The sequence below is a fragment of the Chelonia mydas genome, chromosome 13 (assembly GCF_015237465.2).
Source record: "Chelonia mydas isolate rCheMyd1 chromosome 13, rCheMyd1.pri.v2, whole genome shotgun sequence".
In the NCBI taxonomy this organism is placed as follows: Eukaryota; Metazoa; Chordata; order Testudines; family Cheloniidae; genus Chelonia; species Chelonia mydas.
This window is the reverse complement of record NC_051253.2, coordinates 33,287,504-33,359,592: the sequence shown is the minus strand read 5'-3', so window position 1 is coordinate 33,359,592 and position 72,089 is coordinate 33,287,504. Positions and strand designations below refer to the sequence as shown.

General features: G+C 42.8%; 3 protein-coding genes, 1 long non-coding RNA gene and 1 pseudogene across 4 annotated transcripts; 2 read left to right on the top strand and 3 right to left on the bottom strand.

The window, feature by feature from the left end:
* Window positions 1–19,138: 19,138 nt before the first annotated feature.
* Window positions 19,139–20,104, top strand: LOC102943815 (putative olfactory receptor 2W6). The gene is made up of 2 exons (XM_043527350.1): window positions 19,139–19,409; window positions 19,695–20,104. The coding sequence occupies exons 1-2, from the start codon at window positions 19,139–19,141 to the stop codon at window positions 20,102–20,104; spliced, it is 681 nt and encodes a 226-aa protein (XP_043383285.1).
* Window positions 20,105–29,749: 9,645 nt separating this feature from the next.
* LOC102944476 lies at window positions 29,750–65,180 on the top strand (annotated as a pseudogene).
* Window positions 37,118–42,488, bottom strand: LOC102944030 (olfactory receptor 11A1). The gene is made up of 2 exons (XM_007070600.4): window positions 42,265–42,488; window positions 37,118–38,552 (listed from the first exon to the last, which is right to left on the bottom strand). Exon 2 carries the CDS (start codon window positions 38,541–38,543, stop codon window positions 37,590–37,592), a length of 954 nt encoding a protein of 317 aa, XP_007070662.2. The 5' UTR covers window positions 38,544–38,552; window positions 42,265–42,488; the 3' UTR covers window positions 37,118–37,589.
* On the bottom strand, window positions 47,135–57,351 carry LOC122462660. The gene is made up of 3 exons (XR_006285354.1): window positions 57,316–57,351; window positions 53,443–53,447; window positions 47,135–47,251 (listed from the first exon to the last, which is right to left on the bottom strand). It is a non-coding gene; the product is annotated as an uncharacterized LOC122462660 (long non-coding RNA).
* Window positions 55,298–56,239, bottom strand: LOC102944251 (olfactory receptor 12D3). The gene has a single exon (XM_007070601.2). It carries the CDS (start codon window positions 56,237–56,239, stop codon window positions 55,298–55,300), a length of 942 nt encoding a protein of 313 aa, XP_007070663.2.
* Window positions 65,181–72,089: the final 6,909 nt, after the last annotated feature.

Below are 72,089 nucleotides of genomic sequence, written 5' to 3'. Positions count from 1 at the left end.
AGAAATCCCATAAAAACCTGTGCAATAATTATAACTGTAGTCATACATCCTCAAAGATATCCAGGGGTCCAATGGCCCTCTCAATAGACAATCACTGGTAAAGGGATGGTTCCTGCTGGGGTTTCCTGTTGGGTCATCCCTGGGGTCTTCCCACTTTTACCCAAGTAGAGAACCCTCATTTATATTGTAATTCTGACCACACCTAACACTTAATGCATATGCATGCCGGTGTCAACCCTCTTTTCCTTATCCCATTTTTCAGAGGTTTTTTGTAGTTCCTCTTATTCTCATTGGCATCTATGAACGGCATGTACCCTGCGATCAAGACAGACATTCAAAGATGTTACAATCAGATGTCATGTGGCCTTGGACAATACATTGCAGTCTACTGCAATCACCTGTTGGCCCATCTTTACAGTAATCTTGTGACATTTGGGGAATAGGGTAATTCCTAGGTCACCCACTCATGTTAAGCATTCTTAAGCCTATGGCATAATATGACTAAGCTAAATTCTTACAGGGCTAAGCCTGTAGGCCTTGAGTCTCAGCTCTGCTTTACTAAAACCTAAAACACACTCATCACTCTGAAATATTTATCAATCCTACACTTCTATAATCCTATAAAACTATTTAGCATACATTGATTTTATATATAGCATATGAGTTGACCATAACATCACATAATACAATGATAAATGGATGATAAAATGAATGAACTGGCTACAAATATATCTAAGAATATTGCATGTGAAATGATGGATACTCACTAATATTATGAATTGAAGTCTGAGACTAAAAGGTGTTTAAATCAGGCATGATAGGTGGAGTTGGAGGTTTTCTCCAGACAAGGGCAAGAGTCTCTTGCCTCTGCTATGCAGCAGAACAGACTATATCTCACTGGTCCCTTCCGGTCTTAAAACAGCTAAGAATCTATGACTCTCCGTGAAATTGTGCTTAATAACTATTTAAAACAGTCATTTAGTGTTATTTGTCCTGCTCGTCAATCTAAATTGCAACTCCCTCTTTTCCCAAATGAACAGATTTAGGAAGAGTTTAGTACAGGATAATTTATTGATAGGTTGATTGGTGGCCAAGATTTTCAAACTTGGAACCCTAAAGCTAGGAATAATAATTGGGCTGGGATATTCAAAGGCGCCAGTGGGAATTAGGTACTGTCATAAATATAGAGGGAAGGGTAACCACCTTTCTGTGTACAGTGCTATAAAATCCCTCCTGGCCAGAGGCAAAACCCTTTCACCTGTAAAGGGTTAAGAAGCTAAGATAACCTCGCTGGCACCTGACCAAAATGACGAATGAGGAGACAAGTTACTTTCAAAGCTGGAGGTGGGGTGGGGGGACAACGGGTCTGTCTGTCTGTGTGATGCTTTTGCCAGGACCAGGTCAGGAATGCTCTTCAGAACTTCTGTTAAGTTAGTAAGTAATCTAGCTAGAAATGCATTAGATTTCCTTTTGTTTAAATGGCTGGTAAATAAGCTGTGCTGGCTGGAATGTATATTCCTGTTTTTGTGTCTTTTTGTAACTTAAGGTTTTGCCTAGAGGGATTCTCTATGTTTTGAATTGGATTACCCTGTAAGGTATTTACCATCCTGATTTTACAGAGGTGATTATTTTACTTTTTCTTTAATTAAAATTCTTCTTTTAAGATCCTGATCATGTTTTCATTGTTCTTAAGATCCAAGGGTTTGGGTCTGTGTTCACCTATGCAGATTGGTGAGGATTTTTATCAAGCCTTTCCCAGGAAAGAGGGTGTAGGGCCTGGGGGGATATTTTGTGGGGAAGACGTCTCCAAGTGGGCTCTTTCCCTGTTCTTTGTTTAACATGCTTGGTGGTGGCAGCATAGGGTTCAAGGCCAAGGCAAAGTTTGTACCTTGAGGACGTTTTTAACCTAAGCTGGTAAGAATAAGCTTAGGGGTTCTTTCATGTAGGTCCCCACATCTGTACCCTAGAGTTCAGAGTGGGGAAGGAACCTTGACAGGTACTTAAATCCTATCAGGTTTCAATGGGATTTGGACACCTAGGGCCAGATTTTTTATGGCATTTAGGTGACACAAGAAGCAAGGAAGGGCCTAGTGGGATTTTTAGAAGCAGCGAGGCACCCAACTCCCATAGATTTCAAGGAGAGTTAGGCCCCTACATGTTTTTGAATATCTAACTAGGGGCCAGATTTTTGATGGTATTTAGGCACTCAGTGGGGTTTTCTAAAGTCACCTAAATACCTTTAAAAATCTGACCCTAGGTGCCTTTCTGAGTTTTCAGACTCCTACACACCTTTAAAAATCTGGCCCCAGGGTTATAATCTGCTTAAGCATTTTTTTGGAATACCACTTTGTACCTAAATACCTTTGAAAAGCTGACCCTTAGACACTTTTTTAAATTTAGACTTATTCATGTTCATGCAGGAGGTCACTGGCAGAGCTCACACTGGGAGCTTTTGGGACCCCAAACCTCTTTTTTTGGCCCATGATGCCTCCAATGACTGCACTAGACTGCTGCTTTTTCAAGCCAACTGAAGGATTTGGAGGTCCAATTCCCATTGAAATGAATAGAAACTGGGCATTCAAATCCCTTAGGCAGTTTGAAAATCTTAGCCCTCGTGTTTCCGTTTAGTGTTGATATCTTTAGGTTGCTGGGCAGCCTGAATCCCAGTGGGGTCTCTGTGAAAAGCGGCTGCCCAATAACCTTGCAAATTAAGCCACTTTGAGTAATATGGATTTTTGCTGTCTGCCTTTAGGCACTTGAATTTGAAAACTTTTGCCTAAGTGATTTGCCTGAGGTCCCAAAGGAAGTCCCTGGGGGTGAGGTGTAAACAGTGTGAATGTGGCATCAGTCCGATTACATCTAAGGGGTCACTTTAGATCAGCCGTTCTCAATGTGTGGCCCAAGGGCCACATGCGGCCCAATTAGCTCACAGCTGTGGCACAGCTGTGTGCTAAAGGTCGCCAGGCCACATGGCAGGGTCCGGATTCCAGGGGGGAGGGATAGCTCAGTGCTTTGAGCATTGGCCTGCTAAACTCAGGGTTGTGAGTTCAATCCTTGAGGGGTCCATTTAGGGATCTGGGGCAAAAAATGGGGATTGGCCCTGCTTTGAGCAGGGGGTTGGACTAGATGACCTCCTGAGGTCCCTTCCAACCCTGATATTCTATGATCTATGATCCTGGCTGCCTGGCGCGGCAGGTTCTGGACTGCCTGGTGTGGTTGGGTGCGGGCTGCCCGGCTTGCTAGCCAGCCTTGCAGGATCCAGGGCTGTTGGCTGGCCCTGAGGTGGTGGGATGCGGGGATGCTTCCTGGCTGCCCTGCTGCCCAGCTGCCCTGCTGCCCGGCCCTGCATGATGTGGTTCAGCAGGTCAGGGCTGCCGCTGGTCCCCTCCCTGGGCTCTGCTCCTGGCCCCACTCTGTGGAGGGGTCTCTGGGTGGGAGGCACTGGGAATAGTGGTCTTTGAAGGGGGCAAGGGGGGTGCGCTGTGGTTCTCAACCTGCAGCCCAGGTAACACATTGTGGGCCGCATATCTGGCCCACAATGATAAATAGGTTGAGAACCACTGCTTCAGATTAACACTGTGAAGGCTCAGAACAGAAAGAGCAGGATATTAAGCAGTTTTGTGATATGTGTTGCTATGTGCGTGTGTGTCTCTCTGCTGCCCCTCACTGGAGTAAACGGGCCCTGCTCAGTGTGAATGTGTGTGGAGAGGCTGAGGACTGCCAGCTGCTTTGTGGTGCATTAAAACAGGCTCAGCTCTGTCCTAGGCCTGGCCCGGCACGGGGTGCCACAGGTCAGAATGCATCAGAAATACCAGAGCCCGGAGGATGCTGACCCCACCCCGGGCTCTGTTAGGCCAGCACTGCAGTGCACTGTCCAGACAACGGGGCGCTGCAGGTCACAACATCAGTGCACAGAAAGCGTGATTGGTGTGGTAGGCTGAACTAACAGCAGAGGGTCAGGCTCAAGGGGAATTGTCAGTGTTGTGTGTTTGGAGTAGGACAGCAATGATAGACGGGGTTATTGCTTATTGCTGTGATGTATTGGCAGACCTGGGGAGCAGAGTTAAGACAGGAATAGTAGGCGTATTGTAAGTCAGAAAGATTGAAGTGCATTAGCAGAACTCTAAGACAGGGCTGGTATAGCAGGGGCAGGGAGTTAGGACTGAGGGGCGCCAGCAGAGCTCTCTGTGTTGTGGGGGAGCCCGGGGCTGGGATTGCAGGGGGCTGCAGATCAGGATTAAAGCCCATCGGCAGAGTGGTGTGTTGTGGGGCAGCCCGGGGCAGGGATAGCAGGGGGGCTGCAGGTTGGGTCTGAGGTGCATCATCAGAGCTGTGTGTGCATGAACCTAGAGATGGAATGGTGGAGGGGGCTGTGCGTTCAGACTGAAGGGCACTGGCAGAGCTGGGGTTTGTGGGCAGGACAGCAAAGCCTGTCACGACCCAGGTTCGTTAGCTGAGCTCTGTCCCTGAGGCCTGGAAACTTGGAATTGCCTGGTCCGTGCTGCCTTGGCTAACCTAGTGGGATTCTGAGGTGTGTTTACATGGCAGTTTCCTTGAGCCATCCCGCCCACTTGCATTCATTAACTCCCTGGGGTCTGATGGAATTTACGAAGGAAGGGGTCGCCGTTCACAGGGGCCGGGAATGACTGGCCTGACCCCTTTCGCATGAACCAGCAGGGGCTACTTGAACGCTGGAACAGACCTGTCCCTTCCTTTGTCTAACATTAATCAATGCCTTTGACTTTCTTTTCTAATCAGCCCCAGTGGGACTGCCTCTGAGACCTGCATTTCCCAACAGTGTTTCCTTTCTAATGGCCCTGGACGGGGCCCATTAAAACAAGGAGTAACTTTGTTTCTGCCACTGGCCTGTATCTCCTTGAGAGGTTTGTTAAATCTCTGGTCAATGCCCAGCTCTTGGCTGGGCTGAATGCTTCTTGGAGCACGCATTAAGGCATGTGAAGTTATAATGACCTATGTGTCCTCCTGTAGACCTCCACAGGGTCACAAGTGCTAAATGGGTAATTGGAAGATTTCTTTTTAGTAGGTGCTTTGCTAATGGGGATGGTTTTAATGAGCACATAATGAAGAGGTTTTATTATTAATAAATTATTTTTATTATCTTATGCAAGATTCAATTAAATTAACGTGTTTCAAATGAAATTGATCAGGGTTCCTTCATGCTGGGGATCTGTCACAGCAGATCTGTGATAAGACTTATAGAAACAGCCGCATCCTTAAGATCAAATACCTTATGCACCACGGACAAACCATTCATTGCCACTTCTCTGATCAGCCACCAGGGAACAAGATAGCACTTGTTACAGTCTATCCCCTTGCCGCTGCTGTCCTGAGCTGAGTGTAACTGTCACTCTGCAAGCCTCTTGTCAGCTGAAATTCCCACCTGCTTTGCCTGTGAAATCAGCTGCACACAGAGACAGGAGGAATATTCGGTTGTAAGTAAATATAATGATACAGTTTTCAACTTAATAGAGTGCTTGTGACTGCCCCTGCCCACTGAAGTCCACTTTCCACAGAGATGGGTCCATTCATGATAGATAGATAGATAGATGAGGTGACCAGGAAATAAATTCAATCAGATTGTTGGTTAGAGAGATGATTAGACAGATGACAAGGCAGATTGACAGATGTTTAGATGAGCCATTAAGATTGCCAGATGGGTAGATAATTGGATGGACAAATAGAAGAGGGAGGAAAAAATGAACAGACATCTTGAAGGACAGAGACAGGGTGGGTTAGATAATATCTTTTATTGGCCCAACTTCTGTTGTCTCTTGTCTCACTAATATCCTGGGACTGATTCGGCTACAGCTAAATGCATATCTTGATGGCTAGATAGACTAGTAGGTGGATGCACTTATGGTTATGCAGATGGATATTTAGATGGATGGAAAGTGGACAAATGATTAGATAAGGCAGAGGGTATACAAACTATTTCACACACACACACACACACACACACCACCCTCCCTTCAGACAATGTGCTTCAAAAGCAATCCAAGGAGATCCATTCTGTGTGTCAGAACCTCTAAGTGAGTTCACACTCCATGTCTTCTGTGCCTGCCAGTGTGGAGGCCAAGTGGTGACATACACAACGTTGTGGTTTTCACGTGGCTGCTCAGGGAGATAAAAGAGGCTATAAATTTTTTAAAAGCTCAATAATAATGGGGGATTTCAACGATCCTATATTGACTGGGTACATGTCACCTCAGGATGGGATGCAGAGACAAAGTTTCTTGACACCTTAAATGACTGCTTTTTGTAGCAGCTTGTCCTGGAACCCACAAGAGAAGAGGCAATTCTTGATTTAGTCCTAAGTGGAGCACAGGATCTGGTCCAAGATGTGACTATAGCTGGACCCTTGTTAATAGTGACCATAATATAATTACATTTAACATCCCTGGGATGGGGAAAACACCACAGCAGCCCAACACAGTAGCATTTAATTTCAGAAAGGGGGACTACACATACATGAAGAAGTTAGTGAAACAGAAATTAAAAGGTACAGTGTCAAAAGTGAAATCTCTGCAACCTGCATGGTAACTTTTTAAAGACACCAGAATAGCGGCTCAACTTAAATGTATATCCTAAATTTAAAAAAACATAGTAAGAGAACCAAAAATGTGCCACCGTGCCTAAATAGCAAAGTAAAAGAAGCAGTGAGAGACAAAAAGGCATCCTTTAAAAAGTGGAAGTTAAATCCTAGTGAGGAAAATAGAAAGGAGCATTAACTCTGGCAAATGAAGTGTAAAAATATAATTAGGAAGGCCAAAAAAGAATTTGAAAAACAGCTAGCCAAAGACTCAAAAAGTAATAGCAAAAAAATGTTAAGTACATCAGAAGCAGGAAGCCTGCTAGACAACCAGTGGGGCCCATGGATGATCAAGATGCTAAAGGAGCACTCAGAGATGATAAGGACATTGCAGAGAAACTAAATAATTTCTTTGCATCGGTCTTCACAGCTCAGGATGTGAGGGAAATTCCCAAACCTGAGCCATTCTTTTTAGGTGACAGATCTGAGGAACTGTCCCAGATTGAAGTGTCATTAGAGGAGGTTTTGGAACAAACTGATAAACTACATAGTAACAAGTCACCAGGAGCAGACGATATTCACCCAAGAGTTCTGAAGGAACTCAAATGTGAAATTGGAGAATTACTAACTGTAGTTTGTAACCTATCATTTCAATCAGCTTCTGTACCAAATGACTGGAGGATAGCTAATGACACGCCAATTTTTAAAAAGGGCTCCAGAGGTGACCCTGGCAATTATGAGCCTGATTTCAGTACCGGGCAAACTGGTTGAAACTATAGTAAAGAACAAAATTGTCAGAAGCATAGATGAACATAATTTCTTTGGGAAAAGTCAACATGGTTTTTGTAAAGAGAAATCATGCCTCACCAATCTACTAGAATTCTTTGAGGGGGTCAACAAGCATGTGGACAAGGGGGATCCAGTGGATATAGTGTACTTAGATTTTCAGAAAGCCTTTGACAAGGTCCCTCACCCAAGGCTCTTTAGCAAAGTAAGCTGTCATGGGATAAGATGGAAGGTCCTCTTATGGATTGGTAACTGATTAAAATATAGGAAACAAAGGGTAGGAATAAATGGTCAGTTTTCAGAATGGAGAGAGGTAAATAGCGGTGTCTCCCATGGGTCTGTACTGGGACCAGTCCTATTCAACACATTCATAAATGATCTGCAGAAAGGGGTAAACAGTGAGATGACAAAATTTGCAGATGATACCAAATTACTCAAGATAGTGAAGTTCCAAGCAAACTGCGAAGAGCTACAAAAGGATTTCACAAAACTGGGTGATGGCAACAAAATGGCAGGTGAAATTCAATGTTGCAAAGTAATGCACATTGGACAACACAATCCTAACTGTATATATAAAATGATGGGGTCTAAATTAGCTGTTACCGCTCAAGACAGAGATCTTGGAGTCATTGTGGATAGTTCTCCGAAAACATCCATTCAATGTGCAGTGGCAGTTCAAAAAGTTGGGAATGTGGGGAATCATTAGGAAAGGGATCAATAATAAGACAGAAAATATCATATTGCCTCTAGAAATCCATGGTGCGCCCACATCTGCGTATAATACTGCATGCAGATGTGATCACTCTATCTTTAAAAAGAGATATTGGAATTGGAAAAGGTTCAGAAAAGGGCAACAAAATGATTAGGGCCATGGAACGGCTTTCGTATGAGGAGAGATGAATAAGACTGGGACTTTCCAGCTTGGAAAAGAGATGACTAAGCGGGGATATGATTGAGGTCTACAAAATCATGGCTGGTGTAAAGAAAGTAAATAAGGAAGTAAGTGTTATTTATGCCTTCTCATAACACATGAACTAGGGGTCTCCAAGTGAAATTAATAGGCAGCAGGTTTAAAACAAACAAAAGGAAATATTTTTCCCCACAATGCATAGTCAACCTGTGGAACTCCTTGCCAGAAGATGTTGTGAATGCCAAGACTAAAAGAGGTTTCAAAAAGAACTAGATAAGTTCATGGAAGATAGTTTGCATATTAATTCAAGCTCAGCAGTTTCTCATTGGAGTCTGTTTTTGAAGATTTTCTGTTGCAAAATTGCCACCCTTAAGTCTTTTACTGCATGGCCAGAGAGGTTGAAGTGTTCTCCTACCGGTTTTTGAATGTTATGTTTCCTGATGTCAGATTTGTGTCCATTTATTCTTTTGCGTAGAGACTGTCTGGTTTGGCCAATGTACATGGCAGCAGGGCATTGCTGGCACATGATGGCATATATCGTATTGGTAGATGTGCAGGTGAACGAGCCCCTGATGGCCTGGCTAATGTGATTAGGTCCTATGATGGTGTCACTTAAATAAATATGTGGACAGAGTTGGCATCGGGCTTTGCTGCAAGGATTGGTTCCTGGGTTAGTGTTTTTGTTGTGTGGTCTGTGGTTGCTGGAGAGTATTTGCTTCAGGTTGGGGGGCTGTCTGTAAGCCAGGACTGGTCTGTCTCCCAAGACCTGTGAGAGTGAGGGCTCATTTTTCAGGATAGGTTGTAGATCTCTTATGAGTTTGAAATGAGCCTAAGGGAGTTAGGCAGCTAAATTCCACCAAAAGGCAATGGGAGTTGAGTGCCTAACTCCCTTAAATTTCTGAAAATTTTGTGGGATTTTCAAAAGTACCTGCATGATTTAAGAGGATAAGTCCACTGCAAAGTCAGTGGTCTCTTTGAAAATCCCACCCAATGACTTCCATCCTTCTCCACCCACCCTGCAGATATGGGGGATGGACTCCATTCTGTTTTCTCCAGTCTCCTGTTCTAACAACTACGTGGAAAAACTGTGTAATAGTTTTCCAGCAAGCTTCTCTCCTTGGACTCTGGAGTCTTTATTTCATAGTCACCAGTGATATCACCATATGCGCCTGGTAAGGAAGGAGATTACACTCTCCAATCAATGTAAATCGGGAGCGATTCAGTTCTATTCTCATTCACACTGGAAGTGACAGAGTTACTTTCAGGCATGGGGAGAGCAGCTTCACAGTAGCACCAACAACAGTGAGTGGGTTATTGGGCAAATATTCAAGTGTCTAGTAATTCTGGGGTGTCTAAGTTTTAAGAAGCCCAGATTGAAACAACTTGAAGTTGCACTTTCTGAAAATCAGATACCTTTAAGATGTATCAAGAAGAACATCCAAAATCTCTAGTCACTTTTGAAAGTCTTAACAATCCTATAGAGAGACATAGGTTAATGTCTACAGAAGAAGAAAAAAAGTGATAGGGGAGGACAAAAGGAAATGTCTAAAATAAATCTCTCTCACTCACACACACACACACACTCTGCCCCCTATAAGGCATGTTAGGCTAGGTGGTCACAATGGCCCCTTCTGGCCTTAGAATCTATGAATCTAAGAACTCAAGATTGACAAAATAGAAATCTGCAGAGACTAAGTAATAATTAAGTGCAGACATTAGTCTGTTGGTAATTCTTATATGGGAAGAGCAGCTGTGTGCATTTATTCTATACGATACTCTAGTAGCAATACTAATAACAATAAGTGGGTTACTGGGCAAGCAACATTGTATGCAGCTAAAAGGAATTCAACCATTTTTTCTAAGTTTATAATTTTCCACAGGGTGGATAGGGAGAGAATTAGTTTGATCTCTTCTTGGAAAAAGTGTGAAACTAGAATATATATGATCTGATGAAGAGGGTCAGTGTTTCATCGCTGTTTGGGATCTTGAAAACATAACCAGCAGGGGAGGTGGGAGACTGAGTATTTCTGGAATGAGATTGAGGGATTACACTGAAAAATGACTTACTGTTCTCCCCCGATGTTGCTGTTTATTTTCTTTTCCTCTGATAGAATCCATGGCAAACACAGAATGGGGAAATCAAATGGCCATCACAGAATTCATCCTACTGGAATTCAGGGATCTCCCTAAGTTACAGACTCTTCTCTTCCTGCTGTTCCTAGTGATCTACATTGCGACCATGGCTGGGAACATCCTCATCATTGCACGAGCTGATCAGCAGCTTCACACCCCCATGTACTTCTTCCTGGGCAACTTGTCCTGGTTGGAGACCCACTATGCCTCGACCATACTGCCCAGGATGCTGGCCAGTCTCTGGATTGGAGACAGAACCATTTTTGTTAATAGCTGCTTTGTACAATACTTCTTGGTGGCTTGCTAGCTGCAGAATGTTATCTCTTGTCAGCGATGTCTTACGATCGGAATTTAGCAATATGCAAAACACTGCACTATGGAACTCTTATGAACGTCAGGTTTTGCTTCCAACTAGCAGCTGGGTTTTGGATCAGTTCTTTAATGATTGTTGGCATGTTCACATATTTGATATCACAATAAACTTTCTGTGGCCACAGTGAAGTTGACCACTTCTTTTGTGAATTCACTGCATTGTTAAAACTCTCTTGCAGTGACACGTATTTGGTGGAACTTATGGCTTTCGTTGTCGCTTCCATAGATACTTTCCCCCCATTCTTCTTAAGCCTAGCATCCTACAGCTTTATTGTAGCCACTCTCCTGAGAATTCCAAACACCACTGGAAAGCAAAAAAGCATTTTCCACCTGCTCCTCTCACCTCATTGTAGTTACCTCCTTCTACGGGTCGCTTATGATTGTGTATGTCCTACCAAAAACATAAACTGAGAGCCCTCAACAAAGTGTTCTCTCTCTTCTACACAGTCCAGAATCCCCTGGTCAACCCCCACATCTACAGCCTGAGAAACAAAGAGGTCAAGGAGACTTTGAAAAAAAATCTCAATAAATGTATTCAAATTTGGTGAATCAGAGTTAATTCCCTTAAGTTACAATGAAGCAGTTATACCCTGAATCTGAGAGGTACCAACTGTGTATTGTCCCCGAGCATGGGCCTGGTCATTTTGGTTCACCTTTGAGAGACCATTGAGATTAATTTAATCTCTTTTGCTGTTTAAACATCCAAGTATCACGTGAGCCCTTTTCGCCACAGCATCTCACTGGGAATTCACATTTAGTTGTTTGTCTACTATGACTACTAGGTCCATTTCACAGTCCCCCTTGTGTTCCAAGATACAACCCCACATGTATGCATGTCCTCCATTCCTGGTTCCTGAATGTACGACCTCGCATTTGGCTGTATTAAAATGCATGTGGCATCAAGCGAGCCTAGCTTACCATGCAACCTAGACCACTCTGTATCAGTGACCTAACCTCATCATTATTCCCCACTCACTGCAACTGCCTTATTTGCAAACTGTATCAGCAACAATTTTGTATTTTCCTGCAGGTCATTGGTAACGATGGTGGATATTGTTTGGCAGAGAACCAGTCCCTAAGGAAACACACTAAAACACATCCACTGGTTAACACTTCCCCATTAACAACTATTTTTTGAGAACTATATGTCACACATATTTTAGCCTATTTAATATGGGTGGGATTGATTTGCATACTTCTAATATGTTAATCAGATTGTCTGGTACTAAGTCAAAAGCCTTCCAGAACTCTAAGTATATTATGTCCACATAGTTACATCTCTGAACCAGACTTTTAATTTTGTCTAAGAAAGATTGTTTGGCAAGATCTATTTGCCATGAAATCCTGTTAATTGGCATCTTTTTTTTTTGCATTCTATTGAAACGGATAAGCTTGTGTATCAACTGTTGCATTATTTCCCTGCTCTGATTTATATTATCTATCACACAGCCTGTTGCCTACTTATCTTTCCATTCAGGTATTAACATTATTTATTTTTTGCATTACATTAACACTTAGTATCTTTAGTAGCAGACTTATAGAAATAACACAGAGCTCTGAGTGGCTTTTATCAAGCTATTTTGTAACGATTGAGGTGATTTTAATTACTTAGTCTTTCTTGCTGAAGGGTCTGGGAGTTACAACAATGTATTTTGTGTCCTAAAGCAACTCAGATCTTCATAATGAATGGTAAGGTCTCCTACTATTTTAAAGAGAAAGCGTAAATACATTCCTACATCATTCACAGTTTGCATTTTTACTTTGTACTGGCAGTATCTCCTCCTCTGTTATATTAGATAGATAGATTGGTTTTAGCTTTTCAGCTAAAGCTCATTTGAACTATAAATATAGGCTGGGATTTTTGAAGCAACCTAAGAAATTTAGAGAGCAAACTCCCATTACATTTCAATTTCAGTTTCATTGAATTTCAGTGAGATTTGGGCACCTAGCTCTTTAGGCTTATTTCAGAATCTCAGCCATAACAAACCATTGTCCTTTTTATTTATTTTATTCCTAATACTATGCTTTATAGACATCTGCCAATGTGCTCAGTGCTTTATGCAACACAGAGGACAATACGGGTAATTTTGCTTAGATGTAGAGTCAGTTTCTTCTGCAAATAGTTATTTCAGTGAAAGAAAAGAAAAGGAAAGAAAAAGTTTTCCTTCAGTGTTCATAAAACATAAAACCATTATGAGATCACAAATGACAATTTCTGTATCTTTCTATATTCATTATTAATAGTCCACTGACATGTCTATTAAGAGATACACTGCACAGATGATAATGAGAATAAACTAATGGACAGTAATGGCAGATATGGCTGATTTTTTTTTAAATGAATTTTCCAATGAATTTAGAACTTCATTTCTCTTGATGAGTTATATGTGGGCCAATCCTGACTTGTTTTTTGCAATAATTCAACTGAATGATTTAATAATCTCATGGACTTGAATGTCAGAGTGGACCATTATTATCATCTATTCTGACCTCCTACATAGAACAGGCCAGAGAATTTGACCCAGTGAGTCCACAACTTGTAGATAATCTAAAGCATATGTTTTAGAAAGAGACATCCACTCTTGATTTGAAGAGATGGAAAATACATCACATCTACAGGTAAGGTTCTTCCAGTGGTTAATTATTCTCTGATGGTTAATTACCCTCATACTCAAGTCTGTTACGTGTAAATGGAATAATCAATCATGCAGCCACTGTAGGGTTTGTAGTTAAGGTATTAGCTATGACTTGGTAAACCTAAGTTAAATTCCTTGCTCTGCCACAGACTTCCTGTCAGACCTTGGGCAAGTCACTTAATGTATGTCTACACAGCAGAAAGAATCCCTGTCCGGGCTTAGGCTGGAGCCTGGGATCCCAGACCCTTCCCACAGCCAGGTTTTCAGTCCCACACTCCAGCCTAAGTGAGAACGTTTACACTGCTCTTTTTAGCTGCGCATCCCAAGTTCTATGAGCCCAAGTCAATGGAAATGTTATTTTTACAGTATAAACATACCAATAGATACAATTTTCTAACTTTTTTAAGTCGAAAGAGAGATACAAAGAGATGGTGGGAACTTGGAACTTGGTGAGAAAATGATAATTTTGGAACAAACAGCTTTTGTTTATTGTGGGTTTTGTTTTGTTTTATTCCGTTTTCTTTTTTGTTGTTTTCAAAGATTCTGAAGAACTGACTCAAAAACTCCTTTTAGCATCAATGAAACCAATTTTTTCAATGAAAAAAAAATCTAGATGGCAGCTCTGATGATAATGTCTGATTGGTGACCTAAGACCAATGGAAGCGGCAATTTTGAGAGACTACACAAACTTCTGCATATTTAAAGTCTGGTGACTATATGTTTCTTTCACCCCCTTCTCCCCGCTCTCCCCCCTCCCCCCACCGCACTTTCTGCAGATGGGGAATAATTCAACCATCAGCAACATTTTCTCTTAGGCAAAAAAGCAGTTCTTTGAGGCTGGCCATTAGCAATTAACATGTTGTTTATATTGTCTCCAGCATAAATATATAATTAATTCCCTGGTCACAATGACGTCAAGTCCCTTTTATCGATGGTATGAAAGAAGGTGCTGCCTATTCCTAGAATGAATATAAAGATGAAGAACAGAAGACTTCCATTTTTCTGTAAGGATAAAAAGCAAAATCAACTGAGTGGTGCAGGCATGCGAGTGCATCTTCTTAGGAGTATGCAGGGTCTCTTTAAACAAGGGAGCAAGATCTATGAAGAATATCAGTTGAACAGACATCCAGCAGAAACCACAACCCAGCCATGGAAACCCTGAGAGAGGAGGTTGCATGAGAACTTCCAGAAGGTGATCCAGGTAGCATATTTTTTTGCCAGTGCTGTTAGAACATGAGAACAGCTGTACTAGGTCAGACAAATGGTTCAACTAGCCCAGTATCCGGTCTTCCAACAGTGGCCAGCGCCAGGTGCTTTAGAGAGGAATGAACAGAACAGGGGCAATTACCACGTGATGCATCCCCATCATCTAGTCCCAGTTTCTGGCAGTCAGTTGTTCACGGACACCCATAGCATGATGTTGTGTCTTTGACCGTCTTGGCTTTTAAGCCATAGATGGATCTATTCTTCTGGAATTTATTGAATTCTTTTCTGAATCCAGAAAATAGTTTGGGTCTTTAAAACATCCCCTGTCAATGAGTTCCACAGGTTTACAGTGCATTGTGTGAAGAAGTACTTCCTTATGTTTGTTTTAAACCTCTGCATGGGTGATTCCCAAGTACTTGTGTTATGTGAAGGAGTAAAGAACACTCCCCTGTTCAATTTCTAAATGTCATTCATAATTTTTATAAACCTCTATCATATCCCCCCTTAGTTATCTTTTTTCTAAGATGAACAGTCCTGGTCTTTTTAACGTCTTCTTGTATGAAAGCTGTTCTATACACCTAATCATTTGTGTTGCCTTCCTCTGCATCTTTTTTCCAATTCTAATATATCTTTTTTGAGATGGGGCAACCAGAACTGCATTCAGTATTCAAGGTATGGGTGTACCATGGATTTATATGGTGGCATTATTATAAATTCTGTTTTATTATCTATCCTTTTCATAATGGTTCCTAACATTGCGTTAGTTTTTTTGACTGCCACTGCACATTGAGCAGATGTTTTCAGAGAACTATCCACAATGACTCCAAAATCTCATTCTTGAGTGGTAACAACTAATTTAGATCCCATAATTTTGTATGCGTAGTTGGGATTATTTTTTTTCTAATGAGTTTATTAGTCTGCAATTATCAACATTGAATTTCATCTGCCATTTTGTTGCCACATCACCCAGTTTTGTGAGACCCCTCTGTAACTCTTCGCAGTCAGCTTTGGACTTAACTGTCTTGAGTAATTTTGTACCACTTGCAAATCTTGCCACCTCATTGTTTACCCCTTTTTTCAGATAATTTATGAATGTGTTGAACACCACTGGCTCCAGGGGGACCCTGCAATTTACCTCTCTCCACTGTGAAAACTGACTATTCCTACTCTTTGTTTCCTGTATTTCAACTTGTTTCTGATTTATGACTGCTTACCTTGCTTAAGAGCCTTTGGTGAAGGACCTTGTCAAAGGTTTTCTGAAAGTCCAGGTACACTATATCCACTGGCTCCCCCTTGTCTGAACCCTTAAATAATTCTCATAGATTGTGGAGGCATGACTCCTTACAAAAGCTGGGGTGACCTCAAATTTCCCAGCACTTTGTGTTTAGACTGTATTGGTTGGGTCTGTTTAAAAGTGATGGCAGCAGGGAATGTGCTGTTGGTGATGTGTATGCAGGAGAAGGATATATCCCTTAAACTGAGTGTTTCAATGTCCCCTTCAACTGGTATGATTCAAACAGCAAGAACTGGATTTATGAAACAAACTGTAGTTACTTCTTAGAACAGGATAAGAGCTGGTCGGAAACCATTTTTTTCTCCTGAAATTTCTGACTAAAAATATTTAACACCCAAAAACTGACCATTATTTTTGGGAACTGACAACTCAACCGTCATTAGCCAAAACTTGCCCCAAACCTGTACAACTTCAGCTGAGAACTGGCAAAATACAAATATTTTGGATGGAAAATGTTCAGTTTTCTGTTCTTTCAGTTTTCCAATGAAAAAAATGAACATTTTGAGCAAAGCAGACACTTCCCATGAAATTTCCCATCCAGCTGAAAACCCAGTCATTCTTTTGGAAAACAAAGTTCATATGGGAAAATATTGACAAGCCCCGTAAAGGACACAAAAGCCGCTCTCCCTCATACAACCCAGCCTCTCACAGTTCATATTCATAGCTGGTCCTGTCTTCTCTCCCCCTAGACACTCATCACAATAGGAACTATTTGATGTTATAAGCTTTCCTATATTCTCATCTATCTAAGGTTCTTCTCTGGCCCCTGTTACCACAGTATCTGTGCACCTCCATCTTTTCATGTATTCATCCTCACAACACTCCTGTGCGGGAGGGATGTTCTATTATCTCCATTTTTTACCCAAGGAGAAATAAGGTAAAAAGAACCTAAATACTTTGCTGCTGATTACACAGGAAATCCATGGCACCAAAAGCAATTTAATGCAGATTTCATAAATCCAAACCTAGCACTCTAACCACTGCACCACCCTTCCTTCTTTCACAGCTCTGTTTCCCTCAGTTCTCCAGGTTCTGAAACACAGCTAGTGTGAATTGATAGGGATATGTCAATTTACACTATAAAAGGATTTTCACATGGACTCTAAATCTAACTCCCATCTTAAATATCCCAAAGTAGGTGTGAGTCTTATATACCACAAATTATTTGGTCATGTATCAGTGAATCTTTAAGATTAATAAAATTAAAGTTGCCAATTTATAATATTCTTGTCAATAATAACTTCTGGCTCATTTTCTCTGGCAAAGAATTTATTAATCATAGAATCATAGAATATCAGGGTTGGAACGGACCTCAGGAGGTCATCTAGTCCAACCCCCTGCTCAAAGCAGGACCAATCCCCAATCAAATCATCCCAGCCAAGGCTTTGTCAAGCCTAACCTTAAAAACTTCCAAGGAAGGAGATTCTACCACCTCCCTAGGAAACGCATTCCAGTGTTTCACCACCCTCCTAGTGAAAAAGTTTTTCCTAATATCCAACCTAAACCTCCCCCACTGCAACTTGAGACCATTACTCCTTGTCCTGTCCTCTTCTACCACTGAGAATAGTCTAGAACCATCCTCTTTTAAACCCCCTTTCAGGTAGTTGAAAGCAGCTATCAAATCCCCCCTCATTCTTCTCTTCTGCAGACTAAACAATCCCAGTTCCCTCAGCCTCTCCTCATAAGTCATGTGTTCCAGACCCCTAATCATTTTTGTTGCCCTTCGCTGGACTCTCTCCAATTTATCCACGTCCTTCTTGTAGTGTGGGGCCCAAAACTGGACACAGTATTCCAGATGAGGCCTCACCAATGTCGAATAGAGGGGAACGATCACGTCCCTCGATCTGCTCGCTATGCCCCTACTTATACATCCCAAAATGCCATTGGCCTTCTTGGCAACAAGGGCACACTGCTGACTCATATCCAGCTTCTCGTCCACTGTAACCCCTAGGTCCTTTTCCGCAGAACTGCTGCCTAGCCATTCGGTCCCTAGTCTGTAGTTGTGCATTGGGTTCTTCTGTCCTAAGTGCAGGACCCTGCACTTATCCTTATTGAACCGCATCAGGTTTCTTTTGGCCCAATCCTCCAATTTGTCTAGGTCCCTCTGTATCCTATCCCTGCCCTCCAGTGTATCTACCACTCCTCCCAGTTTAGTATCATCTGCAAATTTGCTGAGAGTGCAATCCACACCATCCTCCAGATCATTTATGAAGATATTGAACAAAACCGGCCCCAGGACCGACCCCTGGGGCACTCCACTTGACACCGGCTGCCAACTAGACATGGAGCCATTGATCACTACCCGTTGAGCCCGACAATCTAGCCAACTTTCTACCCACCTTATAGTGCATTCATCCAGCCCATACTTCTTTAACTTGCTGACAAGAATACTGTGGGAGACCGTGTCAAAAGCTTTGCTAAAGTCAAGAAACAATACATCCACTGCTTTCCCTTCATCCACAGAATCAGTAATCTCATCATAGAAGGCTATTAGATTAGTCAGGCATGACCTACCCTTGGTGAATCCATGCTGACTGTTCCTGATCACTTTCCTCTCGTGTAAGTGCTTCAGGATTGATTCCTTGAGGACCTGCTCAATTCTAGTATTACTAGAATACTACGATTTTTCTTGTACAAGTAATCTGATTTATTATGATGAAATCCAGTGTTAATGTCCACACACATGCTCCGAACGCATTTTCAAAAAACATGCAGCACTGAACTCACTCTGCTCACACAGAAATCTGTGGGAATTTTATCCATTTACATTAATAGGAGCAGCGTTAGACTTTGAAAATCTCACTCAATGTCACTAAAATCTTTCTTTCTGTCTTTCTTTCTGTCTTTCTTTCTTTCTTCACTTACATCTAGAACTGGACAGAAATTTTATTTTTCCACAAAATTTTTTGACAAAACTGTGTGTTTGTGTGTTGGGGAGGGGAATCGTTTAATAGAAATGTTCAGCAGAACATTGCAACTTTTCATTGAAAATTTGAAAAAAGTTGTTTGCTAAAAAAAATTGTTTTAAGGTTAAAGGAAAACAGAGACTTTCTGCAAATTTTTTCATGTAGTTGAAAACTCAGTTTACTATTAAAAATAATATTTTATAGAAAAGTTTCAACCTACCCAAATCCCAGACTCTCTGTCTAACTGTGTACCTATCTCTCTGTATGACTCACAAATGTTTGTTTTCCTTTCTTGCTATATTTTCAAAGATTATAATTTCTTCATTTATCCTCCAGACACAATCCATGGCAAACACAGAATGGGAAAATCAAACATACATCACCGAATTCATCCTCTTGGGATTCGGGAATCTTCCAGAGCTGCATCTCCTTCTCTTCCTGCTGTTTTTAGCCATCTACATTTTGACCGTGGGTGGGAACCTCCTCATCATTCTCCTTATTTTGACTGATCATCACCTACACACTCCCATGTACTTCTTTCTGTGGAATTTGTCCTTCTTAGAAACCTGCTACACCTCAAACAGCCTGCCTAGGATGCTGGAGAGTCTCCTAACTGGAAACAGAGCTATTTCAGTTTGTGGGTGTTTCATACAAAATTATATTTTTGGTCTCCTGGCGGGCTCGGAGTCTTATCTTTTATCAGCCATGTCTTATGATCGGTATTTAGCAATATGCAGACCACTGCATTACGCAGACCACATGAATCACCGGTTCTGCCTCCAGCTAGTGGCTGCATCTTGGATAAGTGGCTTGTTGGGTAATTCCATTATATTATATGTGTTGTCACGGTTAGTTTTCTGTGGCCCCAACAAGATTGACCATTTCTTTTGTGATTTAATTCCAGTTATTAAACTCTCCTGCAGTGAAACCCACCTCATGGAACTTGTGGTTTTCCTACTCTCTTCCATATTCTCTCTGCCACCATTACTACTCACCTTGTCATCTTATTTATGTATCCTCTCCACCATCCTGCGAATCCCTTCCACCACCGGGAGGCAAAAGGCCTTTTCCACCTGCTCCTCTCACCTCATTGTGGTCACACTGTTCTACGGAACCATAATCATTGTTTATCTGTTACCAAAAAACAATGTACTGAGAAACCTGAACAAAGTGTTTTCTCTTTTCTACACTGTCTTGACCCCCATGGCCAATCCTTTCATATATACCCTGAGAAATAAAGAAGTTAAAAATGTACTCAGTAAAGGTGTCAGAAAAATTAGGGCTTTCATGAGAGAAAACATAGGCACATAACACCTGCCATCCTTGGTCAGACCAGTGGTCCATCTACTCCAGTAGCTTGTTGTTAAAAGGGGCCTAACTCCAGATACATTACAATAGAGCTGATCAAATTTTAAAATAATGTTTTGATAAAAAAAGATTTTTCAATTAAAAATGTACATTTTTTAAAATAAAAATGAAACTGAATTTAGAAAACAGGAAACTGGGGAAAAAAAGGTCAGGTTTAGGTTTTGACTCTGAAAATGCCAAAGGAAAGAAGAGAAAGAGAGAGAATGGGCTGGGGGACATGAAGGGAGAAGAGTGAAAAAGTGGAGGATCAAAGAGAAAACAATTGGGCTACATTTTTTTTGTTGGAACACAGAAAAAATTCATGGAAAATTGTAAGTGAAATGAGAATTTTGGGGGAGATGTTTTGGATTTTTTGCTGAATACACTCACCATTTCTCAACCATCTCCTTTTCAGAGGCAGGTGAAAAAACCAGGAACGTGTGGTACAAACTGCCCTTATGAGAAATGTCTCCCTTTCCCCTATTAGTTTATACCTGTCAGCAAGAAGGCTTATATACTTTTCAAATTTTGCTTTCTTTTAATAATGATATCACGTAACTGATGATATTCTTGTCTATGTACGTCTAGTCCTTTTTTATTCCTGCTAAGTTAATTACCTCCGTGATATTTCCTACAATGAATTCTGAAAGTAACATATGAATTGTAAAGAAACGTTTTAAAGTTGTTTCCTTAAATTTCCCCTTGATTCCCATATTAAGCATATGTCTTTCATGGTCCCTTATTTAAGGCTAGTTTGAGTTTTCATCAAAAGCAGGATTTATCACCCTCTTTTTTACCATAGGGGGAAAATGAATTTCTTTTAAAAGTCAGTTTAATATAACCTGGGATCACAAACTCTGAAAGCCTTCACCACAGCCAAACAGCTATAGGTTGGTGTCTTTACAGAGCAGAAATAAGGTTGTTTGAGTGCACTAATTGTGCAGTTCCAGACGTTAACATGTTTATGTTTCTTTTCAATTTAACCTTAAATCTGATTTTCCTGTGTTTGTAACACTTAGCTTTTCAATAATGACACCATCACTTTAATATAGCTTATAATAAGTCACTGATTTGTGCTCTCCAACTTAACTCCCTCTTCATGTAGTTTTTTTTGTCTAGACATTATGAAAAGGAGTATATAGCTGGTTGGTCCAAAATTTTCCATTAAAAGTTTATTTTTTCAATGGCAAATAGTGTTTTGATTGAAGAAATTTTCTCCGAACCTGCCTACTTTCCTCAGAAATATGCCAATTTCCACCAGAAAACCTGAAAATTGTTGGTTGCTAAGAGCCCTCTATGCCAACTGGCAAAGGGAGCACCCAACACACTGTTGTCAGAATATTTAGCCGAACGGTGCCTTGTAAGGTATCATACAGAAACTGGTGACATGCTGGTCATTAATATTACTGCACAATGCATGTACGGGTAGTGTGTAAAGAGTTATGTAAGTGCACTGGAAATATGTTCTAAAATATGTTCAAACCAAGCAATCTAAATAGAGAAAATAAAGAAGTTTGTCCCAGATAAAGAAATGCTTTTCTGCCTGTTTGCCTGCCTCTGAGGTAAACTGAGCAAGGTGAGATCAGAAACAATGGAAATTACCTTTGCATCTGAGTCAACAGGAGAAGAAGGCAGAAAGACGGCATGGCATCTGGGACAGAAGAACTCTTCCTGGGGTGTGCACTTGGGAGGAATACATTTCACAGGCTTACTGGGCTATCAGAAAAAGGGGAAAAAATCCCTTTGTTATGTTAAGGGACAAAAGGAGCCAGCGCTTTTGGAATCTGTGAAAAGTCGAACATTGAACCATGTGGGTGGAAGAGGTTGAGAACTGACTATAGGTGAAAAATTGCCTGAGACCACAATTTTAACCTGTTAAATTTTAGTCACTAGAATGTGTGTTTTTACTGGTGCTTTGTTTGTAACAATTTCTGTCTCTTTGTCCTTGCTTAGTATCACTTAAATGTAGGTTCTATATTAATAAACTCATGCTCGGTTTTACTATAAACCATCTCAGTGCTGTGTATTAAGTTAAACAGCATGTCCTCAGTGAGCCAAGAGGCCAGTGGGTGTACTGTCTTTTTGGAGGCAGTGAACATAATATGGTCTGTGGCTGGCCAGTGACAGGGACTGGACATTGCAGAGAGACTCCCTGTGGGAGCTGAGGACCTGGGCTCACTGAAGGTTACCTGCAAGGTACTGTTAAGCCTGGCAGAGTCTCAAGTAGTTTGCTTGTGTGGCAGGGAGATGAGGGTCCAGCAAACCTCTCCCTTGCTGAGGCAGAGAGGTAACATCGTGGCTTACCATTAAGAGCACCCGAGGCAAGTGTCACCACAACCAGACAGATAGTATGTATATAGTCAGTTCTTGGCAGTTTTAAGAGAAAAACAGTTTTCATTTTTTCATTTTTTGACAAAAATTCCAAATAAAATGAAAAATTTTTCTTCATTTTTATTGATAAAAATATTTTTTCTGACCATCTCTAGTAAATAGGAGCACCCGATAGACCTTCTCTATACCACTCACCATGCTGTATGGCTACTATTTTTGAAGGACCCTATGGGAGTTAGGTACCCAGCTCCCATCAAATTGCAACGCAAGTTGGGTCCGTAGGTCCCATCAGTCTCCACTGGGAATCCAGTCTACAAGAAAGTGGTGATAAAGTGGCTCAGATACCAACCCATTTTGTCCCCTGTAAACCTAAAGGGAGTTTCCCTATGAGGGAGAGAGTACACCAGTCTCCATGTCCATAGATCTGGCTCTGGAAATATCTACACTGTAACACATTGTGGTTGGGTCCAGGTTAAGGGAATCTAGGGTCCTGGACACACCCACACATGGAGGTCACCTGTGAGCCCACTCCTTTGTTTGGCCACGCCCCTTGACTGTGGTCCCAACCATCCTTTGCTGGTAGCAGTGGCATCTACGGGGCTGGTACAGGACACCCCACAACTCCTCTTTGGGCAGGGTGGAGATCACTCTTCCCTGGGCCACCAATCCCTGTCCCAAAGTGGGCTACAGGCTGTCTCCCGGAAACACAGTGGGGTGAGTAGCAGTTGGGGCCCATTGCACAGGAATCCTCTGCCCGGGTGGTGTTCATTGGGGGCCTGGATCAGTAGGTTTCGAAGTTAACACCAATCCAAATCCCTGGGGAAATTCCTCACTCTCACTGTTACGATGGCAGGCTCTCTGGAAACCCAAGTAGACATCTTATCGGTTACATGTGGGTCCATTTCTCCATCTCCTTTGAGGCTTGTTTGAGGCTCCTTGCAATCAAGTAGACATTGCTATATAGGATACACCTGCAACAATTTCCCGCCCCACCCCATTGTCTCAGGCTTTTAGCATACTCAAGCAGACATCATTGTATTATGATACACCCGGGACAGTTCCCCCCACAAAAAACTTTTTTCCTTCCCTCCGACAGTCTGCAGTTCATGTCTTTATTTTTTCCTTTGGTCTCAAACATTTAAAATGTAATCCGATATACTGAGCCAATGAACTAGCTGAATCTCTGCTCCCTTTCTTCCCTATGGGAGAAAACAATAAAAGTTCCTATACACAGGTTAAAAGCGTACCTGAGGTCACCCATCAATCTTATAGGCCCTCAGTAGGTCAAAGTCCTTCCAACCATTCCCAAAAATTGTCACTGATGAAGCTCCACCATTATCCTGGGTAAATCATTCCAATGGTTAATTACTCTCACCATGGAAAATTTACTTGTATTTCCACTCTTAATTTGTCTAGCTTCAACTTCCACACATTGGATTGTATTGTGCCTTTCCCTGCTAGATTGAAGAGTCCATTATTAATTATTTATTCCCCATGTAGATACTTACAGGCTGTAATTGAGTCACCCCTCAACATTCTCTTTGTTAAATCAATTAATTATTAATCATATATAAACTATTTTAAAATGTAACCATAAAATAAAATATGACAAAATTCCCATAGTTTTGCATGCGTAATTTCTCCATCTATATATATTTTAAATGCTATGTTGGTAAATGAATAATTTATGAATAATGATGAATAATTTACAATTAACAACTTTTTTCCTTTGTGAATAGGGATGTCCACTAAGCTTGGCCATTATCTATTAACGGTGTTGTTTATATTTACTCTCACATAAACATATAATTAATTCCTTGGTGACATCAGTGAAAACTCTCCATGATCCTAGAATTCATATAAACATGAAGAGAAGGCAACATTAGTTGTTTTCTAAGAGCATCCAACAAAATGAATGGAGTAGCAGAGAGAGATTAATGCACTGTCTCAAGAATGTCTTTTCACCAGTGTATGAAGAATATCAGGAAAATGGTTGGCATGTGGGAAATACAACCCAGTTACAGAAAGCCTGACTGAAGAAGTTGCATAAGAACTTCAAGCAGATAATTAAGGTAACATAAGTCTTTTCCATAGTTGTTAGCTGCAGTGAAATCATAGAATCATAGAAAAATCATAGAATCATAGATGATTAGGGTTGGAAGACACCTCAGGAGGTCATCTAGTCCAACCCCCTGCTCAAAGCAGGACCAATCCCCAACTAAATCATCCCAGCCAGGGCTTTGTCAAGCTGGGCCTTAAAAACCTCTAAGGATGGAGATTCCACCACCTCCCTAGGTAATCCATTCCAGTGCTTCACCAGTCTCCTAGTGAAATAGTGTTTTTCTAATATCCAACCTAGACCTCTCCCACTGCAACTTGAGACCATTGCTCCTTGTTCTGTCATCTGCCAGCCCTGAGAACCGCCACTGAGAAATCACAGAGTGAAATACTGAATTCCGTAGTCAGTGTTTACTCAGTCATGAAATACAGTGGATTCCGCTTATTAGCAACCTCTTGTTTCCCAGGGAAAAAGTTACAGTTACCCAGGAGCTGCCAATAAGCAAAAGCCAGGGAACAAAGCCCTGGGCCTTGCCTTCCCTGACTGCAGCTTCAGAAACCTGACTGCAGCCGGGGTCTTTCTTCCAAAAAAGTTGTTAAGCAGCATATCTGCTGCCAATATCCATATGCCATTAACTTTACAGTCAATGGGAAGGAATTTGTGCCCAGCAAAAAGTTGCTATTAAACGAAAGTTGTTACTATTAGGATTGCTATTAAGTGGCATCCATTGTAAATTATGAAAGGCCTAGAGAAGGGAGATCAGGAACTTCTGTTCTCCCTGTGTCATAGCACATGAACAAGAGGTCATTCAATGAAATTGAAAGGTGGCAAATTTCAAAATTCATAAAAGGAAATACCTCTTCACATAATGTGTAATTAGACTGTGGGACTCATTGCCACTGGAAGTTATTGAAGCCAGGAATTTAAAGAGTAAAAGAGGATGTTCATATGTATTAAAACAACATCCAAAGTTATAATAGTTATTAGAATTTTTAAAAAGAAAGAATTTTTAAAGGGGATATAAAATCTCATTCTTCAGAGTTTAAATCGATCCAAATCATTAGAATGATACCTTTCTGGGTTACAGATTATCCCTCATCTGCCTATTGCATGGTTTCTTTCACTGTACTCTGAAACAATGTTCTGGTCAGAGACAGGACCATGGCTCTGATCCAGCCTTGCAATTCCTATGTTCCTTAGTCAAGATGTGGACATTCTGATTTTGGTTTAAACCTGGCATATTTCATTTTAACTTAAATCAATTAGTAAACTACTTAAACTGAAACGAAATAAGACACACAAACCAAAATAAGAAAGTATCCCTAGGGGTTTCACCAGTTTAACCACTAAAAAAACAAACAAACAAAATCTACGTAAGTTTCAGTGGTGTAACTTTCTCATGTAGATTAGGGCTAATGCAGGAATTTTATAAAAGGGCCTAAGGTAGTTAGGTACCTACATTTAAATAGGTTTTGGATACTAACTCTTTAGGCTCCTTTGAAAACCCCAGAGTAAGTACTTTAAGTTCTGGATCATAGCATTAAGAAGACAAAGTATACTGGAACATGAACAATGCATGGTTGTCTCAAATAATCTGCTATTGAGACTTGTGTAGTTTAATTCTAAACACGTCAAATTATAGGTCTTCCATCAACTTCTGTAGGAAATTATAGGATGGCCAAGTGGACATCATTCTCCAAAAATGTTATTTATGGCCAATCTAAGATGTATCTTGAACACTTTAGCATCATTATTATACTGGTGCTCTAAGTAATTCTTTTTTCTCCGTAGTGTTTATGCTACATGTGGACAAATTTGCTTTGCTTAATTTTTGACATTGTTGAATACAGTGGGGCAAATTCAGAGGTGAATCAAAGTGAGTGCAAAGGAGATAAAGCTTGGATAACTTACACAGCAAACAGCTGGGAGAGATAGGTTTAGTGGGACTAGCAAAGTAAAAGTATCGTAAGATCTTATGTGTTAGACATCTGGGGACCGGAGAGAATACTAACACAATCATAAGAAAATTACTTTCCCTTCTGTTCTGTGAATCAAAGTACAAAGAGTAAAAACTTGTCACTGATCATTATTGGACAAGTTATTTTGGTGCCTAAAGATGCAGATAGTCACCTACAAGGAAAGATTGAAAAAAAAACCCCAAACCTGGGTTTGTTTCATCTGGAGAAGAAAAGACTCTGGAGGGAGGGGGGACATGATAACAGTCTTCAAGTACATAAAAGGTGTTGTAAAGATGAGTTTAATAAGTTGTTCTCCTTAATCACTGAGGACAGGACAAGAAGCAATGGGATTAAATTGCAGCAAGGGAGATTTAGGTTGGACATTAGAAAAAACTTGCTGTCAGAGTACTTAACCACTGGAACAAATTACCTAGGGACTTTGTAGAATCTCTGTCCTTGGAGGTTTTTAAGAATAGGTTAGACAGAAACCTCTCAGTGATGGTATAGGTAATACTTAGTTGTGCCTCAGTGAAAGGGACTGGACTAGATGACCTTTCGAGGTCCCTTCCAGTCCTACATTTCTGTGATCATTTTTATGACTTCAAAAGCACCTACTGTAATCGTGCCTTAGTAGGTCAGAACTGAGGATGCCAAATTCAGGATGAACTGCTGAGAAATAGGGCAAAACACAACCCATAACTGGTGGTTATTCTTTTATAAGATATACCAAACCAGTCACAAAAATAAACTCCTTTTTCACCACACTGGCTAACAAGAAAACATAAAGGCAGTTTCCTCAGGCATTCCAGTCCTTATATCAGCAGCAAAAACACTGGATTCATAGATGAATGGTTCTTTACAACCAGACTCAGGAAATAATAGGTTCTTCTGATCCCAAAGGACCAACCACATACCCAGGTCAATATATAACTCAAATCTTACCCAAAAATCATGCTGATGCCAATCCTTTAGTATCTAAAATCTAAAGTTTTATTTGAAGAAAAAGAAAAGAAAGAAAGAAAGAAAGAAGAGAGTTAAAATTGGTTGAAGGAATCAATTACATACAGTAATGGCAAAGTTCTTGGTTCAGGCTTGTATCAGTGATGGAATAAACTGCTGGCTTAAGTCAAGTCTCTGGAGTACATCCACAGCTTGGATGGGTCATTCAGTTCTTTGTTCAGAGCTTCAGTTTGTAGTAAAGTTTTCCCAGAGGTAAGGATTGAAGAAGGATTGAAGACAAAATGGAGGTGTTTCCAAGGCCTTTTATAGCCATGTGGAGGGCATTCCATTGTTCTTATTTTGGAAAACTACAGCAACAAGATGACTTTTGGAGTCATGTGGGGAAGTCCCCTGCCCATGCATTTTGCCTAGTCACAGCAGGAAATTCCGTTAAATGTAGATAGGTGTCTCCCATGGTCCATTGTCAGTTAAATGTTCTTTCAATGGGCCACTCAATTTGAATAGTCCCTCCAAGATGTGCTGGCTAGCTACCTTGTGGGCGGTACTCCAGGAGCAAACATTTGAAATCCAAGTATAGAGTCAATAGTTATAACTTCACATACAGAAATGATACATGCACACACATAGCATAATCATAACCAGCAAATCATAACCTTTTCATAGACACCTCACTTGACAACCTTTGTACAATATTCGCTGCAAATATATAACAGTGGTTGAAACAATGATCTATAAGGTCATATTTTAATCAGATAACATCACACCTACATACCTGACTCCTATTCAAATCTGACCCCAAATCCTGACGTCCTTACTTTGTTTTTCCTCAAATGTAATTTTTAATTGAGTAAGAGTAAGAAATGAGTAGAGCTGGTTGATACATGTTTCTATAAAATCCAGCTGATGTAAATATTGAAAATTTTAAATATTTTGCAATTTTCATTACATGGTGAATTTCAAAATCTTGATGGTTCTTCGCAACAGAGGAACAAAAAGGAAATCTGAAACGTCAGAATTTCCAATAGGACAGACACGCCATTTTTAGGCATTTCTGGAGTGAGTCAGAATAGGGACTTCAGAATGTGTCACTCTAGTTAAAAGGAAAAAGAATCCTATATTCAAGATGAAAAAAAAATCAAATTAAAAAAAAATGTCACCAGGGAAGCTGTGAAAAGCATCCAGCAGTCTTCAGCCCAACTCCAATGCCCCAGCCACTACTGTATTGTAAGTCCCAGTCAGACTTGATGCACATCAATGTAAATGAAAGGCTGACACAAGAGATGAACATCATCGTATTACAAAGGAAAGAGAGCCAGGTCCTACATACTTCTCTCTGTTCTCATAGTTTAAGATGATAACGATGAGTCAGTCATATTCTTACCTATATATCAGGGAAAGCGTATGACAGTGTTGATGGGCTATGAAATATTAATCAGCTTTCCAGCCTGAAGTGTATCTGGATATTGAGTTTCAGTAAGGCATGTGTCACAAATATAAAGGGAAGGGTAACCACCTTTCTGCATAGAGTACTATAAAATCCCTCCTGGCCAGAGGCAAAATCCTTTCACTTGTAAAGGGTTAAGAAACTAAGGTAACCCTGCTGGCACCTGACACAAAATGGCCAATGAGGGGACAAGATTCTTTCAAATCTGGAGGGTGGGGGGGAACAAAGGGTCTGTCTGTCTGTGTGATGCTTTTGCAGGGAACAGATCAGGAATGCAGCCTTACAACTTCTGTTAGTTAGTAAATAATCTAGCTAGAAATGCATTAGATTTCCTTTTGTTTAATGGCTGGTAAAATAAGCTGTGCTGGATGGAATGTATATTCCTGTTTTTGTGTCTTTTTGTAATTTAAGGTTTTGTCTAGAGGGATTCTCTATGTTTTGAATCTGATTACCCTGTAAGGTATTTACCATCCTGATTTTACAGAGGTGATTCTTTTACCTTTTCTTTCATTAAAATTCTTCTTTTAAGAACCTGATTGATTTTTTATTGTTCTTAAGATCCAAGGGTTTGGGTCTGTGTTCGCCTGTACCAATTGGTGAGGATTTTTATCAAGCCTTCCCCAGGAAAGGGTGTGTAGGGCTTGGGGGGATATTTTGGGGGAAGACATCTCCAAGTGGGCTCTTTCCCTGTTCTTTGTTTAAAATGCTTGGTGGTGGCAGCATACGGTTCAAGGCCAAGGCAAAGTTTGAACCTTGAGGAAGTTTTTAACCTATGCTGGTAAGAATAAGCTTAGGGGGTCTTTCATGCAGGTCCCCACATCTGTACCCTAAAGTTCAGAGTGGGGAAGGAACCTTGACAGCATGCTTTCTTTCTTTCTTTCTTTCTTTCTTTCTTTCTTTCTTTCTTTCTTTCTTTCTTTCTTTCGAATTTATGAGGTTTCTGTCAACGATTTCACCAATATTTATTCTGGAGTACAATACACATGGCAAGAGAATTTCGACAGTTACCCTTTACAAAAAATCACTTTGTTCTGTGAAAATGTATGGATGGCAATTGAGATTTTTGCCTGTATTATTCACTTACATTTTCCATTTCATTTCCTTGTCCTTAGGAAATCAGACCCATGGTAAACACTAAATGGAGAAATCAAACGTCCATCACACAATTCATCCTACTGGGATTCGGGAGTCCCCAGGAACTGCAGACCCCTCTGTTCCTGCTGTTCCTGATGATCTACATTGTGACCATAGCTGGGAACATCCTCATCATTGCATTAATTGTGACTGATCGGAACCTTCACACCCCCATGTACTTCTTTTTGGGGAATTTGTCCTGCTTGGAGACCTGCTACACCTCCACCATCCTTCCCAGGATGCTGGCCAGTCTCCTGACTGGGGACAGAACCATTTCTATTGCCGGCTGTTTTGTACAATATTATTTCTTTGGTTGCCTTGCAGATTCAGAATGTTACCTCCTAGCAGCAATGTCCTATGATAGGTATTTAGCAATATGTAAACCTCTGCATTATACAATGATGATGAATAGCAGATTTTGCTTATTTTTCATGACTGGCTCCTGGATAGCTCAGTGGTTTGAGCATTAGCCTGCTAAACCCAGGGTTGTGAGTTCAATCCTTGAGGGGGCCATTTAGGGATCTGGGTTGGGGATCGGTCCTGCTTTGAGCAGGGGGTTGGACTAGATGACCTCCTGAGGTCCCTTCCAACCCTGATATTCTATGATTATATGACAATCTGCTGCGTAATTAATTCCATAATTATATGTTTGTTGTCCCATTTGATTTTCTGTGGCCCCAATGAAAATGACCATTTCTTTTGTGATTTGGCCCCATTGATAAATGTTTCCTGCAGTGACACTGAACTGATAGAACTTCTGGCTTTCATACTCTCCTCCCTAATAGCCCTGGGCCCATTTCTATTAACCCTGACTTCCTACATGTGCATCATCGCCACCATCCTGAGAATCCCTTCCGCAACCAGGAGGCACAAGGCATTTTCCACCTGCTCCTCTCACCTCATTGTGGTGACCATCTTCTATGGGACCCTGATTCTTGTTTATCTGTTACCAAAATTATTATGTGGTTTTATTATTCCTGTTGCATACATCTATCTGGCTATCTATCCATCCATCCATCTAAATTTCCACAGTGTCAGATCTTGAGGTTCTTACGCATGCCATCCTTACTCCATATTCAGTCACATTCCTTCCTCCTTCTTACTGAGTCCAATTCCCATTTGCTTCAGTTGAGTATTTACTGAAGTGGCTGCTGTAGAGTTGTCATGTAGTTGCTTGCTACATTGACAAGAAGAGGTGTTTCCATTGATGTACTTAAACCACCTCTCTGACAGGCAGTAGCTAAGTCAACAGAAGACTTCTTCCATGGATCTAGCTGTGCATACACTGTGGGTTAGATCAAATTAGCTACGTCACTCAGGGTTCAGAATTTTTCACAGCCCTGAGTGATGAAGCTAGGTTGATCTAATTTTTAAGTGTAGACCAAGCCCTAGTTAAAGAGGATGGGTCTGCTAACCAGAGGCCAGAACTCTGTGTATCCCCCATTTTCCCCTTTTGTGCTTTCCAATTTTCATCCAACAGCAATACAATTCTGCCCACTGAGTCCTAGAACATTCCCTGAAGTTTTCGACTGGATCAGATGTGGTGTTCAGACGTTACTGCATTGCAAGCAGACAGGAGGAACAACAAACAGACAAGCTGAGAAATTCCATTACATCGAGTCCTTGTGTATCAAATCACTGTGAGGCGCTTGGATACTGCAGTGATGAGGGTTATATAGGTACCTAATGCAGACAGACGGACAGACAGACAGATTGATAGATCAATCCCACAGATGGCTTTGAAAATCTCACCCACACTGTGTAGGGATATTAGGCTGAGCAACCAAACACCAATCTAAGGATATCAACATCTCCTTAGAGATATCTTCCTTTGGATGGAGAAGCTCCAATGACAAGCTATGTGCAGGTCCTAGGACATTTCTTTCCCCTAGCCTTTGGCATGGCAGGGCACACTTACTGTTCAGACCTTAGGTGACTTATCTATTCCAGGCTGAGAAGAGCAAAATGGTGGCCAAGAAGCTGATCTCCACTCCCAGCTCAGCCCAGTACACAAGAGATGTTTTTTTTCCTCTCTTTTTTTGAGGAAAAATCTTTTCTTTGAGGAAAACAGACACCATGAAAATTTTATTTTACCCCAAATCCCAATTTTCCTTCAGGTGGGTCCAAACATGGGCAGTTAGCCCATGCCCCCACCACCGCTGCAACAACCACATTGCTAGTTTAAGCATGCTAGCTCAAGCCCTGGTAGCGCACATCTATCTCCACAGGCTGGGAGGCTGGCTTCCAGCTGCCGTGCAGACATACCACGAAGACCTTCAAGGCAGGACTTTTCTCTTTCTATGTTTGAATAGCACCTGGAACAAACAGTCCAATCCTGTCTGGGTCCTGTGAGGCACTAATAATAAACAATAATGGTGATGATAATAAATAATGAAGGATTTCTGCAGAAGAATCCAGTTTATCCAAAACCCAGTTATTTGTCAAACACAAAAAAAATTCTAGTAGATAATAGACTGAAAAAGTCAGATCAGACATAACACTTGTATGGGGATAAGTAGATATAGGAGTATGTATGGGGCTAAATAGATAAGTATACAGGAGAACAGGTAGGTAGGTAGATATGCATGGGGATAGATAGGTGAGTAGGAATGGGGATAGGAAGAGAGACAGATGAGTATGCATGGCTGGGAGAGAGCATGACGCACTGTTTCCCAGGAGGTCTGTTCTCTCTGAGTGTTTACAACAGTCCCCCACTACAAACTCTTCCCATCAGTGCTCTATTGATCTTAGTTGGGTACATGGAACTGCAGGGACCCGCTGACATGGAATCAGCTACTGAGATTGGAGCTTTAGGCCTTACCCTTTTCAGATGGGTCCTTTTAATTTCACTTGTATTCAAGAACCAGCATGATGGGACCCCAAACCTCACCGGGACATCTAAGAACCATTCCTATTGTGTCTGGGCTCAGCTGAGCCTTTACCACAAGCCTTGAGAAATCCACCTCCTGTTTTCCCTTCTGTGCATCCCACTGCAGGGCAGGAGACCAAGTGAAAAGGCAGAAAGTTGCAGCACTAGAAAACATAGTGCCAGTTACATTGTATGCAAAGGTTGGGATTTTCCACCGAGCTTAAGGAAGTTAGTCATCCAACTCTCTTTTGTACCCAGTGGGCTTTGGGCTCCTAATTCCAATGAGCAACTTGGAAAATCCCATTGTCACAGTTATGGGGCTGGCTGCCCCTCAGGTTTCTCTGGGAGCACACCTGCAAGGCCCATGCTCTGACCTGCCTCAGGGTGGAATCTCACAGTTCTCACCATCTGAAGATCCATCTGCACAGCAGCCAGGGATATGACTGGCAGCTCTTGTAGACATATCAGCACTAGCATTTTGGGCTGTATAAGTAGGGGCATTGCAAGCAGATCAAGGGACATGATCGTTCCCCTCTATTTGACATTGGTGAGGCCTCATCTGGAGTACTGTGTCCAGTTTTGGGCCCCACACTACAAGAAGGATGTGGAAAAATTGGAAAGAGTCTAGCGGAGGGCAACAAAAATGATTAGTGGACTGGAACACATGACTTATGAGGAGAGGCTGAGGGAACTGGGATTGTTTAGTCTGTGGAAGAGAAGAATGAGGGGGGATTTGATAGCTGCTTTCAACTACCTGAAAGGGGGTTCCAAAGAATCATAGAATCATAGAATATCAGGGTTGGAAGGGACCCCAGAAGGTCATCTAGTCCAACCCCCTGCTCGAAGCAGGACCAATTCCCAGTTAAATCATCCCAGCCAGGGCTTTGTCAAGCCTGACCTTAAAAACCTCTAAGGAAGGAGATTCTACCACCTCCCTAGGTAACGCATTCCAGTGTTTCACCACCCTCTTAGTGAAAAAGTTTTTCCTAATATCCAATCTAAACCTCCCCCATTGCAACTTGAATGCAAGAGGATGGATCTAGACTGTTCTCAGTGGTAGCAGATGACAGAATGAGGAATAATGGTCTCAAGTTGCAGTGGGGGAGGTTTAGGTTGGATATTAGGAAAAACTTTTTCACTAGGAGGGTGGTGAAACACTGGAATGCGTTACCTAGGGAGGTGGTGGAATCTCCTTCCTTTGAGGTTTTTAAGATCAGGCTTGACAAAGCCCTGTCTGGGATGATTTAGTTGGGGTTGGTCCTGCTTTGAGCAGGGGGTTGGACTAGATGACCTCCTGAGGTCCCTTCCAACCCTGATATTCTATGATTCTAGCTGTGCTCCAGCTCATGCACTAAAAATACAAGCAAGGAGAGGATAGCATCACTGACCCCCCCAGATATGTACTCCCTTGTGCAGCCTGCTCTGAAACCCCTGCAATGGTATCCTCACTTCTATTTTTATTGAGCTAACTAGAGCACAGGGTAGTGAAGCACACACCCAGCAGCAGTGTAGACGTACCCTTGAGACCAGGACCAGGGTCAGGCTACCCCAGGCATAGCAATGGGTTACCACCATGGAAGTCCCACTAGGTTTTTGGCATCTGAATTTCCTCCCTCTGGGAACCTGTGACTAGTAGCTTCCTTAAAATAGAGTACTTTTATTCAGCAGTTGGAACAAAATGTTAGATAAGAAAGGATTTGAAAACAGAAAGCAACTGTATGCATGTCTGTTTTACCTGAAGTCATGCCATGCTGTAATGGCAAGCCTAGCTGCTTTAGAGAGCCCTGCTGTTCCCCTACAGAGCCCCTTTCCAAAAGACTCTCCTTTCAAACCCTGGAGGCTTCTTCAAGTCTTGTTAGGCTTTCGTCCCTCCTAATCAAACCAGCTCTGCAGACTGTGCGGGACCAACCCAGAGACAGCAGAGCCCATAGTTTGAGTATTTTCCCTTAACTACCCTTAAGGGGAAGCTGATGAGGGAATTATCTTGAGCCATCTCCGCCTTCCTGCCTGGACCATTGCAGACCGTCCCTCACTGGGAAGCACTGAATCAAAAATATTTGCACAAAAAACACCATTGCAAAGCCAGCGCAGCATAGTCGCACCTGGCTTGGATTCTCCTGTCACTCCCATACAGTGTTCAACTGGGCATGTTCCTGCCAGTGGGTGGTAGATTCACAGGGCAAAAACTTGGCCCCGTTAAAGCAAATGACACCAAACTTCAATGGGACCAGGGTTTCATCCATTGATTTTAGCAGAAGCAAAGACCAGCATGACTCATCCCCTGTGTAAGGGGACTGTTGCCCCCTTACTAACATTCAGTGGGGGTGTTTAGGTTGGCTAGCTTCCACTACTAAAAAGGGGGAAGGGTTGATGAGGAATCAGTACCCTGAGACTGACAGCCCTCAGGAACAATGGGGAGAGGCCAATGCTCCAGGTCAGCCTGAATAACAGGGCAAGCAGGCTAATCAGGCAGTCAGGAGGCCAGGGTGGTCCCGTCCTCCATGTGAGCTGGATTTGCCTGCGTCAGACAGAATGGGGCCGAGCTGAGGAGAAAGCAGGGGCCCAAGCTAAGCTGGGCAGCAGAGCTGTGCCAGATCCAGAGGGACCAAAAAAGCAGACCAGAGAGAGCAGACCCTGTCCTGGGAGCAGAGCTGCAGCAACCAGAGCCAGAGGGGCCAGAGAAGCAGCCCAGGGAGCTGGAGGCAGAGCAGCAGCTGTGCAGAGACCGAGTGGTGGAGCTGGGGCTGGAGCAGTACGGAGCTGGGTGCGGTGAGTAGCTGGGGAGAGCGAGGGGGACCCTGGGCTGCGGGCCCAGCACAGGGAGATGCCTCAGCCAAGAGGCTCTGCAGGCCAGGCTTGGATCATAACCCTGACAGGATGGGGGCGACGCTGGGAAGAAGGGTCCTACCACTTAGAGCCTGAGAGCTTGTGGCCACCACCAGAGCAAGTGTCCAACCCACAGCTTCCCTGCAGCACAGCCAGGGCCTGAGAAGAAGGCCTGGGACTTACAAGGGACAGACTGTGAACTGCCCTGATGTTCCAGAGACACTGTTTGTGATGTTCCCTGCCACAGAGCGGGCTGATGTGTTTCCTTTAACCTTTCCCATTATTCCTTATTCTTTTTAAAATTAATTGTTGATTAAATAACTTGCATTTGCTTTAACTTGTATGTAATGGTCAGTGGGTCAGAGAAGTACTCAGTGCAGAGAGAGTACCCCGGAGTGGGGACACCCTAGCCCCTGTCCTAGGTGACCACAGCAGGGTTGGGGGTCGAGCCCCCCAGGAATCCTGGGCCCAGCCTTGTTGGGCGTACGAGGACTCTGCCAGACAGGGGAGTCCTCAAGGGCAGGGAGGCCACTGGGTAAAGGAAGTGGGAGCGAGGACTCAGATCCTTTCACTAGCTCACTTCACTGGGGTAGTGCAGAAGCCAGGAAAGTTCCCCACAAGAGCGGGACTATTCCCCCACTTACACCTGCACAGAACAAGCCAGAGAATTCCACCAAGTCATTCTTGTATCAAGCCCATGACATCTGGATGGGCAAAACATAGGTGTTAGGAGACATTTGATCTTGTATTTTACTTACAGCTAGGTTGGCACTTCTTGATATTTAAGCAAAAGCCTTCAGTTTAGACAAGTACACTACGGGCTAAAAGCTTGTGGGAGTAGACAATGGTTTGAACTGATGGATTATTTGCAGACTAGTAGTTGAAATCCTATGCTCTCATGAAGTCCTATGTGTAAAAAAAGCTGAAAGTGTCTGAGAACTTAAAAATGGGATGAGACCAGACCGTGAACACCAGTGATGACTGAACGTGGTTATATTTCAAACAAAAAGAGTTCTCTACCAATCTTGTGGCTGTTTCCATCCCTTCGCACTGACTCAATAGACATTCTAGGCTTCTGAGTGACAATTCTGGAATCTGATAATATAGATAAGAAGGAAGATACTATATTTGGGTTGTGTGTGTTTGTTTTGCTTGTTGACCATTCGCCAGAACCAATATCTGAAAATGACTTCATAGAACAACCTGAAGAAAAGCTCTGTGTAGCTCAAATTCTTGTTCCTTCCACCAACATATGTGAGGAAATACCTTTTTATTGGGCCAACTTATCTGATAATGAATGCATGTCTCTTCACAGTCTGTGAGGGATACATTAAAAGAAAGAGACAACAAATGAGATACTTTATTTTTTTCATTTTTAATGGAAATTTGACAGAATATTAAAATGCTACATATACAGACACTATGGACATCCATCAGGTCAATTACCTTTTCACCTAGTTATATATTTCAGTATACTCAGTCTTGGCATAGATCTCATCCTATGCAATTTGGTCAGATTTGCCTACCCCCATTCAGATTCTCCACTTTGAGGGAGAAGGTGGGACATTAGTTGTATTACAAGAAGCCGGCACCCCAAAGACTCCCATGGCCCCGCACCCCAGACACAGGCACTAAATTTGAAGAAGCTGCCACAGAACTCACTACACCCTCACAGTCTCCTATGATGCATCATATGGTTTAAGTATGGAACCATCAACATGCAGCCCCATCAGAGCATTTAAAACAGATTGACTAATCCTCATGATATTATACCCAGTCGAATTCTGGCGATCACTACAGACCAGATAACCACCTGGAGTAAATCAGCACAGTTGCATTGACTACTGCGGAGACACACCAGTTTACACCTACTGCGAATTTGATCCTGTGAACTTAGTCAGAGCTTTTCTTAGGGCCATATTTACATGCTTATTTCTTAGGCTGTAGATGAGGGGGTTGAGCAGAGGAGTCAGGACTGTGTAGAAGACAGAGAACACTTTATTTAGGTCTCTCAGTGTGTTGTTTTTTGGTAGCATGTAGACAATGACTAAGGTTCCATAGAAAACGGTCACCACAATGAGGTGGGATGAGCAGGTGGAAAAGGCCTTTTGCCTCCCAGTGGTGGATGGGATTCTCAGGATGGTGGCGATGATATATATGTAGGATGCCACCGTTAGTAGAAAAGGGGGAAATGTATCAAAGAAGGAAAGGAATAAACTTACCATTGAAATCAGTTGCGTGTCACTGCAGGACAGTTTAAGCAGTGGAATGAAATCACAAAAGAAATGGTCTATTTCATTGGGGCCACAGAATGTTAACTGCAACATCAAAAATATAATTATGGTAATAGCCAGAAAGCCACTTATCCAAGAGCCAGCTGCTAGCTGGAGACAGAACCTGCCATTCATAAGGGCTGCATAGTGCAGGGGTTTGCATATCGCTAAATACCGATCATAAGACATTGCTGCTAGGAGAAAACATTCCGTCACCACTAGGAAACCAAAAGAATAAAGCTGTATGATGCAACCACTAAATGAGATGGTCCTGTCCCCAGTGAGGAGACTGGCCAGCATCCTGGGCAGGATGGTGGAAGTGTAGCAGGTCTCCAAGCAGGACAAATTCCCCAGGAAGAAGTACATGGGGGTGTGCAGGTGCTGATCAGCCACAACTAGTGCAACAATGAGGATGTTCCCTGCCATGGTAACAATGTAGATCACTAGGAAAAGCAGGAAGAGAAGAATCTGCAATCCAGGGAGATTCCTGAAACCCAGGAGGACGAATTCTGTGATGGACGTTTGATTTCCCCATTTTCTTTTCTCCATGCCATTTAGCTACTTTAAGAAGAGATTATGAAAAATAATTAGAACATAAAGCATGGCTAAACCAGAATAAATATTCAACCAATTAGCTTTAAAAATCCAAAGAGCAAACTGAAATGAGGATTTATATTCTCTTACAGAGTCAAGTAATTAATATGTTGCAAACTTTGTAAGAAACAAGAAATGTAGCAATTTTCACATCCGACCAGCCCACTCTTACATCCAGTCTTGTATCCTATCTCTGACAGTAGCCATGAGCAGATGCTAGAGATCAGTGTGGAAGATCGCCAAATGGACAATTCCAGGTCATGCTGACTAGCGGCTACTCAGCATAGGTCCCGGAACTAGGGGTGCGGGGGGTGCTGCAGCACCCCCTGGCTTGAAGGGGTTTCCGTTATACACCGGGTTTACAGCTTGGTTCAATGGCTCTCAGCACCCCCACTGTGCAAACTGTTCCAGTCCCCCCTGCTGCTCAGGCTACCTCCCAGCCACAATCCCACCTAACCCCATGGATGCATACTTGTGTGGTTAGCCCAAGTCTCTGCCTGTGCCACCAGGGTTATTTTTAGGCAATTTGTTGATACAATCAGTGAATTCCCATGGGCTACTTTACTGAGAAGAAGTTAATACATTTTTAAAAGCCCTTCCAAAAACAGATTTTCAAAGGAACTCTGGGCTAGATTTCTGAAGGTCCGGCAATCAAAACTGGGGCCAGATTTTCAATAGGGCTTGGTAGTTTCCTCTCTGAAAATGGGGGATCCAAAAGGAATTTGCAATTGTTTTCACCCCCACCCCTAAAAAAAGCAATGTTCCCTGTTTCAAGCAGCTCTGATACATGCACTTTGCTGATTTTTATGGCTGACTTAAAACAACGCTTCCTCAGCTCTCATCCCCTAACGCCCCTACTCTACTTACGCTATATTGATGACATCTTCATCATCTGGACCCATGGAAAAGAAGCCCTTGAGGAATTCCACCATGATTTCAACAATTTGCATCCCACCATCAATCTCAGCCTGGACCAGTCCACACAAGAGATCCACTTCCTGGACACTACAGTGCTAATAAGCGATGGTCACATAACACCACCCTATACCCGAAACCTATTGACCACTATTCCTACCTACATGCCTCCAGTTTTCACCCAGACCACACCCTGCTGCTATTGTCTACAGCCAAGCTCTACAATACAACCACATTTGCTCCAACCCCTCAGACAGAGACAAACGCCTACAAGATCTCTATCAAGCATTCTTACAACTACAATACCCACCTGCTGAAGTGAAGAAACAGATTGACAGAGCCAGAAGAGTACCCAGAAGTCACCTACTACAGGACAGGCCCAACAAAGAAAACAACAGAACGCCACTCACCGTCACATTCAGCCCCCAACTAAAACCTCTCCAATACATCATCAAGGATCTACAACCTATCCTGAAGGATGACCCATCGCTCTCACAAATCTTGGGAGACAGGCCAGTCCTTGCCTACAGACAGCCCCCCAACCTGAAGCAAATACTCACCAGCAACCGCACACCACACAACAGAACCACTAACCCAGGAACCTATCCTTGCAACAAAGCCCGTTGCCAATTGCGTCCACAGATCTATTCAGGGGACACCATCACAGGGCCTAATCACATCAGCCCACACTATCAGAGGCTCATTCACCTGCACATCTACCAATGTGATATATGCCATCATGTGCCAGCAATGCCCCTCTGCCATGTACATTGGTCAAACTGGACAGTCTCTACGTGAAAGAATAAATGGACACATATCAGATGTCAAGAATTATAACATTCATAAACCAGTCGGAGAACACTTCAATCTCTCTGGTCACTCGATTTCTGACCTAAAAGTGGCTATTCTTCAACAAAAAAACTTCAAAAACAGACTCCAACGAGAGACTGATGAATTGGAATTAATTTGCAAACTGGATACAATTAACTTAGGCTTGAATAGAGACTGGGAGTGGTTGAGTCATTACACAAAGTAAAACTATTTCCCCTTGTTTATTCCCCCCCCCCCACTGTTCCTCAGACATTCTTGTTAACTGCTGGAAATGGCCCACCTTGATTATCACTACAAAAGGTTTTCTCCCCCCCCCCCTCCTGCTGGTAATAGCTCATCTTAAGTGATCACTCTCCTTACAGTGTGCATGATAAACACCCATTTTTTCATGTTCTGTGTGTATATAAATCTCCTCACTGTATTTTCCACTGAATGCATCCGATGAAGTGAGCTGTAGCTCACGAAAGCTTATGCTCAAATAAATTGGTTAGTCTCTAAGGTGCCACAAGTCCTCCTTTACTCTTTGTTCTGTGCCCTCTGCCCATCCATGGGGGTAGGGCACTCTACCTTGTATCTGCCCAGTGATCCCTGGACCCTTGACAGTGGTCACTCCTCTGTACTGTTCTCCCACCAGGCTCCTTGTTCTCCAGGGCCCTGCACAGACATCTGTGGGGTGAAGAAGAAAACTCCCCAGCAAATCCACCAGGCTGAACTAGGCTCCCATCGCTCAGTCGTTCCTTTCAGGGCCTGGGGAAGCAGCAGGAACTGACGGAGAGGGAGGGGGCAGGAGGGGGCTCCAGGTTCATGTTGCTTTGCTCTGCCACATCCATGCAGTGGGGGAGGGTCTGTGCCTTACATTCTCCCTAGCTCAGGGAAAGGTTGGTTCATCTTAGCTTCCTCTCTGCTCCCCTCCCAGGCTCCTGCAGGGGTGAAGGGAAGAGGAGAGACCCTGCCCTACAGCACTGAGAACCAGAGTTGCTGAGGTCCTGTCCCATTGGTTGGGAAGCAAATGGTTTGCAATCTACCCCCAGGATGATCAGTGCCACAGGAAAGAGGGCAGATCTGAATCTGACCAGATCCCTGCACAAAGGAAATATCCCCATCAGACACATGCACAGGTCACTCACACACTTTAGGTTCAGAAGGGGCCATCATAATCATCTAGTCTGGCCTCCTGCACATTGCAGGCCACAGAACCTCACCCCCCCACTCCAGTAACAGACCCATAACCTCTGGCTGAGTTACTGATGTCCTAAAATCATGGTTTAAAGACTTCAAGTTACAGAGTATCCACCATTTACACTAGTTCAAACCTGCAAGTGCCCCATGCTGCAGAGAAGGTCTCTGCTAATCTAAACCAGGGGAAAAATCCTTCCTGGCCCCTCTCAGCTCCCCACAGACTGGCCAGCAAACCCTGAGCATCCATCTGCCCCTGGTTGCACAGTGCAGCCCAGCTGATAGGAGCCTGGAACTGCAAACTGAGTCTCTGCTGTGTCCCCGCTGCTATGTAGTAGCCATAACTCACTGCTCCCAGCCCCTCTCTGCAGCCTTGCAGCACAGCAATAACAGGAGGCAGTAGGAGACACATCAAGAGGAGAATAGGAAGTGAGACAGAACAGTAATGGCATAGTTAACGGCCATGCCACAGTGACAGATGAGGCTGCTGTTTCCTGATCTGCATGGATTTTCCATGCACCATGAATGCCTCATAAAAGGTACTGAATGCCCCCATCTCTCACTGTAGGGGATAGCAAAAATGAAACATCTCTATTTAGCTAAGCAATAACCCCAACAGTAAAAAAGCACAGATCCTGAAGTCCAGACTCAGGAAAAGCTCCCATTGATCCTGCTCAGTGGGAGTTTTACTGGAGAAAACACTGAGCAAATGAATCAGAGCCTCAGGATTTGCCCTAAGGATTTCAGCACTTACTTTTAATCCTGACCGTGAAGTGGCGACCACAGCACAGAAGTGGACTGAGCTTGGGGAGCTGAAGTTGGTTTTCACTGTCTGCTTTCCTTGGTCCCTTTGCAGGGTCTGCCTCCATCTGCTGAGATGTCTCTATGCACCCAGAGGGACACCTGGTTTCTGCAGCTCTACTTGACTTGAATGCATTACACCAAGGCTTAGTGCTGCCTAGCCTGGGCTCTAGCAGCTAAAGCAGCCTGCCTTGAGACAGCTGATTTTAATGATCACTTTTAAGTGACGGTGATTGGGGGAATTAGATATATGTACCTGTTAAATCAGTGTAATGCAGTGGGTGTTCCATTCTCCCTTTTCACCAGCGCACCTCCCACTCCCCCGAAGGAATGAAAAGTAAACAGGTAGTTAGGCACTTAATTCCCCTTAATTTGTGTGGGAGTTAAGTGCCTAAATATCTTTCCAAACCTGGCGGTGGCTTAGAGAATCATCCTATGGAGCTAGGAGAACTAAGGGATGAGCATTTAAGAGAAATCTGCAATTATCTGGTCATTTCTGGGCTAGGTTATAGTAACAGTACTGCAAAAAGCCAATTTATTTAAATTAAATTAGGGCTGTCAAGTGATTAAAAAAATAATCGTGATTAATTGCGCAATTAAAAAATTAATCATGTAATTAAAAAAATTAATTGTGATTAATCGTGCAATTAATCACAATGTTAAACAATAATAGAATACCATTTATTTAAATATTTTTGAATGTTTTCTACATTTCCAAATATATTGATTTCAATTACAACACAGAATACAAAGTGTACAAGGCTCCCTTTATATTTATTTTTGATTACAAATATTTGCACTGTAAAAAAAACAAAATAAATAGTATTTTTCAATTCCCCTATTGCAATCTTTTTGTAATGAAAGTTGAACTTACAAATGTAGAATTATGTACAAAAAATAACTACATTCAAAAATAAAACAATGTCAAGTCCTCTCAGTCCTATTTCTTGTTCAGTCAATCGCTCAGACAAAGAAGTTTGTTTACATATGCAGGAGATAATGCTGCTCGCTTCTTGTTGACAATGTCACCTGAAAGTGAGAACAGGCGTTCCCATGGCACTATTGTAGCCAGTGTCACTAGATATTTACATGCCAGATGTGCTAAAGATTCATATGTCCCTTCATGCTTCAACCACCATTCCAGAGGACATGCGCCCACGCTGATTCTGCTCGATAACAATCCAAACAGTGCAGATCGATGCATGTTCATTTTCATCATTTGAGTCACATACCACCAGTAGAAGGTTGATTTTCTTTTTTTGGTGGTTCAGGTTCTGTAATTTCTGCATCAGAGTGTTACTCTTTTAAGATTTCAAAAAAGCATGCTCCACACCACGTCCCTCTCACATTTTGGAAGGCACTTCAGATTCTTAAACCTTGGTTTGAGTGCTGTAGCTATCTTTAGAAATCTTACATTGGTATCTTATTTGCGTTTTGTCAAATCTGCAGTGAGAGTGTTCTTAAAATGAACATGTGCTGAGTCATCTTCCAAGACTGCTATAACATGAAATATATGGTAGAATGCAGATAAAATAGAGCTGGAGATATACAATTCTCCCCCAAGAAGTTCAGTCACACATTTAAATAACGCGTTATTTTTTAACAAGTGTCATCTGCATGGAAGCATGTCCTCTGGAATGGTGGCCAAGGCATGAAGGGACATAAAAATCTTTAGCATATCTGGCATGTAAATATCTTGTGTTGCCGGCTACAAAAGTCCCATGTGAATGCCTGTTCTCACTGTCTGGTGACAGTTTAAATAAGAAGTGGGCAACATTATTTCCCGTAAATGTAAACAAACTTGTTTGTCTTAGCGATTGGCTGAACAAGAAGTAGGACTGAGTGGACTTGTAGGGTGTAAAGTTTACATTGTTTTGTTTTTGAATGCAGTTATGTAACCAAAAAAAAAAATCTACATTTGTAAGTTGCACTTTCACAATAAAGAGATTGCTCTACAGTACTTTGAGGTGAATTGAAAAATACTGTTTCTTTTGTTTATGATTTTACAGTGCAAATATTTGTAATAAAAATAATATAAAGTGAACAGTGTACACTTTGTATTCTTTGTTGTAATTTAAATCACTATATTTGAAAATGTAGAAAAACATCCCAAATGTTTAATAAATTTCAATTGGTAGTCTATTGATTAACAATGCGAATAAAAGTGTGATTAATTGTGATTAATTTTTTAATCATGATTAATTTTTTGAGTTAATCACATGAATTAACTGTGATTAATCATCAGCCCTAAATTAAATGTATCAGAAACCATTTAAATTGTGAAAAGCAGTAGGAATTACAAGGTCAGGGATTGTCTGCCTTGCTGGCTCCAAAGGATAAATTGAACCCCCCACTGCTATGCATTTGCACCATGACCTAAAGGTTATCTGATCTGGGTTGTTTTAGATAAGCTTGGGGAGCAAATTCAAAAGCCGAGGCAGGACCAAGCAAACCTAGACCATCCCTGACAGGTGTTTGTCCCAACCTGTTCTGAACACCTCCAGCGATGGGGATTCCACAACCTTCCTATGTAAACAGTTTCAGAGCTTAACTAGCCTAAGAGTTAGAAAGATTTTTCTTAATACCTAACCTCAATCTCCCTTGCTTCAAATTTAGCTGATTACTTCTTGTCCTACTCTTGGTAGAAGGAAAGAAGGAAAGAAAAAGAAGAGTTAGTTAATTCTGCGTGGCCGCATCCATACACAGAAGTTACAGCAGTTTAACTAAAACTGGTTTTTAAAACAATTTAACTAAAGCTGCATTTTTAAACTGATTTAGTTAGCCTCCTGGGTGGGCATTTGTATCAATTTAAACCTGGAATGATCAGTTTAGTTTGGGCCTGTAAATTTACCAGTGTAAACTCTGGACTAACATTACATCATAGTGCAGAGGGCTGGTGATTTAACTCATTAGGCACCTTTTTCTTCATGGATCTTAAAAGCACAGAGTAAATATTAAGACATATCAGTTCAGAATCTATCTATCTATCTATCTATCTATCTAATCTGGTCTACATACAGACATGTCCCCCACCACCATATTAGGTGAGGGTCAGATGTTAATACTCTCCTGATGTCCAGAAATGCCTAACTGTGCCTGTTCTTCCACTGGTTTCAAAGGGATAACTCTCAGAGTGCAGTCCTATACAGAGTGAATAGCATACTGGGTATCTAGAGAACATGTCTACAGGAAGTTATTTTGGGGTGAATATCTGTCCCCATATTCTATGTTAGGGGTGTAGCTCATGATGTTTTGGGGAATGGGACTGTGTGGAGGTGTGGAGTTCGCTGCCTCAAATACAACATGACCCTGAGGCAGAGAATTGCCAGCTGAAGCTGGGTAAGGCAAACCCAACACTGAGTTGGGCAAAATCAATCTAGACGTATGATTCAGATCACATGGTGTTGGCTTGTTGCAAGTACATGTGTGACGGTGGATTAGCTCATTCTAGGCTCTGGGTGCCATCCTGCCTCGGTTCCCCCTTCTTCTCCGAGTGTGACGTAGACTCGGGAGCTTTCTGAAATTCTGGTGCTCTGTTGTAGAATGTCAAAGAAGTTTGCTGAGCTGCTTCAGTTATAATGACACAGAAAGGGTTAACGAATAGAACTGGTCAAAAAAAAATCCACTCAACCTTTTTTTGTGATGGAAAGCTGGATTTTGACTAAATGAAAATTTTCAAGGAAACAATCTGGTTTTGACTTTTTCTCAAGAAATCTGAAAACCAAAACAGTCTTAAAAATCCAAGGCTGGTTTGTGCTCATCTTGTTTATTCTCAAGCCTCCCCAAGAAAGGGGGTTTTGGGGGGGGATTTTTGGGGGGAAGACATCTCCAAGTGGGCTCTTTCCCTGTTCTTTGTTTAAAATGCTTGGTGGTGGCAGTATACTGTTCAAGGACAAGGCAAAGTTTGTACCTTGGGGAAGTTTTTAACCTAAGCTGGTAAGAATAAGCTTAGGGGGTCTTTCATGCGGGTCCCCACATCTGTACCCTACAGTTCAGAGTGGGGAAGGAACCTTGACAGTACCTGTCAACCTGACATTAAAATGCCATATAACTACTACACCAGCATGTATGTAGTGAGTAGTCAACTATGCTGTTGGGCCTGTTTCTCATTTACACTCAGATCACTTGAAAGCATTCTGGGTGTTTTAAGGGGCATTAAAATAGGAGACGATTCTGTTTACGGTATAAAGGGGCCGCATTGTAAATGCGAATCAGCCTTCTTATGCATTTGCCTCAATTCTCAGATACTCATATATCTGTATTTTTCATTGTTCAAGATTAAAATGTGTGTCTATTGGTTTGTTGTTGCTATTCATATCACCTAATACCCACAATTAACACACAGCATTGTCCAATGAATATGCTACATGTGCTGAGGTCAGGAGTGCTGGGTTTGATTCCTGCCTCTTGCAGTGATCTGTTGTGTGGTGTTGGGCAAATCTCTTCCCCTTCCAGTGTCTCAGTTTCCCCACCTTTAAATGGCAATATTGATCTTTACATGCCTGTGAGAAGTGCTTTGAAAATTTTGGACTGAAACTGCATTGGTCAGAACAAGTATGTAAGTGATGGATGTATATTTTTATGTCATGGACCTACAAAAGGGTTGTGGCACAGATCTTCACAATGCCTAACTTTTAGATGCCTACAAAATACCTGGAACAACAATTGGATCCACATCTACACAATGCATGGGGAGAGAACAGAATTCACAAAAGCCAGCATGCTAGGCAGGAATCTGCCTCAGCTAGCAAAATGACTGAAATTCCACCCTGTCAGAAAATTCAGTGCCTAAGGCTATGTCTACACTACAGTCTATGTTGGTATGACATTGTACCCCATAATGCTTATGAAGTATGCTTATGAGTGTACATACGACATAACTGGAATAATTTTTATGTTAGATATGCCATGTAACATATCTTTGCAAAGGTTATGATCTACTGAATATATTCATCCTATTTGTATGCATGTATCATTTTTACATCTGAAGTTATGAGTGTTGGCTCTATGCTTGTATTTAAAGTGTTTCCTGTAGGAAGCATATAAGGCAGATTTGGTCAACATAGTGTGAAGGGTTATTCAAGTAATTGGGAGTACTTAACTAACAATGGACTTTGGGAGATGCCAATCCACATCTGAGCTTTCCTGGGAATGTTCAAATTAACATGTAAACAATGGAGTCGGCCTGCAAAATGTTGAATCATCCATAGATATGTGACTTGCTCAGGTGGCTACAGACTCCATATTATTGCTGTGATCTTGCTCAGGAGAACAAAGGGGGTCCACCCACAAGAGAGAGAATATATAAGGCCCTGGAAACCCCTCCATTTTGTCTTCAGCTGGCTCAAAAGATAGCCTCTCCACCCCAAAGAGATGCCTGAAAGAAACTATAACAAAGGACAGTAACTACAGGGGTGTGAGTGATTGTTGGACCCAGACTAGGAAGAAGTCTAGTCTGTGAAAGAAGCTTATTGGAATCTCTCTGAGGGTGAGATTTACCTGCATTTAGTTTCTGACTGTATTAGGCTTAGACTTGCGTGTTTTGGTTTTATTTTACTTGGTAATTTACTTTGTTCTGTCTGTTATTACTTGGAACCACTTAAATCCTACTTTTTATACTTAATAAAATCACTTTTTGCTTATTAATTGACCCAAAGTAAGTAATTAATTCCTGGGGGAGCAAACAGCTATGCATATCTCTCTATCAGTGTTATAGAGGGCAAACAATTTATGAGTTTACCCTGTATAAGCTTTATACGAGTAAAACAGATTTATTTGGGGTTTGGACGCCATTTGGAACTGGGTATCTGGGGGCTAGAGACAGGAGCACTTTCTAAGCCATTTTCAGTTAAGTCTGAAACTTGTGAGGGACGTGGTTCAGACCTGGGTCTGTCTTTGGAGCAGACTGGCATGTCTGGCTCAACAAGGCAGGATTCTGAAGTCCCAAGCTGCCAGGGACAATGGGCTCAGAGGTAGTCTCAGCACATCAGATCGCAGTTCACAAGGAGGTTTCTGTGATTGAACCCATCACAGTTGACATAACTTATGTTGCTCAGGGATGTGAATATTCCATAGCTTCTGCTGCTCGTGGAGGTGTTTTTTTTAATGCCGATGTGAGAGCTGTCTGCTGTCTGCATGGAGTGTCTTCAACAGAGGCACTACAGGGCACAGCTGTATCAGTATATCTGCAGTACTGTACGTATAGGCATACCAGATGTCAGGGCTTCAGGGAGGTGCCTCTCTCTGCTTATGAGAATGAGTTGGGCACCGGCCTAACTCCATACAAAATGTCTGGGGAAGGGATTGAGCACAAGTAGCTGAATGGTTAGGGTACCCCTCTGTAATGTAATAGATCCAGGTTCATTTTCCATATCTGCAAAGCTAGGCAAAAGGATTTGAACAGGGATCATAGAATATCATAGAATATCAGGGTTGGAAGGGACCTCAGGAGGTCATCTAGTCCAACCCCCTGCTCAAAGCAAGACCAATTCCCAACTAAATCATCCCAGCCAGGGCTTTGTCAAGCCTGACCTTAAAAACTTCAAAGGAAGGAGATTCCACCACCTCCCTAGGCAACACATTCCAGTGCTTCACTACCCTCCTAGTGAAAAAGTTTTTCCTAATATCTAAATTAAACCTCCCCCACTGCAACTTGAGACCATTACTCCTTGTTCTGTCATCTGCTACCACTGAGAACAGTCTAGATCCATCCTCTTTGGAACCCCCTTTCAGGTAGTTAAAAGCGGCTATCAAATTCCCCCTCATTCTTCTCTTCCGCAGACTAAACAACCCCAGTTCCCTCAGCCTCTCCTCATAAGTCATGTGTTCCAGTCCGCTAATCATTTTTGTTGCCCTCCGCTGGATGTTTTCCAGTTTTTTTCACATCCTTCTTGTAGTGTGGGGCCCAAAACTGGACACAGTACTCCAGATGAGGCCTCACCAATGTCGGATAGAGGGGAACAATCATGTCCCTCAATCTGCTGGCAATGCCATTGGCCTTCTTGGGATCTGCCACTTCTCAGGAGAGCACCCTAAGCAGAAGACCGTAGAGTGGTTCTCACTTCTTTTTCTGGACCATTTAATATTTAATTAAAGTGAAAGAACTTCAGAAGGAGACCTGGCTAGACATAGTGCACACCACTTCAGGGTATCATCTAGTCCAGTGGCTAAGGTACTCCACTGACATATGGGGAGCCTCTCTTCATCAGTCAGAGAGGGGAATAGAATCAGGATCTCCCACGCTAGGGTGAGTACCCTCACCGCTGGCCTAAATGTTATTAAAAGGCAGGTCAGCCTCTTCCTTCTCCACTTTGTGTGTAGGTAGCAGTGCTCTGAGCACACCTACTGGATTAGTCACAAAGACAAGATATCTTCCCCTAGTTTGAGAATCGTGTTAGGGCTTAGGCAGGCAGTAGGTGTCAGGACAACTAGAGTCAGCAGTGCCCGTGTGCAGAGGCTGAAATGTAGGCTCCTAAGGAACTTTTACAGTGGACACTTAGGCACAGAGTGAGGTGAGAGTGAAGGAACTGAAACTGCATTACTTATCAGAAAGAAGATTGAGAGGTGACATGCTTACAGATGATGAGCACCTTCATGGGAAGAAAATACAAGGGGCTAAAGGGCTCTTTAATACAGCAGAAAAAGTGAAAACAAGAACCAGAAAAAATCATTTGAGGAATAAGGCACACATTATGAATGGGGAAGGTGGCTAACCATTGGAACAAAGTGCCGAGGAAAGTTGTGGATTATAAACCTCCTGACGTCTTCAAAATCAAGACTGGCAGCCATTCTGGAGGATTTGCTCTCATGGTCCATGGGTATGCTATACGTTCTTGAACCATTGTCCACTACCCTGAGCCCACCCCTTTCAAGTGACAAGCCTATGCTTTCACTTCTCTTGGGTGAGATTCTGAGGTCCAACCATTCTTCTAATCTCCAGTTTACCACCTTTTTATTTTCAGTTGTGTTACCGCAGCAGGTCTAACTCTAGTCTGGTCCTGCTATAGATTTTCCTCCCTGAGCATGTGACAGAGAGTTTGCACTGAAACAGGAACAGTTTCTTAAGAACAGAGTGGGATTTATTTGCCTAAGGAAACACAGCATTGAGGAAAATGGGTTAAAAGAAAAAAGAGTCCCATATGCTTCTTGTCTCACCTAACCTTCAATCCTCTAGCCATAGTTTAAGCTCTTACAGATCCCACTTCTGAGTCTGAGGGATGGTTGCATCCCCGCAGACCCTCTCTCGGTGTCTTGTATTGAATCTTTTATTTGACTGGTGTCAAGGAAGCCCTGGGAAAAGTCTTCAATAAATGTATGGAGCTCTCAGCAATTCAGGAAGAGTGACTGATATGGGAATGAATCAATCTGTCATATCTCGTGTGATGCATGACCTGGAAGGGTAAAGCATCCTGCAGGATAAATAACTGAAATTCAGCTGTTAAAGACATGTGGGTAGAAAATGTTTGTGTTTTTGTGTATTTACATATATATTGTTAAAGGTCAACAATGTAATCAAACAGTCCCTGTTTATGCTGTATTCTGTTAATTCTAAGATCAAAAGGACATTGTAACAGTTATATGAACTGTAAACATAGGATATCACTGTATTCATATGTCTTTGGTATGTATATCAAATCATCTGTGAATGGTGGAAAAACAGACAATAGCCTTATGTTAATCTGTGTGGATAATTACCAGGGATGCTTAGGAAATGGGTCCTCTTCAAAACGCCCATGAGTGCCTATTGTTCGCAAAGGACTCCTAGCCGTCACAAGAAGGACTGAAACTGTATAAAGATGTTTGGGTCCCAATCCTTTTTTATCTCAGATCTGCTTGACGCTTCATGCAGGGAAAGCCTAAGCCATAAGGACTGAGATCCCAGTCCTGACTGAATCACCCTGAATGTAAACATTGGACTATAACCAATGAACTGTTTCTGAAATAATGGTTTGTGACTACAAACCTCACCATCTCTGCTATGAATCTGACCTCAAGAATTATAATCATATCTGTATGTATACTGATCTTTTTGCCAATGCTCTCTAGCTAACTTTTATTTTTTAATACATTTTAGTTTAGTTAATAAGAATTGGCTGTAAGCGTGTATTTGGGTAAGATCTGGAACATACATTAACCTGGGAGGTCATGTTTCTGATCCTTTGGGTTTCGTAGAACTTTTTTATATGATGAAAAAGATTTTCAGTAATCCTCATCATATTTTACTTCAGTTTCTGGGTGGAGGCCTGAGGCTGGGATACGTTAAGGAAACTGTGTTGTTGGCTTCTGGATAACCAGTAAGGTATTCTAAAAGCTGTTTTCTGCTGGCTTGGTAAATCTGAGTGTTGGAATATCCACCAGCTTTGAGGATTGTCTACCCCATTATTTGCAATTCATCCTAACTGAGTGACCTCAGTTGGCTCCCCTGTGACCCCCGTCACAACTAGGAAGGCAGTTAGCATTTAGGTTGTCCCTAACTCATGCTAATGGGAGTTTCCTTGGGGAACATGAAGACATGCAAAGTTTTGGGATGGCTACATTCCTTGTTGATTAGAGTTGACACTTACTACTACCCCAACTGGAATCGTAAGTCTCATGTGCGCCACATTCCACACAGTGGAATTCAAGATTTTAGCTACTTTTCATCTCCTTCTCTTCTCTAAGCAGGAAAAATGCTACATTTTACATCACACTGGTCTGGGATGCCTTTGGGTGGTTTCTGGTTGTTAAAATATTTTGTCTCTCACCTTGGTGTCAGGGCTTCCTATACAATTTTATATTTGGTATGATTGAACAGGCCTTCATAATTTTTGTTTGTTATATGTGTTATGTAGTGTTTAGTGATGTGAATGATCCTAAATGGATTCCTGAATGTTGGAACAAAATAATTAATTGACATGGATGATTTCTGGTGAAACATCTCTTTATCCTAAAGATCATTTCAATCTTAGGTGAAAAAATAATAAAGATAGGATGAGACACTGCTATTTCATTCTGGATTTGGAAAGAGCCACGATCTTTCAAAAGCACCTAAGTGAGTTAGGCTATGGCCGCACTGCAACGAAAGGCCAGCAGCTGGCCTGGGTCAGCTGACTCATGTTTGTGTAACATGGGCTGCAGGGGTATAAAATTGCAGTTTGGACATTAGGACTCAGGCTGGAGTCCTGACTCTGAGACCCGGCGAAGCATTTTATCACTGTGTAGGCATACCCTTAACTTCATAAATCCTAATGACTTACAAAGTTACTTAGATTCCCACAGGCCAGAATTTTAAAATTCCTAAAGATGCATACAGGTGTCTAAGTGTGTTTTAAAATATGCCTCAGTGGCTAGCTCTCAATAATTGTAATCCGCTTAAATTTGCATTTCTAAAGTGCCAGGATATTTCTAAAGTATTTAAACAGCTTCAATTCCTAAGTCTCAATGATTTTGAAAGTGATTAGATTCCTAAGTGCCAAATTATTAAAGATGAGGGTGAGTGTCTAGGTGGATTTTCATATATGTCCAGACACTTAACTGCCATTTATTCTAACGTGTTGCATTTTTAAAAGATGAGACCACATATGTATCTGTCTAGAAAGAAGACTGGCTTGGGGGATAAAGCACTGGGCAAAGTTTTCTCCTTTCACCTTGTGGCTCTGGTACAAAGTCACTGTTTGATCTTTCACAAGTCTATAGGGATGGGATTTTCAAAAGAGGGAATTAGGTGCAAATATTTGATTGGATTCTTTAAGCTCCTTTGAAAATCCCAGCCTGAAGCTACATTAGCTTGCAGCAGCTCAAGGTCTGGACCAAGATTAATAGCCACTGAAATTAGAAAAGAATGTAAAATAAATACATTTCAGAGGGGGGTGCTGTGGTACAGTAGAGTGGAGAGGAAACAAGATTGTGGCTCAGAACAGCTGGGTTCTCTTCCTGTTTCTGCATGACCATGGGCAAGTCATTTTGTCTCCTTGTGCCCCTATCGGGTAGGTGGTCTCATCATCTGTGGCTAGCAGTGCACCTAGGAGAAGAAAAACTCCCATTTCAAACCAGGTTTGGTCAGCTAGTTTGTAACAGTTGTGACAATTGCATAAGCAGTATGGGTCTGACCCTGGCTAATGAGCCTAATAACTTTTAATTGATTAAGAATAACTTGTGCTTTTGTCCAAGACATATCTTCCAGCAACGCATCCAGGAATGATCTGAAGCCATCAAGAGATGGAGAATCCAACATTTCCCTTGGTAGTTTGTTCTAATGGTTAATCACCATCACTGTTAAAATCTGTGCCTTATTTATAATCTGAATTTGTCTGGCTTCACCTTCCAGCCATTGGTTCTTGTTTTGCCTTTCTCATCTTTTACTATCCTGTTTTCTCCCCATGAAGGTACTTATAAATGGTACTCAAATCACCTCTCAATCTTCTTTTTGATAAGCTAAACCAAACGAACTTTTATAGGCATATTCTCTAGACCTCCAGTCTCTTTTGTGCATCCTCCCTAATTTTTCAACATCCTTTTAAAATTTATGGCAAGAGAACTCTATGCCATATTCCAGAATCAGTCTGACCCATGCGGAATACAGAGGTAAAATCAGCTCTCTGCTCCTACTTAATACTCTCCTGTTTATACATCCAAGGATCACATTAGCCTTTTTTGCCACAGCATGACACTAGGAGCTTATGCTGAGTTGTTTGTGCACTCTGACTCCTAGATCCTTTTCAGCATTTTGCTTGTAGGTAGGATACTGCTTTGCAGGATTCAGTCTCCCATTCTGTAGGTCTGTCCTGAATTCCTTGTTCCTAGATGTAAAGCTTTGCCTTTGGCTGTGATAAAATACATTTTGTTTCAATGGGTCTGGCTCACACCACTTCACCAACCTTTGTCTCATCCACAGTTCATGGATCAGCAGAGATTTCATATTGAATTCCAGCTCATTGGTACAAATGTTGAATAGCATTGGGGTAGTATTGATCAACACAGAACCCCACTTAAAACACCCTCATTCCATGATAATTCACACCAGCAACTAATTTTTGAGATCTATCAGCAAGCCAGTTTTTTTAAAAAATACGTGTGCTTTATTTATATTATATAGTGCTCATTTTAAATCACAATACTGTGTCATACTAAGTTAAATGCATTACCAAATATGTTACATTTATGCAGTACCTTTACCAACCAAACTTCTAATCTCTTCAAAGAATTAAATCATGTTCGACAAAATCTATTTTGCATAAAGCCACATGATGGGCAGTAATTATATCCATCATTCAGTTGTTTATCAGTTGAATCCAATATTAGTTTTTCCATTATTATTTCTGGGATCTCTCTCTCTCTCTCTGGTGAGAAAATGTTTAAAAATCTGCATTTTGTTCTAATGAGGAATGAAAGCAAATGTCAAAACTTTGATTTTTTTTCCAAATGAAATTCTTGTATTCCAGTCAGCACCAGTGAAAACTTACTGCAAGTCCTGTGCTGGCATACCCCCTGGATGTAGTAGTCCCTAAGAGCATAGCACAAGCACAGAAAGCTTCTCTGTTTCCTTCCTCAAGGACTCAGTGCAGGGCATCAAATGAGAGTGGAGAGAGGGTGGAAAGAGGTGGACAAGGGTCCTAGAGAGAGCTGGAGAAATTTAATCTTACCTGTTCCTCAGGCTGCAGAAAGAAACAGAGAGTCATCCAGGTCCTTGACTGACCATTGCTTTGTCCCTACATTCTATTTCCCCCCATTAGTCCCTATGCTCTATTCCCTGCATCCAGTGGACAATGGACCCTGGATTGTATTGACCAATGCACAATATTCACATTGCTGGTGCACAATGGTTCCTGCACTACAATCCCTAGCGTCTCATGTACAAAGATGAAATGGTCCCTTCGCTATGCACTCCAGTGCCTACGGCCCTGCGGTCCCTTCCCTATATTACTCACCACCCAGTGATGCCTGGACCATATTCCCAGCTCCCACAGTCCTCATGAAGAGCAGAGAAAGAGAAAAAACATTCCCTTTATTCATATCCTGTCTGGGAAAAGTTTTCTGTGCAGGTTTTTCCTCAGGGCAGACTGCACCTCCTTGTTCCTCAGGGTGTAGATCATGGGGTTAAGGACAGGAGTGACCACACTGTAGAGGAGAACAATCATCATGTCCCATTTAGGGGATTCCCCGGAGGAGGGGGGCACATAGGTCAAGATGGCTGCCCCATAGAATAGAGACACCACAGTGAGGTGGGAGGCGCATGTGGAAAAGGCCTTTCTCCTGCTTTCCCACGACTGGACCTTCAGGAGCAGGAAGGAGATGATGTAAAGGTAGGAGAGGAGGGTGAGGGTAAAGGGGATGACTACAATGCCCCCAGTGATGATGTTGAGAAGGCTCAGGTTGAGGTGGGTGCTGCCGCAGGCTAAGGTCAGCAGGGGCTTGATGTCACAGAAAAAGTGGGGGACACGGCTGGGACCACAGAAGCACAGCCGGGAGGTCATGACTGTGTGCATTAGTGCATGCAGAAAGCCAGTGACCCAACTGGCTGTTGCCAGGACCAGGCAGGCCCGTGGGCTCATGACCAGCCTGTAGCGCAGTGGGTTGCAGATGGCCACGTAGCGGTCATAGGCCATGATGGCCAGCAGCACAGCCTCGCTGCTGCCCAGGAAGTGGAAGAAGTGGAGCTGGGCCAGGCAGCCGGCGAAGGAGATGGTTTGGCATCCCGAGAGGAAACCAGACAGCATCTTGGGCACAGTGACTGTGGAATAGCAGATGTCCAGGCAGGATAGATTCCCTAGGAAAAAGTACATGGGGGTGTGAAGCCGGGGCTCCATCAGTGCCATGACTACCATGGCCCCATTACCCAGCAGGCTGGCCACATAGAGAAGCAGGAAGAGTGCAAAGAGAAAGTGCTCCAACCCCTGGAGTTTGGTCAGGCCCATGAGGATGAATTCGCTCACCTCCGTCCTGTTCTCCATCGCAGTGGGGGCGGGAAACAAAGAGAAAAAAAGGAGGCATATGAACCAGAGGCTAAGGTTCTCAACGGGCCTTAGGTATTCGGATGCCCATTTCTTTTTTAAATTAAAGAAAAGTTGACATCCTATCCCTCTTTGCAGCTCTGGACATTTCAACAGTTTTACTAACATTTCTTTGAGCAGATTTGCTCCCTGGGTAACATGAGCCCTGAAACTCCCTGCATCTCAGTGTCAGATCCACTTTGCAGATCTGTCTATCTATCTATCTATCTATCATGTGCAGTGTTGCTATGGCCAGGTGGTCCCAGGATATTAGAGAGACAAGGTGGGTAAGGTAATATCTTTTATTGGACCAACTTCTGTTGGAGAGAGACAAGCCTTCGAGCTGACACAGAGCTCTTCTTTGGGTTTGGGAAAGGTACTCAGAGTGTCCCAGCTAAATACAAGGTGGAAATGTTAGTTTAGCATAAATAGTTAACAAATATTTCAAGGGACCTTTCAAAGTGAAGTGGCCAATTAACACCCCACCAGTCATTGAGGCAACAGGAGAGAAAGGGAAAAGGAAGACAGCTGGGGGTGGGGGGATTGTTAGTGGGTTACAGATTGTTGTAATAAGCCATAAATTCAGTGCCTCTGTTCAGTGCAGGATTTTTAATGTCTAGCAGAGTTATCAATTTACACTCCCAGGCTCATCTTTTGAAAGCGTTGTGCAGGTTACCTCTGAGAATGAGGACTCATAGATCACTGTATAGCTGGCCTCATCCTCAAAGAGAGGTTGGTCCAATAAAAGATATTACCTAATGCTCCTTGTCAATCTATCTATTGTGATACATACACTTCCATGTAGCCATCTGTCTCATGTATCCATATACTGCCATACATATTCATCCAACTAAGCATCCATCTATGGTGTTTAAAAAGGTCTTCATCACCAGGCTGTTTATGTATCGGACACAATTCAAAGGCATAGATGTCAAATCAAAAAAATATTTTCTGCCCTCACTTCCCCAAAGCAGGTTAAGGGACCTGTTTCTTGAGGCTGGGATTTTCCAAAACATCTAGGGCAGTTCAGTGTTGACAAATGCAAAGTAATGCACATTGGAATCCCAACTATACATTCAAAATAATGGGATCTAAATTAGCTGTTACCACTCAAAGGAGAGATCTCGGAGTCATTGTGGATAGTTCTCTGAAAACATCCACTCAATGTGCAGCGGCAGTCAAAAAAACTGAACAGAATGTTGGTAATCATAAGGAAAGGGATAGATAATAAGATAGAACATTTCATATTGCCTCCATATAAATCCAGGGTGCACCCACATCTTGAATACTGCATGCAGATGTGGTTGCCCAATCTCAAAAAAGATATTTTGGAATTGGAAAAGGTTCAGAAAAGAGCAACAAAAATGATTAGGGGGATGGAACAGCTTCCATATGAGGAGAGAATAAGACTGGGACTTTTCAGCTTGCAAAAGAGACAACTAAGGGGTGATATGATACAGATCTATAAAATCATGACTGGTGTGGAGAAAATAAATAAGGAAGTGTTATTTATTCTTTCTCATAACACAAGAACCAGGAGTCACCAAATGAAATTAATAGGCAGCAGGTTTAAAACAAACAAAAAGTATTCCTTCCTACAACACACAGTCAACCTGTGGAACTCCTTGCCAGAAGATGCTGTGAAGGCCAAGACTATAACAGGGTTCAAAAAAGAACTAGAGAAATTCATGGGGAATAAGTCCATCAATGGTTATTAGCCAGGATGGGCAGGGATGGTGTCCCTTGCCTCTTTTTGCCAGAAGTTGGGAATGGGCAACAGGGGTGGATCACTTGATGATTACCTATTGCGTTCATTCCCTCTGAAGTACCTGACATTGACCACTGTCAGAAGATGCTGGGCTAGATGGACCTTTGGTCTGACCCAGTATTGTTGCTCTTATATTCCAATGTTCAGTTATTGACATTCAGTGAGAGCTGTTTGGCTAATTCCCGTAGATGGATTTGAAGATTGTACGCTTCTGAGTATTCTCTCTCTCTCTCTCTCTCTCTCTCTCTCTCTCTGGTGTCATTCCTGGGGGAAGGCTCTGTGGTAAAGCTGTGCCTTGCTACTCATCCATAGCCACTGAAAAAAACACCTCCTCCTGAGAGTTTGGATTCCAGTGTCCATCCGGACCATGGAATCCATATGATGCAGGTCATTAAGTCGATTTGATATTCATTACTGGACTTTTAATCAAAAAGCTGGGTTCTCTTTTCATCTCTGCCACTGACCAGCTGTGTGATTGTGGGCTAGTTACTGCCCCTCCCCATGCCTCAGTTTCCCCTCTTACCTTTTTTTTTTGTCTTGTCTTTTTAAACTGTTCTTCAATGTAGGGGCTGGCTTGTGCTAGGTGTAAGTACATTGCCTACCATAATGAGGTCCAAGTCTTGGTCATAGAACACACATAAAGCTCACCTGCCTCTCTGCTGAGCGGCAAAGCAGTGAGAGGACCAGAAATGGAGGATCTGAGAGAGTGAGACGACACTGCTCAAACAAAGGAGGGAGGTGCACCTCAGGAGTCATGGTGAGGAAGGTCAAACTTCCCTGGTCTGTGGTTATTACCTCAGCCCAGAAAAGAATAATTCCCCGGGGGTTGGGGGGATTCTGATAATGTTATGAGCACCCCACACATCCTGCTTCACAGGAACAGATTTCTCTTTGGTGACTGAATGCCTGATATAAGCTCCCCTTCCTGGAATCCATGACAAAGAGCTAGCATGACTGACCCCCGTCTCGGGCATGACAAGAGGGTTGAACTGGATGCCTGCCGAGTTAAGAGCTGCAAACCTCTGCGGCTCAAGTCCAAAGTTGCACCAAACACTCTCTGCGGGCCACATAACACACAGGCTGGCCAGGAGGTTACATGACAAATGTGCTTTTACCTATGCATGCTGAGCTGGCCTCTCCATGATGTAGGTCAGGACTGCTGTGGGGTCTGATTGTGATTCCCTGCCCACCCCATCACTTAACAGCAGGTCTTGCTAATTACAGCAATCAGTCCCAGTGGTGGGAGTAGGACTTAAGAGCCCTGGGTTCTATTCCCAGCTATGCTATTAGCCCGTTGGTTGACTTTGGGCAAATCACATCCCTGCCTGGTGCCTCAGTTTCCCTGTCTGTATAATGGCGATAACGATATACAGTACATCTCACTTAATCATTGCCCTGTCTTTGTCGGGGCCTCAGGCACTGGTGAACTTTGGTCCCTACTATTCTTTGCCTGTGGCACATAACCATCTAGTGTCCTGTGGGCTGTAACATTTTGGTCTAATTTTCATTTTGGGGTTTAGCGTGCAGATGCTGGGTGGTGCTGGTGTTCTGTGATCTACAGAGGGTCGGACTGGATGGCCTGGTGGTCCCTTCTGGCCTTAAACTTTGTGACTCTTTGAGAACTGCTTGAGACCTACTGATGAAAAGTGCTATACAAAAATGGGGTAGGACTATCGTTACTCAACAACCTTCCCGAGGAGATCCGCTGAAGCCAGAGTGTGACTGCCTGTAGGAAATGCTGCAATATCATTCCCTTCAAATAGCCTTTCCACCATCAAAATGGTTTTCACAATGCTGAAATCTCCTTCTCTCTTTAAAACCTCCCCAAAGTAAGTGTGTGTGTGTGGGAGAGAGAGAGAGAGAGAGAGAGGAAGAGGAAGAGGAAGAGGAGGAGGAGCAAAATAAAAGAAAAGAAAAGAAGAAGAAGAAATTAATAAACTCTAAAAATATCCAGAGAAAACAAAACAAACAATTTAGCCCAAGCCCAGCTCTGACTCTGGAAAAGGAGATATATCAGAGATCCCATGAAGTCCAGAGGGGACTTAGCTATGGGTACTGATTTTAAATGGAGGGTGCTCAATTACTAGGGTGATGGGTGGCACTATAAAGAACTAAATTAGATAGAACATCCTATTCTATTACAGACCATCTACTGCCCTTATCACTGTGGGGGCTAGGTTGGGCATTAAGGTAATACTGTCATTTGCCCAGATAATTTTCTTACTTCGATTTGTAAGCCCCTTGTGGCATCCCTTTTTATTTATTTGTACCTTCCACAGCATAAGAGGGCCCTGAAAGTTAACCTGGTATTAATTATTATTAATAATAATATAATTGTTTTATTATAGGAACCTAAAGGAGTTGTGCTCCCAACTCCAATTCAATGTCAAAGGGATTTAGGTGCCTAGTGCTTTTAAGTTCATTTGAAAAATCTGAATGTTATTGCACATATCAAAATGCTTCATAAAGACACCTTTAATTGTATAAACTGCACTAACCTCACTGAAGCCCTTAGGCTGGGATTTCCAAAGGGAGATAGGTGCTCAAACCCCAGTGAAATGCACTGAGAGTTGGGCACCTATCTGTTTTAGATTCCTTTGGAAAACTCCACCATAGCCACCTCTGGAGAGACGTCTGTCAGTCTGACAAGCCCTAACATATTTCCTGTGTCTTTATCATCCTCTGCACTGTACCTTCTATGTCTCCAGCTCAACTTGTTTTATCTTTGATGTCATGTAGAAAGCAAGCAAGCAAGTCAGTCAGTCACCAATTTCAGGAAGCAGTGCCACCTCACATATTTGCATTTGTAAATTCCAAAGACTGAACTTTTAGATCATACCTGTTTGGGTGCAATCGTCCTTCAAGCTGACATATTATAACCATGACTGAAAACAAAGCAAACAAACAAAACATCAAACCACTGGGAAAGTATCAGGGACTTCAGCCTGTTTGGACAGGAATCGGGGAGCGAGCTCACATTGTTCGGAAACGCTTGATGAGTCTGTAACAAGAAGCCCTTTTATCATCATCCCGCTCTGAACAGACATCTGTTCTCCCCAGAGAAGATCAATTTGCTTTGTTCTGATGGTTCCTCTGGGCCAGAACACTTTGAACCACCTGAGAGTCCCTTCCATATCAGCAAACTACCCCAGCCTTCCCAAGAGAGATGGAGGTAAATATTATTGTGTAGACTGGCTCTGACTGGAAAGTGAAAAGAATAACAACAGATTTGCAAACGTTTACAGGAGTGATTGCATTATTGCACTATTGCCACATTGTATTCTTGTGCTGTTTGTCTGCCTCCATCTTTTGTCTTTCGTCACATACTTAGATTGGAGGCTGAAAACTGGGCTATAAGTGGGCTTGGAAGAATTAGATTTTTATCCCTAAATGTCAGTAAATCCCAATTTCACCATACACACATAAATCAAGGAAAAACATTTCCATCGATAATAACTGAAATTTACTGATTGGCCAAGTAAGGAAAATGCAGCTGGAGTCTGATTTGAGGATATTTACTTTGCATATTTTGATATGATGTCAACAAGTTGTGTTTTGATGGTGTATAAAGCTGTAACTTTTTGAATCTCAGCATCTGCTGTCATTAAATAATTTTCTGACACATCCTTTTGCCTGACCCCTCCTCCCCGCCTCCCCATTTCCTGCAACAGTGAACATTTAAATGGATTAAAAATAGGGAAAATGCTTAAAACCCATAATTTTGTGCAAATGTACAAAAATAAATCAAGACAAATGGGAAAATGCTTTAAATAACATTGATATCATTGATAAATATATAGCATCAATAAAAAAATGAATTCTGACAACCCTCGATATAATGTACTCAGTTTATAGCAGTGCAGTGTATGGGAATTAGATAGTATCCCCTTAAATAATTTGCAAGCCCTGTCATTGCAGTAACCATGTTCTATGTTTCATAAGCCACCAGAATCCAATTAGAGCAGCAGTGCATGTGGGCCTTGTGCATGTTTGTGTAAATATTTAGTATTTGGGACCCAGCTGTTTCCTGTGTGATTTCTTCCAATTGCTTTGCTGTGCAGAGGAATAGACCCAGCACTCCGTCATAAACTCCAAGAGTTTCAGAAATTGGAATTGTTGAATAATAAAATGGTACATGCTTAGATTGGTGTTTACAAAGGGGACTTAGAGAATTAGGCACCTGGAATGTATTGTGTTTTAAGGATTTAGGCACCTAACACTCTTAGAACCCATTTTATATCCCAACCCTCAAGCTCTGATCCTCTGCATCACTTTATGTGCCTGGGGGTGAAATTTATTAGAGCTGGTTGAAAGGGTTTTTTTTGTTTCCCCTCCCCCCATGGAACAAATTGGGCAAAACCTAACAAAACATAAAATCATTTTTGCTGAATTTTTTTGTGGAACATTTTTGTTCACAAGCAACAAAAGGAAACTTTCTGGGTTTGGCGTGGTGAGCAGAACCAGTTGAAAAAATTTACAGAGAACGGTTTTGCATTGAAACTTCTGAATTGGCAGAATCAAAGTGTTCCATGGAAACGTAGACAGGGTAAGTGCCCACTTAGAAACGTCTCCCCCCGAAAAGCTTTTGACACGGTCTCCCACAGTATTCTTGTCAGCAAGTTAAAGAAGTATGGGCTGGATGAATGCACTATAAGGTGGGTAGAAAGTTGGCTAGATTGTCGGGCTCAACGGGTAGTGATCAATGGCTCCATGTCTAGTTGGCAGCCGGTATCAAGTGGAGTGCCCCAAGAGTCGGTCCTGAGGCCAGTTTTGTTCATTATCTTCATTAATGATCTGCAGGATGGTGTGGGTTGCACTCTCAGTAAGTTTTCAGATGACAGTAAACTGGGAGGAGAGGTAGATACTCTGGAGGGTAGGGATAGGATACAGAGGGCCCTAGACAAATTAGAGGATTGGGCCAAAAGAAATCTGATGAGGTTCGACAAGGACAAGTGCAGAGTGCTGCACTTAGGATGGAAGAATCCCATGCACTGCTACAGACTAGGAACCGAGTGTCTAGGCAGCAGTTCTGCAGAAAAGGACCTAGGGGTTACAGTGGACAAGAAGCTGGTCCATTGTCATGGGCATACATGTGCTAGTGTAACTGTAGATATTGATCCAAGAAGCTAAGACCGTTCTTCATTGGCAATAAAGCTGTCTGGGTGGCTTTGCTACAAAGCAACTCTTCTGGTATTATTGGGCAGTTCAATCGGAGCCTGCTGTACGGGCTCTCTGGCCAGAGCCAGTGCAGCATGGAGAGAGAACACACACACACAGCCAACAATAGCACCCTATGTATACGTGAGGCTTGACATGTAAGGCTTGTGTCCAAAGTTCCATTGTTATTTCCAAGGAGCTGGTCTGTGGGCATTTCCCAGACTCGCAACATGTTTCAGTAACAAACCTATAGCAAAATCTCATAACTTCATATACAATGATAATACATATATTTCAACAGGACGGTAATGTTCAGTAGATTATGACTTTTCCAATGATACCTCACAAGGCATACTTTAGACAAAATACATTATAATTTTTTAAAAGTGGTTACCATAATAGTGTAGACTAATGCAATACAGTCTGTTGGACAAACAATCTGATTGACTTCAGGGAGTAGGTTACAGTGCCAAGATTTTCAATTACAGGAGCCAGTGATGGGCAGTAGCATACAAGCACTAAGATAAAGAGAATCTTCTAGACTGAAGTTTCAAAAGAACCTATGGGAGTTAGCTGCCAACCTCATATGTCAGGTCAATAGGATGTGGTCTCCTAACTCCTAACCCTAAATCCTTATTTAGGCATCTGCCTGATTTTCAATGGTGATTTTCACTCAGTAGTGTTGTGCTGGAGATAGACCCTATTTCTTCCTGAGCCATGGTGGAATGGAAAAAGCAGCCCCATGTTAAAAATCCAGTGGAAGCTCCTGCCTTCTCCCCTGTGAGGACAGGATTTTCAAACCAGCCTATCAGAGTTAAGTGTCCGACTCACATTAACTTTCAGTGGCATTTGGGTGTCTAACCCCCTTAGGTTGCTTTAAAATCCCAACCTCCATCCAAACAGGGAAACCTCTCCTTGTGGATCATCATATCAGGAGAGCTTGTTGTCTCTCTGTGTTCATACACTCCCCACTCTCTCTCAGAGTCATGAAGAAATGCAGAGCTCTATCATTCTTCTTTTTTGTACTACTCTGACTGGGTACAGAAGGCCTTTATAGATGCAGCCAGAAAACACCACCCCTAAATGTTTGATTCCATCCAGTCCCATTACATCAGGAATGCTCTACATGACCAGCCTGCTTGGCAAAAGGGCCATCATAGCTGTGGTGCTGGCTGAGCCCCGGCTCCGCACTCCCATGTACTTCTTCCTGGGCCACCTCTCCCACCTGGACATCTTCTACAGCACAGTCACTGTGACCAAGATGCTGACCGTCTTCCTCTCGGGGCACCAGACCATCTCATTTGCCAGATGCCTGGCCCAGCTCCACTTCTTCCACTTCCTGGGCAGCAGTGAGGCTTTGCTGCTGCCCGTCATAGCATATGATCACTACTTGGCCATCTGCAACCCGCTGCACTACAGGCTGGTCATGAGCCCACAGGCCTGCCTGCTCCTGGCAGCAGCCACCTGGGCCACTGGCTTCCTTCATGTGCTGATGCACACGGTCATGACATTTCAGGATTTGTGCATTTCTGTGGCCTCAATGAAATCCACCACTTCTTCTGTAATATCAAGCCCCTGCTGAGCCTGGCCTGCAGCAGCAGCACCCGCCTCAACTTGACACTGCTCAACTTCGTCACTGGGAGCATCGCGCTGAGTCCATTCATCCTCACACTTCTCTCCTACCTCTATATCATTTCCTTCCTCGTCCTGAAGGTCAGGAATGCAGGAGAAAGGCCTTTTCCACCTGTGCCTCTCACCTCCCCATGGTATCTATTCTATATGCCGGTCCTTGGTAATTACATGATTGCCTCTCCAGGTTCCCTCTCTGAAAGAGACATGATACCCATCCTCATGTATAGCATCGTCACCCCAGTTCTGAACCCCCTGATCTACACCCTGAGAAATAAGGAGGTGAAAACAGCACTAAGGAAATTCCTGAACAGAAAACTTTTCCCTTAAAGAAAAATAATTAAATGAAGGCAAACAATGTTCAATTACAATTAAAGCATTTTAGTCTTTGTTTTTTTAAAAACCCTTTGTATTTTTTTTTTTCATTTTCCCCACTTTCTGGTGTCACTACAGGGCAGAGTTAAGGTTGCTTGGCTAGAATAACATCATTTCTCATAAGATGTTTGGATTTTCTTTAACTTTAATGGTGAATATCCTGTGTGTATTGTGGGAAAATTTCAACATCCTTGTAATATATTTATCCTTTAATTACTGATATGTACTCATGTACTCCATCTTAATGTCTGTTGATGGAGACATTTCAGTTGGAAACGGTCAAGGTTCCTTCCCCACTCTGAACTCTAGCGTACAGATGCGGGGACCTTCGTGAAAGACCCCTAAGCTTATTTTTACCAGCTTAGGTTAAAACTTCCCCAAGTACAAACTGTTTTACCTTCTGTCCCTGGACCTTATGCTGCCACCACCAAAGTGTCGAAAAAAAAATAACAGGGTAAGTGCCCACTTAGAAACGTCTCCCCCCGAAAAGCTTTTGACACGGTCTCCCACAGTATTCTTGTCAGCAAGTTAAAGAAGTATGGGCTGGATGAATGCACTATAAGGTGGGTAGAAAGTTGGCTAGATTGTCGGGCTCAACGGGTAGTGATCAATGGCTCCATGTCTAGTTGGCAGCTGGTGTCAAGTGGAGTGCCCCAGGGGTCAGTCCTGGGGCCGGTTTTGTTCAATATCTTCATAAATGATCTGGAGGATGGTGTGGATTGCACTCTCAGCAAATTTGCAGATGATACTAAACTGGGAGGAGTGGTAGATACGCTGGAGGGCAGGGATAGGATACAGAGGGACCTAGACAAATTGGAGGATTGGGCCAAAAGAAACCTGATGCGGTTCAATAAGGATAAGTGCAGGGTCCTGCACTTAGGATGGAAGAACCCAATGCACAGCTACAGACTAGGGACCGAATGGCTAGGCAGCAGTTCTGCGGAAAAGGACCTAGGGGTGACAGTGGATGAGAAGCTGGATATGAGTCAGCAGTGTGCCCTTGTTGCCAAGAAGGCCAATGGCATTTTGGGATGTATAAGTAGGGGCATAGCGAGCAGATCGTCATCGTTCCCCTCTATTCGACATTGGTGAGGCCTCATCTGGAGTACTGTGTCCAGTTTTGGGCCCCACACTACAAGAAGGGCGTGGATAAATTGGAGAGAGTCCAGCGAAGGGCAACAAAAATGATTAGGGGTCTGGAACACATGACTTATGAGGAGAGGCTGAGGGAACTGGGATTGCTTAGTCTGCGGAAGAGAAGAATGAGGGGGGATTTGATAGCTGCTTTCAACTACCTGAGAGGTGGTTCCAGAGAGGATGGTTCTAGACTATTCTCAGTGGTAGAAGAGGACAGAACAAGGAGTAATGGTCTCAAGTTGCAGTGGGGGAGGTTTAGATTGGATATTAGGAAAAACTTTTTCACTAGGAGGGTGGTGAAACACTGGAATGCGTTACCTAGGGAGGTGGTAGAATCTCCTTCCTTAGAAGTTTTTAAGGTCAGGCTTGACAAAGCCTTGGCTGGGATGATTTGATTGTGGATTGGTCCTGCTTTGAGCAGGGGGTTGGACTAGATGACCTCCTGAGGTCCCTTCCAACCCTGATATTCTATGATTCTATGACTCTATGAAAATATCCCCCAAGGACTACACCCCCTTTCCTGGGGAAGGCTTGATAAAAATCCTCACCAATTTGCATAGGTGAACACAGACCCAAACCCTTGGATCTTAAGAACAATGAAAAAGCAATCAGGTTCTTAAAAGAGAATTTTAATTAAAGAAGAGGTAAAAGAAAATCCTCTGTAAAATCAGGAAGGGAAATACCTTACAGAGTAGTCAGACTCAAAACATAGAGAATCCCTCTAGGCAAAACCTGAAGTTACAAAAAGACACAAAAACAGGAATATACATCCCATTCAGCACAACTTATTTTATCAGCCACTTAAAACAGAATCTAACGCAAATCTAACTAGATTACTTACTAACTTTTTACAAGAGTTCTGAAGAGCATTCCTGATCTGATCCCGGCAAAAGCATCACAGACAGACAGACCCTTTCTTCCCCCGCATAGAATCATAGAATATCAGGGTTGGAAGGAACCTCAGGAGGTCATCTAGTCCAACCCCCTGCTCAAAGCAGGGCCGATCCCCAATTAAATCATCCCAGCCAGGGCTTTCTCAAGCCTGACCTTAAAAACTTCTAAGGAAGGAGATTCCACCACCTCCCTAGGTAACGCATTCCAGTGTTTCACCACCCTCCTAGTGAAAAAGTTTTTCCTAATATCCAACCTAAATCTCCCCCACTGCAACTTGAGACCATTACTCCTTGTTGTGTCATTTGCTACCACTGAGAACAGTCTAGAGCCATCCTCTTTGGAAACCCCCCCCCCTTTCAGGTAGTTGAAAGCAGCTATCAAATCCCCCCTCATTCTTCTCTTCCGTAGACTAAACATCCCCAGTTCCCTCAGCCTCTCCTCATAAGTCATGTGTTCCAGTCCCCTAATCATTTTTGTTGCCCTCCGCTGGACTCTTTCCAATTTTTCCACATCCTTCTTGTAGTGTGGGGCCCCAAACTGGACACAGTACTCCAGATGAGGCCTCGCCAATGTTGAATAGAGGGGAACGATCACATCCCTCGATCTGCTGGAAATGCCCCTACTTATACATCCCAAAATGCCATTGTCATTGGCAACAAGGGCACACTGTTGACTCATATCCAGCTCCTCGTCCACTGTAACCCCTAGGTCCTTTTCTGCAGAACTGCTGCCGAGCCATTCGGTCCCTAGTCTGTAGCGGTGCATGGGATTCTTCCGTCCTAAGTGCAGGACTCTGCACTTGTCCTTGTTGAACCTCATCAGATTTCTTTTGGCCCAATCCTCCAATTTGTCCAGGTCCCTCTGTATCCTATCCCTACCCTCCAGCGTATCTACCTCTCCTCCCAGTTTAGTGTCATCTGCAAACTTGCTGAGGGTGCAATCTACACCATCCTCCAGATCATTTATGAAGATATTGAACAAAACCAGCCCCAGGACCGACCCTTGGGGCACTCCACTTGATACCGGCTGCCAACTAGACATGGAGCCATTGATCACTACCAGCTGAGCCCGACAATCTAGCCAGCTTTCTATCCACCTTATAGTCCATGCATCCAGCCCATACTTCTTTAATTTGCTGGCAAGAATACTGTGGGAGACCGTGTCAAAAGCTTTGCTAAAGTCAAGGAACAACACGTCCATTAATTTCCCCTCATCCACAGCGACAGTTATCTCTTCATAGAAGGCAATTAGATTAGTCAGGCATAACTTGCCCTTGGTGAATCCATGCTGACTGTTCCTGATCACTTTCCTCTCCTCTAAGTGCTTCAGAATTGATTCCTTGAGGACCTGCTCCATGATTTTTCCAAGGACTGAGGTGAGGCTGACTGGCCTGTAGTTCCCAGGATCCTCCTTCTTCCCTTTTTTAAAGATGGGCACGACATTAGCCTTTTTCCAGTCGTCCTGGACTTCCCCCAATCGCTATGAGTTTTCAAAGATAATGGCCAATGGCTCTGCAATCACATCCGCCAACTCCTTTAGCACTCTCGGATGCAGCACATCTGGCCCCATGGATTTATGCTCGTCCAGCTTTTCTGAATAGTCCCGAACCACTTCTTTCTCCACAGAGGGCTGGTCACCTCCTCCCCATGCTGTGCTGCCCAGTGCAGTAGTCTGGGAGCTGACCTTGTTCGTGAAGACAGAGGCAAAAAAAGCATTGATTACATTAGCTTTTTCCATATCCTCTGTCACTAGGTTGCCGCCCTCATTCAGTAAGGGGTCCACACTTTCCTTGACTTTCTTCTTGTTGCTAACATACCTGAAGAAACCCTTCTGGTTACTCTTAACATCTCTTGCTAGCTGCAACTCCAGGTGTGATTTGGCCTTCCTGATTTCACTCCTGCATGCCCAAGCAATATTTTTATATTCTTCCCTGGTCATTTGTCCAATCTTCCACTTCTTGTAAGCTTCTTTTTTCTGTTTAAAATCAGCAAGGATTTCACTGTTAAGCCAAGCTGGTTGCCTGCCATATTTACTATTCTTTCTACACATCGGGACGGTTTGTCCCTGTAACCTCAATAAGGGTTCTTTAAAATACAGCCAGCTCTCCTTGACTGCTTTCCCCCTCATGTTATTCTCCCAGGGGATCTTGCCCATCAGTTCCCTGAGGGAGTCAAAGTCTGCTTTTCTGAAGTCCAGGGTCTGTATTCTGTTGCTCTCCTTTCTTCCTTGTGTCAGGATCATGAACTCGACCATCTCATGGTCACTGCCTCCCAGGTTCCCATCCACTTTTGCTTCCCCTACTAATTCTTCCCGGTTTGTGAGCAGCAGGTCAAGAAGAGCTCTGCCCCTAGTTGGTTACTCCAACACTTGCACCAGGAAATTGTCCCCTACACTTTCCAAAAACTTCTTCGATTGTCTGTGCACCACTGTATTGCTCTCCCAGCAGATATCAGGATGATTGAAGTCTCCCATGAGAACCAGGGCGTGCGATCTAGTACCTTCTGCGAGTTGCCGGAAGAAAGCCTCGTCCACCTCATCCCCCTGGTCCGCTTTGTGGTGGGGGGGGGGCGAGAAAACCTGGATTTATGCTGGAAATGGCCCAACTTGATTATCATACACATTGTAAGGAGAGTGATCACTTTAGATAAGGTATTACCAGCAGGAGAGTGGGGTGGGGGGAGAGAAAACCTTTTGTAGTGGTAAACACCCATTTTTTCATGGTTTGTGTGTATAAAAAGATCTTCTGTACTTTCCACAGTATGCATCCGATGAAGTGAGCTGTAGCTCACGAAAGCTTGTGCTCAAATAAATTGGTTAGTCTCTAAGGTGCCACAAGTACTCCTTTTCTTTTTGGTCTATAATAGACTCCCACTATGACATCACCCTTGTTGCTCACACTTCTAAACTTAATCCAGAGGCTCTCAGGTTTTTCTGCAGTTTCATACTTGAGCTCTGAGCAGTCATACTGATCTCTTACATAGAGTGCAATTCCCCCACCTTTTCTGCCCTGCCTGTCCTTGCTGAACAGCTTATATCCATCCATGACAGTACTCCAGTCATGTGAGTTATCCCACCAAGTCTCTGTTATTCCAATCACATCAAAATTCCTTGACTGTGCCAGGACTTCCAGTTCTCCCTGCTTGTTTCCCAGGCTTCGTGCATTTGTGTATAGGCACTTGAGATAACTCGCTGATTACCCCTCTTTCTCAATATGAGGCAGAAGCCCTCCCCTCTCACGCGCTTCTGCTCGTGCTTCCTCCCGGTATCCCACTTACCTTAGGGCTTTGGTTTCCTTCCCCCGGTGAAACTAGTTTAAAGCCCTCCTCACTAGGTTAGCCAGCCTGCTTGCGAAGATGCTCTTCCCTCTCTTCATTAGGTGGAGCCCATCTCTGCCTAGCACTCCCCCTTCTTGGAATACCATCCCGTGGTCAAAGAATCCAAAGCCTTCTCTCCGACACCACCTGCATAGCCATTCGTTGACTTCCACGATTCGACAGTCTCTACCCAGGCCTTTTCCTTCCATGGGGAGGATGGAAGAGAAGACCACTTGCGCCTCAAACTCCTTTATCCTTCTTCCCAGAGCCATGTAGTCTGCAGTGATCTGCTCAAGGTCATTCTTGGCAGTATCATTGGTGCCCACGTGGAGAAGCAGGAAGGGGTAGTGATCCGAGGGCTTGATGAGTCTTGGCAGTCTCTCCATCACATCGCGAATCTTAGCTCCTGACAAGCAGCAGACTTCTCGGTTTTCCCAGTCGGAGCGGCAGATAGATGACTCAGTCCCCCTGCGGAGAGAGTCCCGACCACCACCACCCGCCTCCTTCTCTTGGGAGTGGTGGTCATGGAACCCCCAACCCTAGGATAGTGCATCTCATGCCTTCCAATCGGCAGAGTCTCCTTCTGCTCCCTTCCCTCAGACGTATCATCTGGTCCACTTTCCGCATTAGTACCTGTGGAGAGAACATGAAAACAGTTACTTACCTGTATCTGTGTTGCTGGTACATGGACATTCCCCTTTTTTCTTCTGGAGGTCACATGATGCCAAATTTCTTCACCATCCTCCTGTCCCTGATGTGCAGCCTGCTCTGAATCTTCAGAACCTTGTGCCCGTAGAAGCATATCCTGATGTCTGTCCAGGAAATCTTCAGTTTCTCTTATGCAACGCAGGGTCGATACCTGTTGCTCCAGACCTTGAATCTTCTCTTCCAATACGGCGACCAGCTTGCACTTTGTAAGACAAAGTCGCTTCTGTCCTGTGGAAGAAAGACAAACATAGCACATCCAGTGCAGGTCACAACAGCTGAATACCCCCCATCCATATTACCTACCTCCTACGAGCTTCCACAGGAGTTGTAGTAATTACTCAGAGACTTCGGCATCCTCCAGCTTTGAAAATATCTTGTCCCCTCATTGGTCATTTTGGTCAGGTGCCAGCGAGGTTATCCTAGCTTCTTAACCCTTTACAGGTGAAAGGGTTTTGCCTCTGGCCAGGAGGGATTTTAAAGGTGGTTACCCTTCCCTTTATATTTCTGAAACGCCCCCCAAATCACAGGTAGGGTGAAACACTGGCTGTAATTTCTTCCTGGAGCTCTAGGAGAAAACAGAGTTAATAAGACACATGCATCTCTAAATATACTACCAAGTACATAAAGACTAACAATATTTTCCACATCTCAAGGACGATTTTAACCAGTTGATTCTGGGAAACTTTCATGGGAGAGTGCATCAACTACTTTGTTAGAAGCTTGTGAGGTGTGTTGGATGTCGAAATCAAAATCTTGGAGAGCTAAACTCCACCGAAGAAGTTTTTTGTTATTTCCCATGGTGGTATGAAGCCACTGTAGTGCAGCATGG

What these genes read in the sequence shown, in the direction of transcription:
- LOC102943815 (XM_043527350.1), top strand. Translation starts at nt 19,139, where the DNA reads ATGGCAAACACAGAATGGGAAAATCAAACATACATCACCGAATTCATC. An exon ending in GCTGGAGAGTCTCCTAACTG is followed by an intron (nt 19,410 to 19,694) that starts GAAACAGAGCTA and finishes GTGATTTAATTC; the next exon opens with CAGTTATTAAACTCTCCTGC.
- LOC102944030 (XM_007070600.4), bottom strand. Translation starts at nt 38,543, where the DNA reads ATGGAGAAAAGAAAATGGGGAAATCAAACGTCCATCACAGAATTCGTC.
- LOC102944251 (XM_007070601.2), bottom strand. Translation starts at nt 56,239, where the DNA reads ATGGAGAACAGGACGGAGGTGAGCGAATTCATCCTCATGGGCCTGACC.